We start from the raw sequence: 72089 nt of genomic DNA on the forward strand, positions 1-72089 counted from the left end.
TTACACAGAACTTGAAAACTTCACAACACAAAACTTAACAGAAAACTCGTAAGCTCCATTAGTATAAGAAAGTAAATCACCACTTCAAGGTACTGTAATGAACTCATTCTTTATTTATATTGGTGTTAAACCTACTTTATTCCAACTTCTCTATGGTTTATAAACTATTTTACAAGCCATAGATTCATCAAAATAAGTAAACAACACATGAAAAACAGAATCTGTCAAAAACAGAACAGTCTGTAGTAATCTGGATCAAACGTATACTTCTGGAACTCATAAAATTCTCAAATAAATTGATGGACCTGATGAATTTATCTATTAATCATCTGAAAAAATAATTAACTAAATATCACTCTCCAAATAAAAATGGCAGCAATTCTCGTGAGCGCTAAAGTTTTTGTTTTTACAGCATGATCAACAAGACTTTCCCCAAGTCTTCCCAAAGGTTCTACTTGGCACAAACACTAATTAAAACACATAAAACCACATCTAAACAGAGGATAGATTAATTATTTATTGCTAAACAGGAATAAAAATTAAGGAACAAAAATAAAATTGGGTTGCCTCCCAACAAGCGCTATCGTTTAACGCCCCTAGCTAGGCATGATGATTTTCAATGATGCTCACATAAAGGATAGGAACTGAAACACAAAGAGAGCATCATGAAGAGTATGACTAGCACATTTAAGTCTAACCCACTTCCTATCCATAGGGATTTTGTGAGCAAACAACTTTTGGGAACAAGAATCAACTTGCATAGGAAGGTAAAACAAGCATAACTTCAAAACTTTAAGCACATAGAGAGGAAACTTGGTATTATTGCAATTCCTACAAGCATATATTCCTACCTCATAATAATTCTCAGTAGCATCATGAATGAATTCAACAATGTAACTATCACACAAAGCATTCTTTTCATGATCTACAAGCATAGAATTTTTATTACTCTCCACATAAGCAAATTTCTTCTCATGAATAGTAGTGGGAGCAAACTCAACAAAGCAACTATCATGTGATTGAAAATTGAAATAAAGATGACAAGTTTCATTGTTATTATTATTCTTTAAAGCATACATGTCATCACAATAATAATCATAGATAGGAGGCATCCTTTCATCATAATAAATTTGCTCATCAAAACTCGGGGGACAAAAAATATCGTCTTCATCAAACATAGCTTCCCCAAGCTTGTGGCTTTGCATATCATTAGCATCATGGATATTCAAGGAATTCATACTAACAACATTGCAATCATGCTCATCATTCAAATATTTAGTGCCAAACATTTTATAGATTTCTTCTTCTAGCACTTGAGTACAATTATCCTTTCCATCATACTCACGAAAGATATTAAAAAGGTGAAGCGTATGAGACAAACTCAAATCCATTTTTTATAGTTTTCTTTTATATACTAAACTAGTGATAAAACAAGAAACTAAAAGACTCGATTGCAAGATCTAAAGATATACCTTCAAGCACTCACCTCCCCGGCAACGGCGCCAGAAAAGAGCTTGATGTCTACTACACAACCTTCTTCTTGTAGACGTCGTTGGGCCTCCAAGTGCAGAGGTTTGTAGGACAGTAGCAAATTTCCCTCAAGTGGATGACCTAAGGTTTATCAATCCGTGGGAGGCGTAGGATGAAGATGGTCTCTCTCAAGCAACCCTGCAACCAAATAACAAAGAGTCTCTTGTGTCCCCAACACACCCAATACAATGGTAAATTGTATAGGTAATCTAGTTCGGCGAAGAGATGGTGATACAAGTGGTATATGGATGGTAGATAATAGTTTTTGTAATCTAAAATTATAAAAACAGCAAGGTAACACGTGATAAAAGTGAGCGTAAACAAGGCCTAGGGTTCATACTTTCACTAGTGCAAGTTCCCTCAACAATGATAACATAGTTGGATCACATAACTATCCCTCAACATGCAACAAAGAGTCACTCCAAAGTCACTAATGGCGGAGAACGAACGAAGAGATTATGGTAGGGTACGAAACCACCTCAAAGTTATTCTTTCCAATCAATCTGTTGGGCTATTCCTATAAGTGTCACAAACAGCCCTAGAGTTCATACTAGAATATCACCTTAAGACGAAAATCAACCAAAACCCTAATGTCACCTAGATACTCCAATGTCACCTCAAGTATCCATGGGTATGATTATACGATATGCGTCACACAATCTCAGATTCATCTATTCAACCAACACATAGAACCTCAAAGAGTGCCCCAAAGTTTCTACCGGAGAATCACGACGAAAACGTGTGCCAACCCCTATGCATAGGTTCATGGGCGGAACCCGCAAGTTGATCACCAAAACATACATCAAGTGAATCACGTGGTATCCCATTGTCACCATAGATACGCACGGCAAGACATACATCAAGTGTTCTCAAATCTTTAAAGACTCAATCCTATAAGATATCTTCAAAGGGGAAACTCAATCCATTACAAGAGAGTAGAGGGGGAGGAGAAACATAAGGTCCAACTATAATAGAAAAGCTCGCGATACATCAAGATCGTGCCAAATCAAGAGCACGAGAGAGAGAGAGATCAAACACATAGCTACTGGTACATACCCTCAGCCCCGAGGGAGAACTAAACCCTCCTCGTCATGGAGAGCGCCGGGATGATGAAGATGGCCACCGGAGAGGGATTCCCCCCTCCGGCAGGGTGCCGAAACGGGTCTAGATTGCTTTTCGGTGGCTACGGAGGCTTCTGGCGGCGGAACTCCTAATCTATTGTGCTCTCTGATGTTTTTAGGGTATATGGAGATATATAGGTGGAAGAAGTACGTCAGGGGGGCCACGAGGGGCCCACGAGGGTGGAGGGCGCGCCCTAGGGGGGTGGGCGCGCCCCCCTACCTCGTGGCTCCCTCATTTCTTTCCTGACGTGCACTCCAAATCTTCTGGGCTTCTTCTGATCCAGAAATAAGTTCCGTGAAGTTTCAGGTCAATTGGACTCCGTTTGATTTTCCTTTTCAGCGATACTCTAAAACAAGGTAAAAACAGAAACTGGCGCTGGGCTCTAGGTTAATAGGTTAGTCCCAAAAATCATACAAAATAGCATATAAATGCATATAAAACATCCAAGGTTGATAATATAATAGCATGGAACAATAAAAAATTATAGGTACGTTGGAGACGTATCAACTCCCACTATTATCCATGACATTAAATTTGCTTACGTGGAGAGTAATAAAATTTCTATGCTTATGCATCATGAAAATAATGCTTTATGTGATAGCTATATTGTTGAATTCATTCATGATGCTACTTAGAATTATTATGAGGGAGTAACATATACTTGTAGGAATTGCAACAATATCAAGTTTCCTCTCTATGTGTTGAAAATCTTGAATATTTGCTTGTTTTACCTTCCTATGCAAGTTGATTTTTGTTCCCACAAGTTGTTTGCTCACAAAATCCCTATGCATAGGAAGTGGGTTAGACTTAAATGTGTTATTCATATTATTCATGATGCTCTCTTTATGTTTCAATTCTTATCCTTTATGTGAGCATCATTGAAATCATCATGCCTAGCTATGGGCATTAAACGATAGCGCTTATTGGGAGGCAACCCAATTTTATTTTTGTTCTTTGCTTTTTGCTCCTGTTTAGTAATAAATAATTCATCTAGCCTCTGTTTAGATGTGTTTTTGTGCTTTAATTAGTGTTTGTGCCAAGTAGAACCTTTGGGAAGACTTGGGTGAAGTCTTTGCGATCTTGCTGTAAAAAACAGAAACTTTTGCGCTCACGAGATTAGCTGCAATTTTTTACTGAAGAGTGCGATTATGTTGATTCTTGTTGAATATGATTAATAGACAAATTCCTCAAGTCCACCAATTTATTTCAGAATTTTTTGGGTTACAGAAGTATTAGAATCCTACAGATTACTACAGACTGTTCTATTTTTGACAGATTCTGTTTTCATTGTGTTGTTTGCTTATTTTGATGAATCTATGAGTAGTATCGGAGGGTATGAACCATAGAGAAGTTGGAATACATTATATATTACACCAATATGAGTTTATAATGAGTTCACAACAGTACCAAAGTGGTGATTTATTTTCTTATACCAACGGAGCTTACGAGTTTTTCTGTTAAGTTTTGTGTTGCGAAGTTTTCAAGTTTTGGGTAAAGATTCGATGGACTATGGAATAAGGAGTGGCAAGATCCCAAGCTTGGGGATGCCCATGGCACCCCAAGGTAATATTCAAGGACAACCAAGAGCCTAAGCTTGGGGATGCCCCGGATGGCATCCCCTCTTTCGTCTTCCTTCATCGGTAAGTTTACTTGGAGCTATATTTTTATTCACCACATGATATGTGTTTGCTTGCAGCGTCATTTTATTTTATTTTTTGCTTGCTATTTGAATAAAATACCAAGATCTGAAATTCTTAAATGTTAGAGAGTCTCCACATAGTTACATAATTATTCAACTACTCATTGATCTTCACTTATATCTTTTGGAGTAGTTTGTCATTTGCTCTAGTGCTTCACTTATATCTTCTTAGAGCATGGTGGTGGTTTTATTTTCAAGAAATTGTTAAACTCTCATGCTTCACTTATATTATTTTGAGAGTCTTTTAGAACAACATGGTAATTTTCTTTGATTATGAATTTAGTCCTAATATGATAGGCATCCAAGAGGGATATAATAAAACCTTTCATATAGAGTGCATTGAATACTATGAGAAGTTTGATACTTGATGATTGTTTTGAGATATGAAGATGGTGATATTAGAGTCGTGCTAGTTGAGTAATTGTGAATTTGAGAAATACTTGTGTTAGAGTTTGCAAGTCCTGTAGCATGCACGTATGGTGAACGTTGTGTGACAAATTTGAAGCATGAGGTTTTTTTATTGTCCTTCTTATGAGTGGCGGTCGGGGACGAGCGATGGTATTTTCCTACCAATCTATCCCCTAGGAGCATGCACGTAATGCTTGGTTTTTGATGACTTGTAGATTTTTTCAATAAGTATGTGAGTTCTTTATGACTAATGTTGAGTCCATGGATTATACGCACCCTCACCTTTCCATCATTGCTAGCCTCTTCGGTACCGTGCATTGCCCTTTCTCACCTCGAGAGTTGGTGCAAACTTCGCCGGTGCATCCAAACCCCGTGATATGATACGCTCTGTCACACATAAACATCCTTATATCTTCCTCAAAACAGCCACCATACCTACCTATTATGGCATTTCCATAGCCATTCCGAGATATATTGCCATGCAACTTTCCACCGTTCCATTCATCATGACACACATCATCACTGTCATATTGACTTGCATGATCATGTAGTTGACATCGTATTTGTGGCAAAGCCACCATGCATATTTTTTCATAGATGTCACTCTTGATTCATTACCCATCCCGGTACACCGCCGGAGGCATTCATATAGAGTCATACTTTGTTCTAGTATCGAGTTGTAATCTTTGTGTTGTAAATAAATAGAAGTGTGATGATCATCATTAATAGAGCATTGTCCCAAAAAAAGGAAAAAGAAAAAAAGGCCAAATGAAAAAAAGGGGGCCAAATAAAAAAAATAAAACAAAAGGGACAATGCTACTATCCTTTTTCCCACACTTGTGCTTCAAAGTAGCACCATGATCTTCGTGATAGAGAGTCTCTTATATTGTCACTTTCATATACTAGTGGGAATTTTTCATTATAGAACATGGCTTGTATATTCCAACAATGGGCTTCCTCAAATGCCCTAGGTCTTCATGAGCAAGCAAGTTGGATGCACACCCATTTATAGCTCTAGTGCATCCGTTGCATGGCAATCCCTACTCCTTGCATTGACATCAATTGATGGGCATATCCCTAGCCCATTGATTAGCCTCATCGATGTGAGACTTTCTCCTTTTTTGTCTTCTCCACACAACCCCCATCATTATATTCTATTCCACCCATAGTGCTATGTCCATGGCTCACGCTCATGTATTGCGTGAAAGTTGAAAAAAGTTTGAGATTACTAAAGTATGAAACAATTGCTTGGCTTGTCATCGAGATTGTGCATGATGAGAGCATTTTTGTGTGATGAAAATGAAGCATAGCCAAACTATATGATTTTGTAGGGATAAGCTTTCTTTGGCCATGTTATTTTGAGAAGACATGATTGCTTAGTTAGTATGCTTGAAGTATTATTATTTTTACGTCAATATTAAACTTTTGTCTTGAATCTTATGGATCTGAATATTCTTGCCACAATAAAGAGAATTACATGATAAATATGTTAGGTAGCATTCCACATCAAAAATTCTATTTTTATCATTTACCTACTCGAGGACGAGCATGAATTAAGCTTGGGGATGCTTGATACGTCTCCAATGTATCTACAATTTTTGATTGTTCCATGCTATTATATTATCAACCTTGGATGTTTTATATGCATTTATATGCTATTTTATATGATTTTTGGGACTAACCTATTAACCTAGAGCCCAGTGCCAGTTTCTGTTTTTTCGTTGTTTTGAGTATCGCAGGAAAGGAAAACCAAACGGAGTCCAATTGACCTGAAACTCCACGAAACTTATTTTTGGACCAGAAGAAGGCCATGGAGTAAAAGACTTGGGCCAGAAGAGTCTCGGGCTGCCCACGAGGGTGGGGGGGGGGCACGCCCACCCCCCTGGGCGCCCCCTGCCTCGTGGACAGCCCGGAGACCCCCCCTGGTTCCCGACTCCAACACCTCTTATATACCCAAAACTTCCAGAAAGAAACTAGATCGGGAGTTCCGCCGCCAGAAGCCTCCGTAGCCACCGAAAACCAATCTAGACCCGTTCCGGCACCCTGCCGGAGGGGGGAATCCCTCTCCGGTGGCCATCTTCATCATCCGGCGCTCTCCATGACGAGGAGGAAGTAGTTCTCCCTCGGGGCTGAGGGTATGTACCAGTAGCTATGTGTTTGATCTCTCTCTCTCTCTCTTGTTTTCTTGATTGGACGATCTTGATGTATCACGAGCTTTGCTATTATAGTTGGATCTTATGATGTTTCTCCCCCTCTACTCTCTTGTGATGATTGAGTTTTCCCTTTGAAGTTATCTTATTGGATTGAGTCTTTAAGGATTTGAGAACACTTGATGTATGTCTTTCATGTGCTTATCTGTGGTGACAATGGGATATCACGTGACCCACTTGATGTATGTTTTGGTGATTAACTTGCGAGTTGCGTGACCTTGTGAACTTATGCATAGGGATTGGCACACGTTTTCGTCTTGACTCTCCGGTAGAAACTTTGGGGCACTCTTTGAAGTTCTTTGTGTTGGTTGAATAGATGAATCTGAGATTGTGTGATGCATATCGTATAATCATACCCACGGATACTTGAGGTGACATTGGAGTATCTAGGTGACGTTAGGGTTTTGGTTGATTTGTGTCTTAAGGTGTTATTCTAGTACGACCTCTAGGATAGATTGAATGGAAAGAATAGCTTCATGTTATTTTACTACGGACTCTTGAATAGATCGATCAAAAAGGATAACTTTGAGGTGGTTTCGTACCCCACAATAATCTCTTCATTTGTTCTCTGCTATTAGTGACTTTGGAGTGACTCTTTGTTGCATGTTGAGGGATAGTTATATGATCCAATTATGTTATTATTGTTGATAGGACTTGCACTAGTGAAAGTATGAACCCTAGGCCTTGTTTCAAAGCATTGCAATACCGTTTGTGCTCACTTTTATCATTAGTTACCTTGCTGTTTTTATATTTTCAGATTACAAAAAACCTATATCTACCATCCATATTGCACTTGTATCACTATCTCTTCGCCGAACTAGTGCACCTATACAATTTACCATTGTATTGGGTGTGTTGGGGACACAAGAGACTCTTTGCTATTTGGTTGCAGGGTTGTTTGAGAGAGACCATCTTCATCCTACGCCTCCCACGGATTGATAAACCTTAGGTCATCCACTTGAGGGAAATTTGCTACTATCCTACAAACCTCTGCACTTGGAGGCCCAACAATGTCTACAAGAAGAAGGTTGTGTAGTAGACATCAGGGGGGGTCTCATAGAGGTGATGTTGATGTAGAGAAGTAGTAGGTCCCATAGATGAGGAAACATGTGAAAGCAGACGACAATGTCACGACACATGATAACTAGAGGCGACGACATTGATGAGTAAAATTTTCACTCATTTTTACCCGTGTTTAAACCAGATATTCTCAGATATTGTTGAGATTATCACCTTGATGTTCCCACTAATGAATAATACATGCAAATGACTGCAAACCTCCTAGTTTATTTTGTTCCTTGCAGAAATGGATGTTTTTTTGACTGGGAACTGTGGGGTAAAACCCCCACAACATATCAAGAGCTTTATTAAAACAAAAGTCCACATATACAACAAAGGGATTACAAGAGGTAATCAAAGAAAAGGATGTTTTAGGTAGAAAATCAAGCCATATATGGGATATTCTGGACTTGAGGATCATCCTCATGATCCTCACACACATGAGGTTCTAGTTGAGAATACGCAATACGATCAGAATTGGTCGTAGGGGGAGCTACTGCCTTCGTGATGTCATCCCTGAGATCTTCTGGGATCTTTCACAACAGAAGTGCCCTAAAACCCCATTCCGCCTGTTTGCACTATGTAAAGGAGGAGCCCCACTAATAAAGAGAGGAGAACAACTATTCCCATGCAACTGTCATCATCACCATTACCATCTATGCAACCGTCATCAACATCCCACCTCCATGGCAATCTTCACCACGGTAGCCTCCATCTTCATTAGTTTAATTTCTTGTAATTGAGATTCCATTGCAATCAATGACGTTGTAAGACTTTCAATCATTCACCTTCGAGTATATATTTATATAATTTATATTGCTTGTGATTCAATGCAATGTGCGAGTAATCATGTTAGGCTAAGGGTTGATGCGTAGGCTCGCAACCCCGTGTATGTGCAATAAGGGGTCATCTATTTACTTAAAGAGAGCATTATTCTATAATGTTGTGTAGCTATTGTGTCTCTTGCCTCTACCTCGATCCCAGGGCTCACCGGTACCTGAAACTCCAAAGATTGGAACAAGTAGATGTCTAGGGAAGAGAGGAGATGAAATCTATGCCAAAAGTTGGTGATAGTAAATTAATACAGTGGTCAGAATCAAGTCTCTGGGGGAGACTATAATGTAACCATCGAACGCTAAGGTGGTGGTTTGGTCTATCCTTAGTAACTGAGGTATCCCCATGAGTTGGATAGGGCCAAGGTTGGACATTCGATCCTTGATGTTGTGACAGTCGGTCGTGGTGCTTCTAGGACACATCTCTTACATAATATGTTTACAAGATATACATACTGGTTTTTACCAGTGCGATGATGACCATCTAATTCATACCCCAAATACCTACACTACAACTGCACATGAAACCTTAGCTCTGGCCTATTTCCTTTATATTGTTTCAATCTCTGCGATAATTCTTGGTACAGGGAACTAGAATATTTGAGATAATAAGGACTTGCAGATATTTCCTTGCCAAGTTTAATTTATTTCCTGGATTAGACAAATCCTAAGGTATCTAGGGAAGAAGGCTATAACTACATCCAAAACCGAATCAGGTAATCAGGCACGCAGAGGCATGTAACTATTTTTCTGCGTGATCGAGCACTAGTGACACAAACCAAATTCGTGAAGTTTGGGTGGCAGCCTTGGAATATCGGAATTACTTAGTGGCAAGAACCAAAATTTCCCTTGTCATTATGCCAGAATTGGAGTCCTTTGGTGCTTCTCACGATCCCAACACCATGGACATTGCAGGCATTGTGTACTAGTACATGATGCTCTGTCCCAATCGATAGCGTGCACAAGTCTTCTGAAACATTATTCAAAGTTCTCACATGTTTTGAAGCCACTTTGGGAACACCTTCTCAAGCAACTCATCGATGTTATTGACAACCCTTTTCATTATTTCTTCCTTGCAAAGCCTACAAAACCAAAAAAAGGAACTTTCTATAACACAATTAAAGTTTCTTTGTAAGATTCTTCTAGGAATTAATAAGGTGAAGAAAACTTACTACATGCACTACAGGAATCAGGAACTTTGCCGTCTGCCATGGCGGACGGCAAATGCATGCTTGGCGGACGGCAAAGACCTTTGCCGTCAGCCAGCAGATGGCAATAGGTCCAGCTGAATAAGCTACGGCAAAGGGCACTTTGCCGTCTGCTAGCGGACGACAAAGATGAAATGGTCCTTGCCGTCCGCCAGCAGACGACAAAAGGACCTGGACGGCACACATGGCAACGTAGGTCCGTTAGGGGGTTAACGACGTGCTTTGTCGTCTACCAGCAGACGGCAAAGACCTTTGCATCTTTGCCGTCTGCCAGCAGACGACAAAGAGCCCAAATAGGCCAGCCCAGGCTACTGCCACGTGGCCTCTTTGCCGTCTGCTAGCAGATGGCATAAACCTAGTAAATATGAGCAATGTATTTTTTTCAAATGTTGCAAAAGCCTTTGGGCAATCCACATGAGCTTATTTGTTCATGTCAGAAGGTTTATGCCGTCTGCCAGCAGACGACAAAGAGCCCAAATAGGCCAGCCCAGGCTACTGCCACGTGGCCTCTTTGCCGTCTGCTAGCAGATGGCATAAACCTGGTAAAGATGAGCAAGGTATTTTTTTCAAATGTTGCAAAAGCCTTTGGGCAATCCACATGAGCTTATTTGTTCATGTCAGACTTGTTAAATCCGATTTATACATCATCATGCATATACCTGGGTAAAAAGTTAAGCATGCATCCACGATATAGCCTCGGCAACTGAACCTTTGGGCCTTGTTTGTTACGATCAGTTCCCTTACGATATCCTACTCTTCCCTCAACTAGATACACCCAACCACATTGAATAGGGCCCCTTAGAAGTGCCTCATCAGGGAGATGAATAGCTAAGTGCACCATTACATCAAAGAAGGGAGGGGAAGATCTTCTCAAGCTTGCATAGAATTAAAGGAATTCCAACATTCGATTGTTTTCACGACATCAATGTTGTGGAAGATAACTCCCTAAAAAATCTTCCCAATTCAACAATAGCCTGATACAAAATTCCTTTAAGTGCAGCTGGTAAAGTACTCTGCAGAAGTATGTGGCAGTCATGCATCTTCGAACAATGTACTCCACATATTAGTATTGTGAGAAGTCAAACTTTATAATGTTTGATCAAGTTTATCAAAAAGTCAGTTAACAAACACAATACAAAATCATTACCATTAGATTCATCATTGAATATATTTCACTTCATATAGATTTTATTGTAATTTTTCATATTTCTTTTCTATAAACTTTGGTCAAACTTTACAAAATTTCATTTTAGTCAAAGCTAATATGCGAAGTAAATAAAAATGAAGAGAGTACACAAGTTATCAGATGCCACATAGTCATACTCCTAGCTAGCTACTCCATCTTTCTCCAAAGGGATCGATATGTTAGAGAGGCTTGCCAAGTTTGGTGGTCCAAAGAAAATTTCATTTTGTCTTTTTTGTATAGAGCTCCTCGGATGTCATTTGACCACGAAAATTTGCAAGCCTCTCTAACATTGTAGATGATCATTCCCACAAAGCTTCAGATTTTTTCAAAATGTTTTGGTATGTTTTCTTGCTTGGGTGCACCAAGGGTGGGTGTAGAAAAACCACTCTCTAAATTGTAAAGTGCAACCGTAAACATCCGAATCTTGAAGATAGACAAAACATGAATATTCTACCAAGCACAAGTTCATAAACACTACACACAAGTACAGGGGATGATTTACATCACTGAAATTTACTCCAAAACTTATTGGGGATGAGTTACAGAATGAAAAATACATGCCAGCGTCTGAGAGAAGAAGTGCCCTTGATTCCCTTACAAACCTAGTATTATGTACACACACATATGTTTCTTCTTTTTATTCCTAACCAAGTGCCCACAATCTTCGTTATACACACATAATTATGCTTGCTTCAATAATATGGTCCCAGCCAAGGATTAGATTATCAACATGTTATCCTGTTTGCAGGATCTTCAGAATCCAGAAGCTTTGCTCCTGAAAAAAATACAACAAGAGATGTACCTTGTAAGTTAACTTATCTCAACTTCTCAAATTTAGAACTGGGCTACATTGATATTTGCATTTCAATGTGAGAAACATGCATCTGCATGCCCCCATTTGTTTGGGTAGTTTTGTGTAAATGCTAGGCTAGGGCATGGTCTAACGTTATTAATTATGAGAAGTGATTGAGTTGAGATCGATCACTATATAGCTTTAGGCTAGAACCTGCATGCTGACTTCACACTTATAAATTGTAGACAAGACACGAGGATCAGGTTGGGTTTTGGTTACCTTTGATTGATGAATCAGTTCCAAGCCCCCTGGCCCTTGGTGTTGTACTTGGGGAAAGGGACCCTGCCGGACTCGATCAGCTTGATGTCGTCGTCAAGGATCTCGTAGTGGCGGCGCACCTCGTCAGCCGTCTTGGTACCGCCCATGGCGCGGGACACCTTGAGCCAACGGTCGGGCGTGCCCTCGCCGTAGTAGGCGAGTGCATCCTCGAACAGCTTGTTCTCCTTCTTGCTCCACTCCGGGTTGGCGCCGCCGCGGGATGCGCTCCTCGACCCAGAAGACATCTCCAACTGGATCGGAATTGGTATATGTTTCTCGGAAACCGAGCTAAGTTAGCGCTGATGGTTTTTGCACTTCAGAAGCTCCGGTGGTTATGGTTTGATGATCGCTGTGCTGCTTCGGTGCCCGCTATTTATAGGCGCTTGGGGCGCCGCCCTGCCAGGCCTTGTCGCTCGAATGGTATCGTGATTGCCATCGGCTTTGGGATTGAAAGGTCAGTGAGGCTAATTAGATTCTGAACTTTTTTGGACGAAGATGCTTCCTTTGGAATGTCGATTCTCGTGCTGCGATGCGCTTGGGACGACACATAAGAGTACGCATAATTTGTTGATCCACACGTCAACGTCTCAAATGCATGCATGGCTCGTTATTTTTTGTTTTCTTGAACTTGCAGCAAAGAGTCAAGTTTCTACGGGTGCGATAAGATTCAAAATAAAGTCGAACAGCTAGCGTTTGGCCACTCACCAGTCGTTCCTCACGAACGTGGCGTCCTCCGGGCCGATGGGAAACATGGCGACGAGTTGGTGACTACGTCTGCACACTCTGGAGCTGCTCTATCCGATCGACGTGATAAGCAGATGCTCATGCCTCTTGGAGGGTGCAGTAGCGATCAGGGCCACATGCAGAACTTCACCTTTCTTGTCGGTGCCCGCAATATGGACCGAGCGAGATACTAGATAGAGAGATAGGCTAGCTAGGGTGGCGGGTTTTTTTTTTTTTTGAGACAAGGGTGGCGGGTTAATTGGGTATAGCTAGGAAGGATCGCGCCGAGAGAATCTGCGGCACATCAGGATTGGGATGCCCTTTTTGGCTGCGGAAAAGGAGTAAATATTCTGAATCCTGGCTGAGCTGATGTAGAGACCGCCTAGATTCCAATCGTGCAAGTTGGTGCTTGGAATCTGAGAGGTTCCATTGGTAGATTTGGGATCCAGTTTGATGTAGACTGCACGCGGTGGCTGCATGTACGTTCGCGGTAGTAATCTCCGTGCATGCTGCGAGGTTGCTAGGTCACAGCAGAAGAGCTGACGAAGAGAATTCAACACGTACGTGAAGCAGCGAACTTTATGTCGTTAGAACCCTAGCACAAGTAACAAGTTGTACTTCAGAAGGGAGGTCCAGAAATCAGAATTTGACGGGGGAATCCCAAAACCACGCTTTATGCGGATTATATTCCATGGAGATTGATCTACTTTCTACTGTAGTAGGGGCAAGATGCCCGGTTTAATTCTTTGGTCCACAGCGAGCACCAGACGGACCGGAGCGCCTCCACATGAGCTAGCTCCTCCCGTGAAGATGATGGCGGCGAAATCTAAATCTCGCAATTTCATGACCCCCGTGGCCAACCGAGGAACATGGACAGAGTCATGGGACCATGGATAAAATGCATCACAACGTCATCGTGGCATATGGTCAAATTCTTTCTCCAAACATACCGGAGTCGTGGGTGGGGAGATCCAACTTTTTGGTCTTAGAGGCCGGAACAGATTCTAGCTACCAATTGGCAGCTACACATTGGATGGTTGGGATTACGCCAGGATGCAAGGTGCATCAACAGCTATCGCTACGAAGAACCTTGGGCTGCAAAAATGCCATACTAGTGTATTTTATTTTATTTTATATTTATGAAAGCACTGCCCTAAAGCTCATTATTCGTTAGGGGGCACCTTATCTTATATTGCAATAATCAATTAGATGGTCAGGGATTAGATCATGCGTAACTGAAAGTTCATCAAATTTAACAGCCAAACACGCAAAAAAATGGGCTAAAGAATTAGCACCTGCTCCAGCAGTACTAGCTTAAACCCCTGGAAAGAGTGGAGCATCGATCTCATCTCCTTTATGATATGAACTCCTCCAGATTTGTCATCTTTCGTATCCCATAGTTGCTGCACCATCTGGCAATCAGTCTCAACAGTATTAAACTGAAAAGTGAAAACCACGCTCCACCGCAAGCATGATTGCATCTCTGCAACGAAGAAGCACATGAGAAGCATGCAATTTTTTTTTCCGGAAAGGAGGTTAAGGGCCTGTTTGGTTCATAAGTCCTAAGATTTTTTTTAGTCCCAACTTATAAGTCTTAAGTTCCTAAAAAGTCCCTACCTGTTTGGTTCCTGAGACTTAATATGGACTAAAAGACCATATTACAACTATAAGTCCCTCCTTGAGAGTCTTATTTCATAAGTCACAAATGCCCACTTTAAGTCCCTCCTGTTTGGTTTACATGGAACTTATAGGGACATTTTTAAGTCCCTAAACCAATAAGTCCCAGGAAACAAACACCCTCTAAAACCCCCGGACTCTGCATCAATAGATGCACACACTCATCTTTATTAAATTATTTAATTAAGGTCTGACAAGAACATACACCAAACAATCTGAAGCCATCACTCAAATCTACAAACTCGATGATGGGGAATGCCATCACTCCCCATCATATAGAACCGGGCTTACCGCCGATCCACCCACATGACGTACCAGGAGAATAGACCCGGTACAGCAAACCCAAAGCGTACTCCACATGCACATGCTTCAGAAGCCGCCACCACCATCGATCCACTAATCCATCTCCAGGAAAGAGATCCGCATTATACTTGTGAGGCCGGCCGGCCATCAACACCGCCACAGCGCCAAACACGCTGACACCCTGCGCTCGTCCATCCAGTCACATCTGTCGCCAAGACTGAGCTTCACCATGCTGCCAAGAACCGTCGTCGTCGACGTGGTAGATGCCACACCGCTCCACCTGCCAACCTCCACACCACCGTCGTTGCTTGAGCCCTTGTCCGGAGCCCACCGCCCACACCCACACTCTCCCTAAATCCCAAACCTCCCAAGATGGCACCCACATGGAGGCTACAACGCATTGCACCACGGCTGCCCAATCCAAGGCTGAAAACAGAGATGAAGTTCGGTTTTGGGATGATACTTAAACATGTTTGTGGCTTTACATTGGTTTCTTTGGCTATGTAGAACTAATATGGTCATTAATAATACATGAACGTATGAGCTCCTAAATTTGCTGCCGATGAGGAAGGAAGCTACCACGTCAAGGGAAGATCTAGAGCACACTTGTTCACCGTGTTGTCATTGATGTCGAAGCCACAACGCCAGCCTACCAAAATTCTAACGACTAAGGCCTAAACCTACAGAACCTCGAACTATGCTTTCGCCTTGCTTTATAAATAAAGCAACCACAAAGTTTAAGAGCAACACATGAAATAAAGTTGTCTACTTGGGCATCAGCACAAACACACCCAAAAAAGCATAAATGAAATAAGAAAAAAGATCACCAAGTGGCCGGCCTGAGCCTACAGAAAACACGACTTGAACGCGGGGCTCCATCGACCCACCTACTCATTGATATCCGTGAGGCCATCATGAGGAGAGGAGTCGCTAGAGAATGGCGGAAAAAGGAGAACCCCCTCGGGAATCGCCTTGGTTTGTTTCCTCGGATTCAGTCTGTTTAGCAAGGCTTGGAGGGGCATCGATAAGTAAGTAACTCCAGTTTGATAAAGATCAATGCCATATTTAAGGTTCATGGACCGATTAAAATCATGGGCTAAAGGATTAACCGACAGAGAAGATTGCAGCGAAATTTAGGCCTGCATGCACAATTCTCCTGCAAAATCGCAGCTATCTCCCGCCATTTTGGGAGGCAAGCAAATAGTAGGGTAGTTTCTAAATGGCGATAGTAGCGCAATAGCATTGATTTTGCAAGCGATTTTGGCACCTTAATATTCCAAACATGTTTTCTATGGAACACCAGTCATCGTATTGAACACACTATTAGTATTCAATCATCATTTGAAAAAAAAATCTGGTGTTTGTGATAAGTTGATCAACATCAACCTACACACTAAATGTAATCACGTTACCCATTTTCCTCCAGTCAAAGCCCGCCTAATTGAATTGGATGTTCATAGGTGTAGATCCCATAATCGAGTGCACAATCTCATTTTTTTCTACGTACCACGTTATTTAACAATGGGTATTGTAGAGCAAGCAAGTTGTCCCCAACCAAGTGTCTTTGCAAAAACTCGTAGAATGGCCATTGCCAACCTCAAGAGAATCTCTCTTGAATAAAGAGAACTTGGCCTTCATCAAGCCTTCCAAAAAGGGGAGTCCATTGATTTTGCTTCCACTTGACATAGAGTTTTGGAATATAGATACTTATTATGAATAAGCTCTTGCCGTACACCCTCCTCATTAAGCAACTTGTATAGCCATTTACTAAGCAAGCGCTTATTTTTTATCTTTAAGTTTTCAATACCCAAACCACCTTGATCCTTTGGCCAACAAAAGATATCCCACTTAACTATCATGTACTTCTATTTGTGCTCATCGCACTGCCAGAAGAACCTAGATCAATAAAAATCAAGCCTTTAAAGACCCCTTTGGGCATTTCAAAAAAGGACAACATAAACATGGGTAGACTTGTGAGGATAGTGTTGATAAGAGTCAATCGTGCCCCATATGACATGAGTTCCCGCTTCTAACTGTTGAGCTTCTTTTCAAAGCGTTCGATTATTTCCCATTCTTTGTTTCCGATTACGCTGCGCTAGTCGGGGGGGGGGGGGGTGATGGGTATTCCGAGGTACTTAAACAAAAGAGATTCCACCTCACAACCTAAGAGTTGGCTATATTCATTCTCTATTTCCTTGACCTTTCCAAAGAAAAATAGCTCGCTCTTATGGAAATTTATTTTGAGACGCGAAAGCTGTTCAAAAGACAAAGAATCAACTTCATGTTTTCACTTCATACAGATTGTAAATGTTCATATAGTTATTTATAAACTTGGTCAAAATTTTCAAATTTTGACTTCAGTCAAAGCTAATATGTAGAATAAATATAATGGAGGGAGCACACAAGTTATCTGATGGCACATAGTCATACCCACATCTACTCCATCTTCGTCGAAAGCAAATCGATAATGATATATAACATGTAAAGTGCAATGTAAAATCGGAGTCTTGAACCAATTGATAGATAAACAATTATATTCTACCAGCACAAGTTCATAAACAGTACACACAATTACCGGGGATTTACATAACTGATGTTTACTCCAAAACTTATTGGCGCGGAGTAATACTGTACACAATGAAAATACACGATACCGTCTACAAGACCAAGCGCACTTGATTTGCTTACAAGCCTAATATTACACACACACACACACACACACACACACACACACACACACACACACACACACACACACACATGTTTTCTTCTTTTATTCCTAACCAAGTGCCCACAATCTTCATCATACGGTACATAATTATGCTTGCTTCATTAACATGGTCCCGGCTAAGGACTAGATTATATCAACAGATTATCCTGTTTGCAGGATCTCAAAAGCTTTGCTCCTGAAAAATAATAAAAAAAAGAGATGTACCTTGTAAGTTAACATATCTCAACTTCTCTAATTTAGAACTGGGCTACATTTGCATTTCAATGGGAGAAACATACATGCCCCCATTTGTTTGGATAGTTTTGTGTGGATGCTAGGCTAGGGCATGGTCGATCACTATAATTATTGATAGTTACGAGAAGTGATTGAGTTGAGATCGACCACTATATAGCTCTGAGCTAGGACCTGCTGATATTTCACACTTATAAAAACTGTAGACAAGAGACAAGGATCCGGTTGGGTTTTGGTTACCTTGATTGATGCATCAGTTCCAAGCCCCCTGGCCCTGGGTGTTGTAGTTGGGGAAAGGGACCCTGCCGGAGTCGATCAGCTTGATGTCGCCGTCGAGGATCTCGTAGTGGCGGCGCACCTCGTCGGCCGTCTTGGTCCCGCCCATGGCGCGGGACACCTTGAGCCAGCGGTCGGGCGTGCCCTCGCCATAGTAGGCGAGTGCATCCTCGAACAGCTTGTTATCCTTCTTGCTCCACTCCACGTTGGCGCCGCCGCGGGATGAGCTACTCGACCCAGAAGACATCTCCAACAGGATCGGAATTGGTATGTTTCTCGGAAACCGAGCTAAGTTAGCGCTGAGGTTTTTGCACTTGAGAAGCTCCAGTGGTAATGGTTTGATGATCTCTGTGCTGCTTGAGTGCCCGCTATTTATAGGAGCTTGTGGCGCTCGTATGGTCGGGCTTGGCGACTGAAAGGTCAGTGAGGCTAATTAGATTCTGATTCTGAACTTTTTTGGACGAAGGTTCTTCCTTTGGAATGTAGATTCTGGTGCTGCGGTGCGCCTGGGAACAAAGGAGCACGATCCATCCACACGTCAACATCTCAAATGCATGCATGGCCCGTTATTTTTTGTTTTCTTGAACTTGCAGCAAAGAGTCAGGTTTCTTATCTACTGGGTCCTGCCTTGCATTTCGATCATTTTGCAACAAGATTCAAAAGTCCAACAGGTGCCATTTCGAAAAAAAGAGTCTAACAGGTAGCGTTTTACCGAAAAAGGCTTTCGCCCCGCTTTATAAATAAAGCAAACCGCCAAGAGCACACAAACATAGACTAGTTCAGCGCACACACACACACCCAAGTCACATAACGAGGAGTACAAAGGTTCTGCTGAGGGCACAGCTCAACAAGCCCAGAAAAACAACAAACAGAAAAAGGACGCGGCCAAGGCACGGCGTCTAATCCGGCTCCGGGGGTGGCGGAGGGGGCGACGGCGATAGACGGACGGTCATCGAGCGGAGGTCGGAGATGAAGTCGGGGGGGGCGTCGCGGTTGGGGGGGGGCTAAGGGGCCGCCATAGCTGCAAGTAACCAGACAGTTTGAAGAGAGCGTCAGTAGCCCGTCGAAGAGGAACACGCTGGATCACAAGCTTATTGCGAATCGTCCAAAGGGTCCACGCAAGAACCCCAATCTCGAGCCACCTAATGTGGCGAGAAGGGGAAGGGGAGTTTTGGAGTTCGGCAAAGAGGTCGGAGAAGTTGGTGTGGCACCAATCGCCTCCCACAGTTTTCCTAAAGCAGCTCCACAAGAATTGAGCTGAACACAGGAGAAGAAGATGTGATTCGAGTCTTCAGGGGTACCGCACAAGGGGCAAAGGCCGGACCCAGGGCCATTGCGTTTGCGGACCTCCACCCCAGACGACATCCTACCGCGAATCCATTGCCACATAAAGATCCGAATTTTCAGTGGCAAACGGATGGACCAGACCGCCGTAAGGGGGGAGGGACGGAGGAGGGGGCAATGGCCGAATAGAGGGACTTGGTGGAGAATTGGCCCGAAGGCTCAAGACGCCACCGAACCTCGTCAGGGCCCGCATCCAACTCCGGTTCGTGGAGGGCGATGCAGTCGAGCAGCTCCATCCACGCGGCGGCTTCCGGAGGCCCAAATGGCCTCCGGAAGGCAAGGCGCCTTAAGTCAATAAGGGCCCTCTCATCGGTCACTGCACCAACGTGGCACCTTCCGGCCGGGCCGATGGGCAACATGACAATGTCTGCAAAGTTAAGCAGATTGTTTTGCCGTGGTGATTACCTCCGGCCTCTTCTCTATTTATATTCACGTACATGGTACATGATAGATACAGGTAGTTAGGATTATAACGTGTGCTGGGATTAGATAACAATGACTCACACAACAAACTCAATCTAATCCTAACTATACAACTTGACGTACACGTTTAACATTCCCCCGCAATCTCACCCGGTAGTGACGTTGAGATTGGTGCGCAGGCGCTCGAGCATAGTCTTGGTGAGAGGTTTGGTGAATGCATCAGCTACTTGATCAGCCGAGGCGATGAACCGTACTTCAAGTGCTCCCATGGCCACCTTCTCTCTTACGAAGTGAAAATCAACCTCGATGTGCTTAGTACGAGCATGGAACACCGGATTAGCAGTCAGGTACGTGGCACCGAGGTTGTCACACCATAAGACGGGTGCTCGAGGTTGTGAGACGTGCAGTTCTTTCAACAAGGACTGTATCCAGGTAGCTTCATCTGTACCATTTGCGAGGGCCTTGTACTCAGCTTCAGTCGATGAACGTGAAACAATTGGCTGTTTCCTTGCACTCCATGAGACAAGGTTGGGCCCGAAGAAGAGCGCAAAACCTCCGGTTGATCGCCGGTCGTCGCTGCACCCTGCCCAATCGGCGTCAGTAAACACGCTAATGAGCGTTGATGAGGAGCGTCGAATGGTCAGGCCGGTGGTGACTGTTCCCTTTACAAAACGCAGAATCCGCTTTACAGCTTCCCAGTGCACATCTGTGGGCCACGACAGGTACTGACAGACCTTGTTCACCGCAAAGGAAAGATCTGGTCGAGTCAGAGTTAAGTATTGAAGTGCGCCAACTGTACTGCGGTACCTGAACGCCTCTTCCTCATTCAGACTATGACCCAACTCACGAGACAGCTTCTGATGTGTGCACATAGGAGTAGAAACTGGTTTGCAATTCGCCATATTTGTGCGCTGCAGCAAATCTAGAGCATACTTCTGCTGTGTGAGATTTATTCCCCCTGGATTGTGAACCACTTCAACTCCAAGAAAATAATTCAGAGTACCGAGATCCTTAACAGGAAAAGTGGCAGAGAGCTGGCGAAGAAGAGAATCCATAGCCTGGGAGGACGAACTGACAATGACAATGTCATCCACGTATACCAGCATATAAATAGTCACACCATCATGCATAAAAATGAAGAGGGAAGTATCAGCGGCAGAGGGAACAAAGCCGAGTTGTTGCAGTCGATCACTGAGACGAGCATACCATGCTCGCGGGGATTGCTTTAAACCATAGATGGACTTGTGGAGCTTGCAGACATGGTGTGGCCGAGACGGATCCTGAAAACCAGGAGGTTGCTGCATGTAGGCGTCCTCTTTGAGAATCCCGTGAAGGAATGCATTGCTTATGTCAACCTGACGAAGATGCCAGCCTCTGGAGATGGCAAGGAAGAGCACAAGACGAACCGTAGCAGGCTTAACAACAGGGGAGAAAGTCTCAGAATAGTCAATACCATGCTGCTGTGTGAATCCATGAGCGACGAGCCGAGCCTTGAATTTATCCAGCGAGCCATCCGACTTGTGCTTGACCTTAAAAACCCACTTACAGCTGATGATGTTCTGCCCTGGCAGCCGAGGAACGAGAGTCCAGGTGTGATTCTGTTGGAGAGCATCGAACTCAACATCCATTGCCTGACGCCAATGAGAGTCGGCGAGGGCATCACGATATGTGTGCGGCTCAGCATGAAAGGCGCGACGCCGAGGTTCATATCTCACGGTGCCGTCGGACGGGACCAGTGTCTTGACAATGTTGTCACGGAGCCGGGTCTTCATCGGATGTGTCGTAGCATCAGGAACAGCTGCAACCGGAGACGACGCGGCTGGAGACGGCGTCGCTGCCGGAGCGTCCAAGTCCAGCGGACGGGTAGGCAAGCTCGCGTGGGGACTCGGCGGAGACGAGCACGCAGGAGAGCTCGCTCCAGGCGAGCGTGCGGAGGGGTCCCTCACAGAGGAGGCGAGCGGACCGTCGCGGGAGCCCTGCCCAGGCGTGGACGCGGCCGGGGATGCAGGTGACGAAGATGCCGGGCTACCGGGGCCAGGCAAGGGAGGCTCATCTGCATGGCGAGGCGCGGACGTGCATGGCGACGTCGGTGTTGAGGAGCTGCTGGGTGGCGTCCGATCTGCACAGGTCTCATAGCTGCTCAAGGCAGGGTTAGCCAACAGGGAAAGATCATATTTTCTCATGCGATCATCAACAACAGCAGGCTCAGAAACAGGAAACAGTGAAGATGATGGCGTAGGTAAAAGTGGAGCCGAACTGGATGTAGCAAAAGGATATACGTTCTCATCGAACACAACATCACGTGAGATGTAGATGCGCCCACTCGACCGATCCAAACATTTATAGCCTTTGTGCATTGAGCTATAGCCAAGGAAAACACACTGCCTAGATCGGAACTCAAGTTTTCTATTGTTATAAGGGCGCAAATTAGGCCAACAGGCACATCCAAATGCGCGAAGAAAAGTATAGTCTGGGCGCTCATTTAAAAGACAGCTGATGGGTGTAGCATTTTGGAGAACTCGAGTAGGCATGCGATTAATAAGGTAACACGCGGTGAGAAATGCTTCGTCCCAAAAGCGCACAGGAAGTGAGGAGTGGGCGAGCAAGGCAATGCCCGTCTCGACAATGTGCCGATGCTTGCGTTCGGCAATCCCATTTTGTTGGGACGTGTGTGGGCAAGAGACACGATGGTGTATACCCTCACGCTGAAAATACCGAGATAAGCGGTGGTATTCACCACCCCAGTCGGATTGAACAGCTCGAATTTTGGTGTTAAGCATACGCTCGACATGTTTCTGGAAATTGTAGAATGCTTGTTCTACATCAGATTTGCGCTTGAGCAAAAAAATCCAGGTGAACCGGCTGAAATCATCTAAAAAACTCACATAATACTTAAACCCGCCGACAGAGGTAATGGCAGGCCCCCATACATCGGAATGAATAAGTTCAAGAGGAGTATGAGTTACATGAGTTGAATCTCGAAAAGGTAATTGATGAACTTTCGCACGTTGACATGCGTCACAAACACTAGACTCGGAAGGTGCACAAGCAAATTTATTTGATCTAAGAACAGACTCAACGACGTCTTTGGACGGATGACCTAATCTTCGATGCCAATGTTCGATGGAGAGCTTGACACCAGAGAGAGCACGATGACTGGACACAAAGGAAGTGGACTTGAGGCTTGGCACCGGGTAGAGACCTCCACGGCATCTACCTTGCAGAAGAACCCTCTTCGTTGCTCGGTCCTTCAAATAAAAAAATTTAGGATGGAATTCGGCAAAGGCATCATTATCAGAAACAAGCTTGTTTACGGAAAGAAGGTGTTTGCTAACATGTGGGACGTGCAAAACATTACGTAAGTATAGAGGTCTAGATGAGCCAGCAATAGTTGAATGACCAACATGAGAAATATGCAGACCTGCACCGTTGGCGACGTGAACCTAGTCCTTGCCGCCGTAACGCTCCTGGAACGAGAGACGATCGAGGTCGCTCGTCAGATGGTCCGTCGCACCGGTGTCCGCATACCAGTGAGGATCGACGGAGTATGAGCCAGTGTTGGCCGAGTTGCCGGAACGCTCCCTGTTGTCCTCCAGCTGGAAGGCATGGTTGAAGCGATTGCGGCAGTGAAGGGTGTCATGGCCAAACTTGCTGCACACCTGACACTTCAAGTTGGAGCGGCCGTTGCCGCGGCCACGCCCGCCGCGGCCACCCGTCCGCCGCCTTGTCCGCCATGTCCGCCGCCTTGTCCGCCATGTCCGCCGCCTTGTCCGCCATGTCCACCGCGTGCACCATTGCCGCCGCGGTCATTGCCACGAGCAGCAGCGTTGGCGGAAGGATGGATTTCACCTGACGAGTTCTGCTGCTCTAGGCGAAGTTCAGCGCTAAGGAGGTACGCATAGAAACTGTTGAGACTTACTGGATCATCCCGCGCCGTGATCGACGCGATGAGGGGCTCGAACTCGGAGCCCAGCCCGGCGAGCATGTAGCCGAGCACTTCATCGTCAGTGAGGGGCTTGCCGATGGAAGCCATTGCATCAGCGAACCCCTTCATCTTGCGGTAGTAGTCGGAGGCAGAGAGGTCCTTCTTCTTCAGGTTGGAAAGCTGATACCTGAGCTGCATGATGCGGGCGCGATTCTGCGAAGCGAACATGTTGTGCAGTGCAGTCCAAACGGCGGCGGAGGTCGTCAGCTGGGTCATCTGGCCGAGGATGTCCTCGGTCATGGACCCGAGGAGGGCGATCATGACAAGCTGGTCCTGCTGGTACCAGCGAAGAAACTCTGGATTGGCCACATCGACGGCTGCATCACCAGTTCCTTCCTTGATGGTGTGCGGCGGGGCTGCGTTGGTGCCGGCAACATAGCCGAACAGGCCGTTTGCAGCAAGGGCGGGGACGGCTTGGGTCTTCCATAGCAGGAAGTTCTTGCGTGGAAGGCGCAGAGTGATCAGGCTACCGAGCGAGGTGACTGAGATCGGAGCGGAAGTGGAGGAGCCGACGGACAGGGTGCCGGCGTTGAGGGTGGTGAGGGCGCCAGCGGTGCCCGAGAGGGAAGCAGGGGTGGTGCCCGTCATGGTGGAAGAAGGGAGATTGGATCTTTGGCTCTGATACCAAGTTAAGCAGATTGTTTTACCGTGGTGATTACCTCCGGCCTCTTCTCTATTTATATTCACGTACATGGTACAGGATAGATACAGGTAGTTAGGATTACAACGTGTGCTGGGATTAGATAAGAATGACCCGCACAACAAACTCAATCTAATCCTAACTATACAACTTGACGTACACGTTTAACACTGCACACTCTCAAGTTGCTCATCGACGTGATAAGCAAATGCTCATGCCTCTTGGAGGGTGCAGTAGCTCAGGGCCACGCGCTATGGATCGAGCGAGATACTGGATAGAGAGATAGGCTAGCTAGGATGGCGGGTGGGTATAGGAACGATCGAGCCGAGAGAATCTACGGCACATCTTGAATGGGATGCCCTTTTTGGCAGGGGAAAAAGGAGTAAATATTCTGAATCCTGGCTGAAGTGATGTAGAGATCGCGTGGATTCCAATCCCGCAAGTTGGTGCCTGGAATCTGAGAGGTTCCGTTGGCAGATTTGGGATCCAGTTTGATTGCTGCAAATTGTACATGGTGGCTGCGTGAGCCAGTCAAGACACAAAGCATAGACCACGGGCACTTCCGTGATAGTTGAGAGCGGCACTGCGGACCCTGTAAAAAAACACTCGACGAACAGTGATCTCCTTGCTGTGAGGTTGCTAGGTAGTACACAGCAGAAGCGAGCTGACAACGAGAATTCAACATGTGAAGCAGCGTATATGTATTTTAGAAAGCATGAGCTCTGCCTTGCTAGCAAAAATTCGCCCTAAGTAGCTGACAAGATGCATTTCAGAAAGGAGGTTTAAAGATTAGAATATGACGGGGAGATCCTGTCATCCTGAAACCGCGCTTTATGCAGATTATATTCCAGGGACATCGATCTGCTCGGCCCAATGCATCCCGGTCTACTGTAGTGGGGCAAGATGCCCGGTTTAATTCTTTGGTCCATGGCGAGCACCAGACGGTCCCGAGCGGCTCCACGTGAGCTAGCTTCTGCCGTGAAGATGGAATATGTGGCAGCGAAATCTCTGCATGGCCGCATTGAAAAATTTCGGAATTCCATGGCCCCCGTGGACAACCGAGGAACATGAGCAGAGCCACAGGACCATGAATAAAAGGCATCGCAACCTCATCATGGCATATGGCCAAATTCCTTCTCCAAACATGTAGGAATCGTGGCTAGGGAGATTCATTCTTTCTTTTTGGTCTTAGAAGTTGGAATAGATTCTGCCAATTGGCGGCTACACATTGGATGGTTGGAATTATGCCATGATGCAAGGTGCATCAACAGCTACTGCTACAAAGAACTTTGGGCTGCAAAAATGTGGTCTAGTATGTTTTATTTTATTTTTGAAAGCATTGCCCTAAAGCTCTTTATTCGTTAGGTGGCACCTTATCTGATTGGAAATAATCTATTAGATGGCCAGGGATTACATCATACGTAACTCAAAGTTCATCAAATTTAGGAGCAGATCGCGCACAAGAATGGGCTAAAGAATTAGCACCTGCGCCCAGCAAATACTAGCTTAAACCCCTGGAAAGAGTGGAGCATCGATCTCATCTCCTTCATGATATGAACTCCTCCAGATTTGTCATCTTTGGTATCCCATAGTTGCTGCACCATCTGGCAATCAGTCTCAACAGTAATAAACTGAAAAGTGAAAACCACGCTCCAACGCAAGCACGATTGCATCTCTGCAAGCAAGAAGCACAGAAGAAGCATGATATTTTCGGAAAGGAGGTTAAAAACCCGGGCCTCTTCATCAATAGATGGACACAGTCACCTTTATTTAATTATTTAACAAAGATGTGACAAAAACATACACCAAACAACCTGAAGCCACCACCCGAAACTACAAACTGGATAATGAGGAATGCCATCACTCCCCACCATTTAGAATCCGGATCACCGCCGATCCATACGCATGAATTACCAGGAGCATAGACCTGATGCAACAGACCTAAAGTGTACACCACATGCACATACTTCAGAAGCCGTCACCACCATCGGTCCGCTGACCCATCCAGGAAAGAGATCCGTATTTTACTTGCCAAGCCGGCCAGCCATCGATGCCGCCACGGCGCCAAACATGCCACCGCCTTGCGCTCGTCCATCCAGTTGCATCCGTCTCCAAGACTGAGCTGCACCATGCCGCCAAGACCCGCCGTTGTCGATGCGGTAGATACCATGCCGCTCCACCTGTCAACCTCCACACGACCACCGTCACTGGAGCCCTTGTCTGAAGCCCACCGGGCACAGACACATTCTCCCTAAAACCAAAACCTTCCAAGATGGCACCTCCATGGAGGGTACGACGCGCATGGCACCACTGCAGCCCAATCCAAGGCTGAAAACAAAGATGAAGTTTGGTTTTGGGATGATACTTAAACATGCTTGTGGCTTTACATTGTTTGTTTTGTCTATGCAGAAATAATATAGTCGATAATAATACGGGAACACACGAGCTCCTAGATCTGCCACTGACGAGGAAGGAGGCTAGATCACACTTATTCACCGTTGTTGTCATTGTTGTCGAAGACACAATGCCAGCCGGCTGAAATAAGGCCTAAACCCGCAGAACCTCGAAATATGTTTTCGCCCCGCTTTATAAATATAGCAACCACCAAGTAAGAGCAACACATGAAATAAAGTTGTTTGCTCGGGCATCAACACAAACACGCCCAAAAAAGCATAAATGAAATAAGAAAAAAAGACCACCAAGTGGCAGGCCTGAACCTACAGAAAGCACGACTTGAACGTGGGGCTCCATCGACCCACCTACTCATTGATATCTGCAAGGCCATCATGAGGAGAGGGGTCTCTAGAGAATGGCGGCAAGAAGGAGAACTTCGGGAATCGCCTCTGCTTGTTTTCTCGGATTCAATATGTTTAGCAAGGCTTGGAGGGTCATCGAGAAGTAAGTAACTCAAGTTTGACAAAGATCAATGCAATATTTAAGGTTCATGGACTGATTAAGATCACGGGCTAAAAGATTAACCGGTAGAGAAAATTGTAGCAAAATTTAGGCCTGCAGGCACAATTCTCCTGCAAAATCGGCGCTATCTCCCGCCATTTTGGGAGGCAAGCAAATAACATGGCAGTTTCTAAACGGCGATAGCAGTGCAATAGCATTGATTTCGCAAGCGGTTTAATTGGCACCTTAATCTTCCAAATATTTTTTCTATGGAACACCAATCATCGTATTGTTGAGGTCCCGTGTAAACCCGGTATTAGTATTCAATCATCATTTGAATAAATCTGGTGTTTGTGATAAGTTGACCAACATCAACCTACACACCAAATGTAATCACGTTACCCAATTTTCCCCAATCAAAGATTGTCTAATTGAATTGGATGGTTATAGGTTGTAGATCCCATAATCGAGTCCATAGTACCATTTTTTCTACGTGCCACGTTATTTAACAATGGGTATAGTAGATCAAGCAGGTTGTCCCCAACCAAGTGTCTTTGCAAAAACTCGTAGAATGGCCATCGCCAACCTCAAACAAATCTCTTTTGAATAAAGAAGACTTGGCCTTCATCAAGCCTTCCAGAAAGGGGAGTCCATTGATTTTGCTTCCACCTAAGATAGAGTTTTGGAATATAGATACTTACTATGAATAAGCTCTTGCCATACACCCTCCTCATCAATTTATTAGCAACTTGTATAGCCATTTACTAAGCAAGTGCTTATTTTTTATCTTTAAGTTATCAATACCCTAACCACCTTGATCCTTTGTCTAACAGATGATATCCCACTTATCTATTAAGTACTTCTATTTGTGCTCATATCGCTGCCAGAAGAACCTAGATCAATAAAAATCAAGCCTTTTAAATACCCCTTTGGGCATTTCAAAAAAAGGACAACATAAACATGGGTAGACTTGTGAGAATAGTGTTGATAAGAGTCAATCATGCCCCATATGACATGAGTTCCCCCTTCCAATTGTTGAGCTTCTTTTCAAAGCGATCTTTGACTATTTTCCATTCTTTATTTCTGAGATTAAGGGGGGGGGGGGGGTATTCCGAGGTACATAAACGGAAGAGATTCCACCTCACAACCGAAGAGTTGGCTATATTCATTCTCTGTTTCCTTGACCCTTCCAAAGAAAAATAGCTCTCTTTTATGGAAATTTATTTTGAGACGCGAAAGCTGCTCAAAAAGACAAAGAATCAACTTCATGTTTTCACTTAATACAGATTGCAAATGTTCATATAGTTTTCTATAAACTTGGTCAAACTTTTGAAATTTGACTTTAGTCAAAGCTAATATGCAGAATAAATAAAACGGAGGGAGTACACAAGTTATCAGATGGCACATAGTCATACTCACATCTAGTCCATCTTCGTCGGAAGCAAATCAATAATGATAACATGTAAAGTTCAGCTAGCTCTGGGGGGTTCCCTACGCCACCTCGTTGCGATCCACCGCCTGCATCGCCGTCCTTTGGAATATTTGGAAGAGCAGGAATGTCAAAGCCTTCCGCGCGCAAAACCTCATGCCCCTTGATGTGGTCCGCAACATCTCTGTTGATGTCTCGCTCTGGAGGTGGCAATGCTCTCGCACTATCTGTAAGACGATCTTGGAGTTGTGGGTCCAATGTCTTACTGTGTTGCACTAGCCCCCCTCTCCCTACTCTCTCTCTCTCTCTCTCTCTGTGCAGCCGTAAAAATCCCTTTGCTCTTTTCTGTCATGACTTAAAGTTTAATGAAAATTCAGGTGGGCAGTTTTCCTCTGCCCCTGGTGACGTTTCAAAAAAAACATGTAAAGTGCAATGTAAAATCTGAGTCTTGAACCAACAAACAGGAATATTCGAACCAGCATAAGTTCATAAACAGTACACACAAGTACTGGGGATTTACATCACCGATGTTTACTCCAAAACTTATTGGGAAGGAGTAATACTGTACATAATGAAAATATGTGCTACCGTCTACAAGACGAAACACACTTGATTTGCTTACAAACCTAATATTATGTACACACGCACATGTTTTCTTCTTTTATTCCTAACCAAGTGCCCACAATCTTCATCATACAGTACATAATTATGCTCGCTTCAATAACATGGTCCCAGCTAAGGACTAGATTATATCAACAGATTATCCTGTTTGCAGGATCTTCAGAATTCAGAAACTTTGCTCCTGAAAAAGAAAAATACAACGAGAGAGGTACCTTGTAAGTTAACTTATCTCAACTTCTCAATTTTAGAACTGAGCTACATTGACATTTGCATTTCAATATGAGAAACATGCCCCCATTTCTTTGGATAGTTTTGTGTGAATGCTTGGCTCGGAAAGAAATGGATTCCACTGGATACTTATCTATGTTCTGTAATTTGGGATATGCAGCACCGCCTCTCACACTAATGGATCTGGAATTCTGGATACCAATCTATGTGCCGGATCCGCTTTGCTTGTGTGTATCTGGAGCAGAAACAGCTAGCGAAGTAATTGATAGCATTAACAAGCGCCATTCCTTTGCTATTTCGTTGTCAATTGACAACGTTAACCTAGCTAGGGCATGGTCTACCTTTATTATGAGTTTATGACAAGTGAATAAGTGATTGGGATCTCTATATAGCTGAGCTAGGACCGGCTGACACTTCACACTTATAACAAATTGTAGAAAAGATTCAAGGATGAGGTTGGGTTTTGGTTACCTTGATTGATGAATCAGTTCCAGGCCCCCTGGGTATTATACTTGGGGAACGGGACCCTGCCGGACTCGATCAGCTTGATGTCGCCGTCGAGGATCTCGTAGTGGCGGCGCACCTCGTCGGCCGTCTTGGTCCCGCTCATGGCGCGGGACACCTTGAGCCAGCGGTCGGGCGTGCCCTCGCCGTAGTAGGCGAGTGCATCCTCGAACAGCTTATTCTCTTTCTTGCTCCACTCCGCGTTGGCGCCGCCGCGGGATGAGCTCCGCGACCCAGAAGACATCTCCAACTGGATGGGAAACCGAGCTAAGTTAGCGCTAATGGTTTTTTGCACTTGAGAAGCTCCGATGGTAATGGTTTGATGATCGCTGTGCTGCTTCGGTGCCCGCTATTTATAGGCGCTTGTAGCTCGTGTGGCATCTTGATTGCCATCTCGGCCTGAGCATTGAAAGGTCAGTGGCTAATTAGATTCTGATTCTGAACTTCTTTGGACGAAGGTGCTTCCTTTGGAATGTTGATTCTGTTGCTGCGATGCGCTTGGGACGACACATAGGTGTGCGCATAATGCATCGATCTACGTCAACGTCTCAAATGCATGGCTCGTTATTTTTTGTTTTCTTGAACTTTCAGCAAAGAGTCAGGTTTCCAGGGGGACCTGCCTTGCATTTCGATCATTTCGCGTTAAGTCGAACAGCTAGCGTTTTGTTTTGAATAAGCCATGGCATGTGGTGTGGTCGGGCTCGTCGGGCGCGTCGGATGCGTGCAGGACACACTGGTGTAGTCGGGCTCGTCAGGCACAATGAATGCGCGCGAGACGTGAGGGGCGCAGCAGAATACGTGGTGTGTGTGCGTGTGTTTACGTAGGTGTGCGTGGTGTGCATATGCATGTATCTCGTGAGCTAGCTAGACGGGCGTGCATGCATGTATTAATTGCCGTGTACTAGTAGTAGCTAGGCTGTTTGTAGCATGGTGGTTAGTTGGAACAAAGAAAAACTCAGGGCGTTTGAGCGCCAGGGCGTTGAAACGCCCGGGCGTTGGTCGCCAAAAAAAAGTGCTTCTTCTACCTTCGTCGAGCTAGTCTAGGGCTGCCCCAAAAATTGGTATACAGAGCTTCGGTTTGGGTGATCACCGGCGACCATGGCGCTCGTCCCACACGGCGGCGCCGCGAGCGGATTGGCGACAATGGCGATGCTGATGCTGACTGCGGACAACTACACGGTCTGGGCCATCAAGGTGCAGGCGATCCTCGACGTCCACACCGTGTGGGAGGCGAGCGCCGGGCGACGTGTGACGGTGAACGCGCGGAAGGACAAGATGACGCGTGCGTTGTTACTCAGGGCATTGCCAGAGGATGTGTTGCTATAGGTGTCGACGAACCTCACCGCCAAGGATGTATGGGACTCCCTAAAGGTGAGGTTCGTCGGCGCCGATCGGGTCCGCGCGGCTAGGCTGGCGACGCTGCGCGGCGAATTTGACCGCCTAAAGATGGCGGACGGCGAGGAGCTCGACGTGTACGGCGGGAGGCTCGCGGCGACGGCGCGCGAGGTATGCCAACCTTGGGAAGACGCTAGGCGATGCGGCGCTCGTCAAGAAGCTGCTGGATACGGTGCCGGATCGGCTCTTCCCCGTCATCGCCGGCATCAAGCAGTTCCACTACGTGACGATGATGGCGTTCGACGAAGCGTTCGGGCGGCTGCGCGCGTTCGACGAGCGAGTTCGGCGTCGACGGCAGGACAGTGGCGAGCGGGCGGACGGACAGCTCCTGTTCACGGCGGCACAGTGGCGGACGCGGGAGCGGCAGCACGGCGGAGCACGGGACGACGACGATGGACGCAACGTGGCGTCGGGGAGCGGCGGCAACAGGCGCAGGTGCTGCTACAAATGTGGGAAACACGGACACTTCCAGCGCGAGTGCCCGCAGCTGCGGAAAGGACGGGCGGCGGAGCAGGCTCTCTTGGCCGACGCCAACGTCGACGATGACAGACTCTTCTGGACCGTGGCTTAAGGGGTGTGTGTTGGAATAAGCCACGACATATGATGTGGTCGGGCTCGTCGGGTGCATCAGGTACGCGTGGGACGCACTGATGGCAGTCAGACTCGTCGGGCGCGACGGATACGCGCGAAATGTGCGAGGCGCAGCGGAAGACGTGGCGTGTGTGCGTGTGTGTACGTAGGTGTGCGTGGTGTGCGTATGCATGTATCTCGTGAGCTAGCTAGACGGACGTGCATGCATGTATTAGTTGCCGTGTACTAGTAGTAGCTAGGCTGTTTGTAGTATGATGGTTAGTTGGAACAAAGAAAACATCAGGGGTTTGAGCGCTGGGGCGTTAAAACGCCCGGGGCGTTGGTTGTCAGAAAAAAGTGCTTCTTGTACCTTCGTCCAGAGCTAGTTTAGGGCTGCGCCAACACGTTTCCGGCCACTGTACCAACGTGGCGCCTTCCGGGCCGGTGGGCAACATGGCGACGAGTTGGTGACTACGTCTGCACACTCTCGAGCAGCTCTATCCGATCGACGTGATAAGCAGATGCTCATGCCTCTTGGAGGTGCAATAGCGATCAGGTCCACACCCAGAAATTCGCCTTTCTTGTCGGTGCCCGCGCTATGGATCGAGCGAGATACTAGATAGAGAGATAGGTTGGCTAGGGTGACAGGTGGGTATACGAACGATCGAGCCGAGCACATCAGGATTGAGATGCCCTTTTTGGCTGGGGAAAAGGAGTAAATATTCTGAATCCTGGTTGAAGTGATGCCTGGATTCCAATCCCGCAAGTTGGTGCCTGGAATCCGAGACAGATTTGGGATCCAGTTTGATGCAGGCCTGCACGCGGTGGCTGCGGGTGAAACCCAGTCAAGAACACCTTGACGAACACTAATTTCCGTGCTTCGAGTTTGCCTAGTATGAGCTCTCTGCCTAGTAGAAAATAGAAATTCGCCCTAAGTAGCTGAGAAAGATGCATTTCAGAAAGGAGGTTCAAAAATCAGTATTTGACGGGGGAATCCTGAAAACCGTGCTTTATGCAGATTATATTCCACGAAGATCGATCTGCTCGGCCCAATTAATGCGTCTCCGGTCTACTGTGCTGGGGCAAGATGCCCGGTTTATTTGGTCCACGGCGAGCACCAGATGGATCCGAGCGCCTCCACATCAGCTAGCTTCTCCTCTAAACATCGAGCATATGGCAGTGAAATCTTCGCGTGGTGGCGTTGGGAAATCTCGCAATACCATGGCCCCCGTGGCCAACTGAGGAACATGAGCAGAGTCACAGCCTCACAGGACCATGGATCAAAGGCATCGCAACCTGATCAAGTGATCATGGCATAAAGTTAAATTCCTTCTATAAACATATCGGAGTCGTGGGTGAGGAGATCCATTCTTTTTTTTGCCAAAAATTAGGCGTAAAGTGGTAGTTTTCGGGAAAAAAAAATCGCAAAATGGTGGCCTATAGGTAGGATTGGATGAATTGTGGTAGTTTTTTTTTTTGTTAAGCACTCTGGGGAATATTACCACTCCCCATTATTTAGAACCGGGCTCACGCCGATCTGCCAGCACGACGTACCAGGAGCATAGACCCGGTGCAGCAGACCCAATGCGTACACCACATGCACACTCTTCTCAGGCCGCCACCAACATCAATCGACCGAAACATCTCCAGAAAATAGATCCACATTATACTTGCGAGGTCGGCGGGCAATCAACGTCGCCATGATGCATGCCAAACACTCCACCGCCCTGCGCTCGTCCATCCAGCCCCATTCGTCGCCAAGACTGAGCTGCACCATGCCTCTAAGACCCGCCGTAGTCGATGCAGTAGATGCCACGCCGCTCCACCTACCAACCTCCAGACCACCACCATTGCTCGAGCCCTTGTCCGGAGCCCACCGCACACACCCACTGTACTCTCCCTAAAACCCAAACCTCCCAAATGGCACCTCCATGGAGGGTATGATGCGCATGCCGCCGCCGCCTCCCAATCCAAGGCTGAAAACTGAGATGAAGTCCGGTTTTGGGATGATACTTAAACATGTTTGTGGCTTTACATTGGTTGTTTTGTCTATGTAGAAATAATATGGTCTTTAATAATATAGGAACGTATGAGCTCCTAGATCTGGCGCAGGAGGAGGATGCTTTCTAGCGTCATGGTGGCGTCGATGGCAGAGAGGCCTTCCAAGGTCGGTGCATTAGTTTCTGCTCTGAAGATGGATTGGTGGAAGATGGCGATGAAGACACAGAGAGTGTGCCGGATCAGTCTGTGCCCCAAACCCAGTATGTGGCTTGGTTGGGGCCTCTGTCTTTAGATGTTAGGCATTTGTGCGATGTCTGTTTGGTATTAGTTCGGACCATCGGCACCCCTTCATCAGATGGATAGGAGTAGAGACAATTGTTGCTAAGATGGTGGCTTCAGACTACCTAATGTACTACTTTGTAAGATCTTTATGAATAATTAATAAAATGGCTGCATGCATCGTCCAGATGTAGAGGCCGGGGGTAATCCTCCTTTTCTAAAAAGACGGGCTCATAGATCTGCTGCTGATGAGGACGGAATCTACCACGTCAAGGCAAGATCTAGAGCACACTTATTCGTTGTTGTTGTCATTGTTGCCGAAGCCACAATGACACCCAACAGAAATTCTAACGACTAAGGCCTAAACCTACAGAACCTCAAAATATACTTTAGCTCCATTTTAAAAATAAAGCAACCACCAAGGAGCATCACATGAAATAAAGTTGTTTGCTGGGCTATTAGCACAAACACGTCCAAAAACCACAAACGAAATAAGAAAAAAGACCAGGTGACCGGCTTGAACCTACAACAAACACGACTTGAACGTGGGGATCCATCGACCCACATACTCATTGATTGCCACGAGGCCATCATGAGGAGAGGATTTGCTAGAGAATGGCGGAAAAAGGAGACCCCCCCCCCCCCCGAATTGCCCCTGTTTGTTTCCTCGGATTAAGTCCGTTTAGCATCGCTAGGAGGGGCATCGATAAGTAACTCCAGTTTGACAAAGATCAATGCAATATCTAAGGTTCATGGACTGATTAAAATCATGGGCTAAAGGATTAATCGACAGAGAAAATTGCAGCGGAGTTTAGGCCTACATGCGGAATTCTCGTGCGAAATCAGCGCTCTCTCCCACCATTTTGGGAAGCAGGCAAATAGTAGCTAGGGAAGTTTCTAAATGGTGATAGTGGTGCAATGGCATTGATTTTCACGTGCGGTTTAATTGGGACCTTAATCTTACGAATATGTTTTCTATGGAACACCATCCCCGTATTGATGAGGTCCTTGCAGTAAGCAGGTTGTCCCCAAACCAGGTGTCTTTGCAGAAACTCGTAGAATGGCCATTGCCAACCTCAAACGAATCTCTCTTAAATAAAGCGGACTTGGCCTTTATCAGGCCCTTCCAAAAAGGGGAGTCTATTGATTTTGCTTCCACCTAAGATAGAGTTTCTAAATATAGATACTTATTATGAATAAGCTCCTGCCATACACCCTCCTCGTTAAGAAACTTGTATATCCATTACGAATAAGCTCTTGCCATAAGATATCCCACTTATCTAGTATGTACTTCTATATTTGTGCTCATCGAGTTGCCAGAAAAACCTAGATCAATAAAAATAAGGCCTTTTAAACATCCGGTTGGGCATTTTAAAAAAGGAGACCATAAACATGGGTAGACTTTGTGAGAATAGTGTTGATAAGAGTCAATTGTGCCCCATATGACATGAGTTCCCCCTTCCAACTGCTGAGCTTCTTTTCAAAGCGGTCTTCGAAAATTTCCCATTCTTTATTTGTGAGCTTAGGGGGGTGAATGGGTATTCCGAGGTACATAAACGGAAGAGACTCCACCTCACAACCGAAGATTTGCCTATATTCATTCTCCGTTTTCTTGGCCTTTCCAAAGCAAAGTAGTTCACTCTTATGGAAATTTATTTTCAGACGCGAAAACTGTTCGAGAAGACAAATAATCAACTTCATGTTTTCACTTCATACATATTTGTTATTATAAATGTTCATATACTTTTCTATAAACTTTCTCAAAAAAATTAGACTTTGACTTCAGTCAAAGCTAATATGCAGAATAAATAAAACGGAGGGAGTACACAAGTTATCAGATGGCACATAGTCATACTCACATCTACTCCATCTTCATCAGAAGGGATTGATAATGATAACATGTAAAGTTCAATGTAAACATCTGAGTCTTGAACCAAATGATAGACAAACAGGAATATTCTACCAACACAAGTTCGTAAACAGTACACACAAGTACAGGGGATTTACATCTCTGCTGTTTACTCAAAAACTTATTGGGGATGTTCGGGATGAGTAATACTGTACGCAATGAAAAATACATGCTAGAGTCTGCGAGACCAAGTGCACTTGATTTGCTCACAAACCTAGTATATATTACGTACATGCACATATGTCTTCTTCATGTGCACACACATATTCTTAACCAAGTGCCCACAATCTTCGTTATACATACATAATTATGTATGCTTGCTATAATAACATGGTCCCAGCTAAGGGCTAGATTATCAACAGGTTATCCTGTTTGCAGGATCTTCAGAATTCAGAAGCTTTGGTCCTGAAAAAAAATACAACAAGAGATGTACCTTGTAAGTAAACATATCTATCTCAACTTCTCAAATTTAGATATGGGCTACATTGAAATTTGTATTTCAATGGGAGAAACATGCATGGCCCCATTTGTTTGGATAGTTTTGTGTAGATGCTAGGCTAGGGCATGATCGATCACTATAATTATTGATAGTTATGAGAAGTGATTGAGTTGAGATCGATGACTATATAGCTCTGAGCTAGGACCTGCTGATATTCACACTTATAAACTGTAGACAAGAGACAAGGATCCGGTTGGGTTTTGGTTACCTTGCTTGATGAATCAGTTCCAAGCCCCCTGGGTGTTGTAGTTGGGGAAAGGAACCCTGCCGGACTCGATCAGCTTGATGTCGCCGTCAAGGATCTCATAGTGGCGGCGCACCTCGTCGGCCGTCCTGGTCCCGCCCATGGCGCGGGACACCTTGAGCCAGCGGTCGGGCGTGCCCTCGCCGTAGTAGGCGAGTGCATCCTCGAACAGCTTGTTCTCCTTCTTGCTCCACTCCGCGTTGGCGCCGCCGAGGGATGAGCTGCTCGACCCAGAAGACATCTCCAACTGGATCGGAAACCGAGCTAAGTTAGTGCTTATGGTTTTTGCACTTCAGAAGCTCCGGTTGCTATGATTTGATGATGGCTGCGCTGTTTCGGTGCCCGCTATTTATAGGAGCTTGGGGCGTCGCCCCGCCGGCCTTGACGCTCGTATGGTATAGGGATTGCCATCGGCTTGGCGACTGAAAGGTCTGTGAGGCTAATTAGATTCTGATTCTGAACATTTTTGGATGAAAGCGCTTCCTTTGAAATGTAGATTCTGTTGCTGCGATGCGCTTGGGTCGACACATCGAAGTACGCATAATTGATCGATCCACGTCAACGTCTCAAATGCATGGCAGTGCAACTGGCTCCTTTTTTTTTCTTTTTCTTGAACCGTGTTGTTTCCTTCCCTTGCAGATGCAACGTGGAGCGAAGAGTCAGGTTTCCAGGGGGTCCTGCCTTGCATTTCGATCATATGGAGATAAGATTCAAAAGTCCAACAGTTAGAGCATCTCCAACAAGTGCCCGAAAACTGCTCCACACACTAAAAACCGTTCTTTTTGGGCGCCGGAGAGGCTTCAACAGATGCTGCAAAATAATGCACGCGCAAAAGAATTTAACGCACCTGCTTAAAAGCACTATCACATGCTACAAATGTTGGGCGCCGGACCGCGCGCGCTTCATAATTTGCACGCGTGCTTTTTTGGGCGTGCATTTTTTGGGCTTGTGAAAAACCAATGTTGGCCGCAGCGCGCTAAAAATGCTACAGTGACGCTGTAAAATTATTTTAACGCTCAATATTTTTTGCGACTTTGTTGGAGATGCTCTTAGTCACTACATCAACGTGGCGCCTTCCTGGCCGATGGGCAACATGGCGACGAGTTGGTGACTATGTCTCCACACTCTCGAGCTGCTCTATCTGATCGACGTGATAAGCATATGCTCATGCCTTGGAGGGTGCAGTAGCCGAGGGCCACATGCAGAAATTCGCCTTTCTTGTGGGTGCTATGGATCGAGCGAGATACTAGATTGAGATATAGGCTAGCTAGGGTGGCGGGTGGGTATAGGAACGATCGAGCCAAGAGAATCCACAGCACATCAGAAATGGGATGCCCTTTTTGGCCGAGGAAAAGGAGTAAATATTCTGAATCTTGGCTGAAGTGATGTAGAGACCATATGGATTCCAATCCCGCAAGTTAGTGTAATCAGCAAAACATTGTGGTTTCTTTTAATGGAAATCGGAGAGGAAGCTCTCTTTATCAAAAATAAATAAAAATTCCACAAGTTGGTGCCTGGAATTTGAGAGGTTCCGTTGGTAGATTTGGGATCAAGTTCGATGCTGATTGTAGGTGGTGGCTACGTGAGCTAGTTAAGACACAAAGCATAGAGCACGGGTACGTCCGTGGTAGTTCAGAGCAGCACTACAAACCCAGAAAAAAAATCACTTGACGAACAGTGATCTCCGTGTTGTGAGGTTTCTATAAGTACTGGTACACAGGAGATCAAGCGGGCTGACGAAGAGAATTCAACACATGAAGCAGCGTACTTATGAATATTTCAGAAAGAAGGTTCAAAAATCAGAATATGACAGAGGGGATATCCTGTCATCCTGAAACCACACTTTATTCAGATTATATTCCAGCGAGATCGATCTACTGTACTGGGGCAAGATGCCCGGTTTCTTTGGTCCATGGCCAGCACCAGACGGACCCGAGCGCCTCCATGTGAGCTAGCTTCTACCGTAAGGATGGAATATGTGGCAGCGAAATCTCTGCATGGTGCCGTTGGAAAATCTTGCAATTCCATGGCCCCCGTGGCCAACCGAGGAACATGCGCAGAGTCACACAGAACCATGGATAAAAGGCATCGCAACATCATCATGGCATATGGTCAAATTCCTCCTCCAAACATATTGGAGTCGTGGCTGGGGAGACTCATTATTTCATTTTGGTCCTAGAAGCTGGAATAGATTCTGCCAATTGGCGGTTACACATTGGATGGTTGCGATTATGCCAGGATGCAAGGTACATCAACAGCTATCGCTACAAAGAACCTTGGGCTGCAAAAATGTGGTACTCCAGCATATTTTATTTTATTTTATTTTTGAAAGCACTGCCTTAAAGCTCTTTATTCATTAGGCGGCACCTTATCTGATTGCAAAGAATCAATTAGATGGCCAGGGATTACATCATACGTAATTGAAAGTTCAACAAATTTAACAGCAAAACGCGCACAAGAATGGGCTAAAGAATTAGCACCTGCGCCTAGCAAATACTAGCTTAAACCCCTGGAAAGAGTGGAGCATCGATTTCATCTCCTTTATGATATGAACTCCTCCAGATTTGTCATCTTTGGTATTTCATAGTTGCTGAACCATCTGGTAATCAGTCTCAACAAATAATAAACTGAAAACTGAAAACTGCGCTCCACCGCAAGCACAATTGCATCTTTGCAAGCAAGAACCACACGACAAGCAAGTAATTTTTTCCGGAAAGGAAGATAAAACCCCGTTCTCTGCATTAACATATGCACACAGTCATCTTTACACTTTTGCTTTGGTAGACCCCTCACCCCTAAACACAAGGAGGGCTGAGATTGTCCGATACCTCTTCTTAACGATGGGTATGATGGTCATATTTCAAAAAAGTTAGTTCGCCCGCCCATCCACGGCGGTACGCGCCATACGCATGGTGTATTCCTGTACATACGCCCGACGTGACGCATCTAGAAAAGAACGTGGTGTGCGACTTGCCGCATGGCGGGCGGTTGTGACCGGCCGGTAAGCGCATCAAACGTACCATTGGTGCGCCTTCACATGCCGCACCATTAACATGGCAATAGTGGCCGGCCACCGGCCTCCACCGCCCATCAACCTCCCTCACCGCGCTATAAAAAGCCACCATGGCCCGGCCTACATCGACCGCAATCTCTCCTCCTCCCGTCGCGCTCAAATGCCGTCATCTACCCCCCCCCCCCCCCCCCCCCCCCCCCCCCCCCTCCCCACCCTTCCCCGCCACTCTCACCATGTCCGGCACCGGCAGTTCTCGTGGAGGCGGCGCGACCTTGGCATACCGGAGGCGATGGAGTTGCGCCGGTAGAACATCCTCGTGCTGCCCTCTTCTCGGTTGCCGGGTATGTGGCACATCAGTGCCGCCGGGTACACGGTTTCGGGGGCTGCCGCACCCGAAGTGAGCTCGGGCATTGCCCCGGCGTGCGGCCGGTGGAGCAGACGCGGTCGCTGGCAGTTTTTTTTGGGGGGGGGGGGGGGGGGGGGGGGCTGGAACTAGGATGATGTCCTCCGCGAAGTTCATGCCAACCGCCTCGTTCTTCCTCCTGTGCCGGTTGCCCTCCCCCACTTGTGTCGATCTCCCTACCAGCTCCGGTGGGAGTGGAGATACCGCCGAAACAGGCGGCGTTGTGGCGGGATGGGGACTCTGACGACACTCCGGGCTTCGCCATCGCCGTCCTCGCGTCGATGGAGCCCAGCTTCGTGCCACTGTCGGAAATGAGAGACCTACTGGACCTGGTGGATACGCCGGGCTTGATGGAGACGATCCGCGAATCTACGGCGGCGGGAGACGACGATGACCTCACGTGGATGGATGACATGAGCAGCGACATCGGCAACGACGGCGGTGGCATCGACAGGGAGGTCATCGATCTCACGGCGACGGACGACGACGATGTAGTTTAGTTTTTTTTGTTTTTTTAATTTTTGTTCAAAAGATATGTAAGATATATTTGAATAAACTTTTATTGTTTTAGTAATTTTAGTTTTTAATTTTTTTTGGATTTTTTGAATATTCTAAGAAATTTATGGAAATAATGAAGAAAGGAAAATGAAAAAAAACTCGATGATTCCCTATTGCGGTCCGGTACAACACCGCTTCGGCCCGGTACAAAAAATAAACCGCCCGAGCCATCGTCAAAATATTATACTCCCGCACCCCCTTCCCCCCGACCCAACGTAATCGTTCTTGGGCCAACCCGCGGGGAGTGACGAAATTTTTTCTTTCATTTATGTTTTTTCCTTCCTTAAAATAATTTGACATTTTCAAATTTCGAAAACTTGCTAGGTTCGAAAAAAAGCAAGCACAAATCTTCGGCGTGGAATATAATCCTAAAGTGCCCCAAAGACTCAAATATAGTCAATCAAGAAGGAGGTAAGACCCTTGCTGAGTTCCCAGTTCACCAACTTCCCTGACCTTCCAGCACTGGGCAGGCGTCAGCCCCCATACATGGTCTTATGACTTTGCGGAGACATGTGTTTTTGGTAAACAGTTGCCCGGGCCTGGTCACTGCGGCCCCCTTTTGTGAGGGGGCACCCCTTCTCCCGAAGTTACGGGTTCGAGAGATCATAAAATGTCTATGAATTAAAAAAATGTTATGGAAATTATAATTGTTTTGCGGTTTTATAAAATGTTGGTAATTTTACAAAACTTTTCACAAATAAAAAAATTCACAGTTTGGAAGAAAAATGTCGGCAAATATTACCATGTTCATGATTTTGTAAAAATGACCATATAAACAAAACAAATGTTCGTGAATTTCAAAAAATGGCCATTTTAAAAAAAAATGAATCCCGTAAATTTGAATGGGTGGGCATGCCCATGAGGGCCTCCACGCAAAAATTGAATGAATTCGGACAATGAACGCACACCGCGTTATGTGTGGGCAATATTTTAGGGTTTTAGTGCCGGGAAAACCCTAGAAAATTCATAAAATGTCAAAAAACAATGAGACTTGGTGTGCATGCTTGCATTGGTCATGGGAGAGTGGCAAAAAAGTTTGGGCTCATTTGGCGAACGTGAAAAAACAGTGCTTCAAGACTTGGCTTACCAGTAGCCCCGAACGGTCCTGGTTGTACATGGTCTATTCCATGCAATGCATGGAATGGCAGCAAAATTTTCTACCGTGTGGGCATACCCATGGAAGTCCCCTATGAAAAAATTGACTGAATTCAGACACCAAGCACATGTCACGTCACGTGCGGGCAGTACTTTAGGGTTTTAGTGCCGGCAAAACCCTAGGAAATCAATCGAATGTCAAAAAGCAATGAGACTTGGCGTGCATTCTTGCAATGGTCATGAGAGAGTGTGGAAAAAGTTTGGGCTTATTTGGTGAGTGTGGGAAAAAGCGCTTCAAGACTTGGCCTACCGGCAGATCCGAACGGTCCTGTTGTACATGGTTTATTTCATGCCATACGAGACTTGGCTTGCATGCTTGAAATGACCATGTGAGAGTGTGGAAAAAGTTTGGGCTCATTTTGTGAAGGTGGAAAAAAAGTTTCGAAACTTGGCCTATCGGCCGACCAAAAAGGTCCTGGTTATACATGATGTGCTCCAAGTTATTATTTGCAGCAACTAAATCGTTTCGATGCGAACTACATGGTTTACATGTCAAACCTAGGGTGACGGGGGTCGATGTAGCACGACTAGGCCATGAGGTAGGTGGACTCCGGCGTCACTGCGGACTGCGGCGACGTCGATGACGAGGATGGAGGCCAGATCACGGCGTGATTACAGAAGGTGACAACGTCGAAGACAAGGACAAAGGCCAAATCACGGCATGGAATGCAGATGCTGACGACGTCGATGATGAGGACGGAGGCCACGGATCACGGTGTGGAATGCAGCCGGCAACGACGTCCAAGACGAGGACAGAGGCCAGATCAGGGCGGAGCCACGGAAATGGCAGACATGGGACGAGTGCAGTGAGACACGTCGTGGGACGGGGGATGGCGTGCAGCATATGCAACTGGCGGTAGCAGCGGGGGTCATACTCTTGGGAGGGCAAGGGTGGAGATCGGCCGGCGGGGGAGACGCTGGATCGGGGCACGTGATCGTGGGGCAGGCAGTTAGGTCGTGTGTGAAGGAAATATGCCCTAGAGGCAATAATAAGGTTGTTATTTATATTTCTTATATCATGATAAATGTTTATTATTCATGCTAGAATTGTATTAAATTGGAAACTTGATACATGTGTGGATACATAGACAAATCACAGTGTCCCTGGTAAGCCTCTACTAGACTAGCTCGTTAATCAAATATGATTAAGTTTCCTAGCCATAGACATGTGTTGTCATTTGATGCACGGGATCACATCATTAGGAGAATGATGTGATGGACAAGACCCATCCGTTAGCTTAGCATAATGATCGTTAAGTTTTATTGCTATTGCTTTCGTCATGACTTATACATATTCCTTTGACTATGAGATTATGCAACTCCCGGATACCGGAGGAATGCCTTGTGTGCTATCAAACGTCACAACATAACTGGGTGATTATAAAGATGCTCTACAGGTATCTCCGAAGGTGTTTGTTGGGTTTCCATAGATCGAGATTAGGATTTGTCACTCCGAGTATCAGAGAGGTATCTCTAGGCCCTCTCAGTAATGCACATCATAATAAGCCTTACAAGGAATGTGACTAATGAGTTAGTTACGGGACGATGAATTACGGAACGAGTAAAAGAGACTTGCTGGTAACGAGATTGAGCTAGGTATGGAGATACCGACGATCGAATCTCAGGCAAGTAACATACCAATGACAAAGGGAATAACGTGTGTTGTCATTATGGTACGACCGATAAAGATCTTCGTAGAATATGTGAGAACCAATATGAGCATCCAGCTTCCGCTGTTGGTTATTGACCGGAGAGGTGTGTCATTCATGTCTACATAGTTCTCGAACCCGGAGGATCCGCACCTTTAACGTTCAATGACGATTTTGTATTATATGAGTTATGTGGTTTGGCGATCGAATGTTGTTCGGAGTCCCGGATGAGATCATAGACATGACGAGGAGCCTCGAAATGGTCGAGTGGTAAAGATTGGTATATTGGAAGGTTATATACGGACACCGGAATGGTTCCGATAAGGTTCGGGGATTTTACGGAGTACCGGGAGGCTATCGGAACCCCTCGGGAAAGTTAATGGGCCTATTGGGCCATAGTGGGGAGAGGGAGGCTGCCACAAGAGGTGGGGTGCGCCCCCTCGCCGAAGCCCAAACCGAATTGGACTACGGTTGGGTAGCGCCCCCCGCCCTTCCTTCTCCCTCTTCCCCCTTTCCCCTTTCCGTTTGTTGGAAGGAGGGGGTCGAATCCTACTTGGACTAGGAGTCCAAGTAGGACTCCCCCTGTAGCGCTCCCCCCTTGGGTCGGCCACCTCCTCCTCCCCCCTTTATATACGGGGGCGGGGGCACCCCAAAGGCACGCCAAGATTTCTCTTAGCCGTGTGTGGTGCCCTCCTCCACAGTTTACCACCTCGATCATATTGTCGTAGTGCTTAGGCGAAGCCCTGCACGGATCACATCACCAACACCATCGCCACACCGTCGTGCTGACGGAACTCTCCCTCGACCCTCTACTGGATCAAGAGCTCGAGGGACGTCATCGTGCTGAACGTGTGCTGAACATGGAGGTGCCGTACGTTCGGTACTTGGATCAGTTGGATCATGAAGACGTTCGACTACATCAACCGCGTTACTAAACGCTTCCGCTTTCGGTCTATGAGGGTACGTGGACACACTCTCCCCTCTCGTTGCTATGCATCTCCTAGATAGACCTTGCGTATTCGTAGGAATTTTTTTGAATTACTACGTTCCCCAACAGTGGTATCAGAGCATGGTCTATGCGTAGATGATATATGCACGAGTAGAACACAATGAGTTATGAGCGATAATAGTCATACCGCTTACCACCAACATCTTACTTTGATTCAGTGGTATTGTTCGATGAAGCAGTCCGGACCGACATTACATGACCGAGTTCATGAGACTGGTTCTACCGACGTGCTTCGCACATAGGTGGCTAGCGGGTGTTTGTTTCTCCAACTTTAGTTGAATCGGATTTGACTACGGCTGGTCCTTGTTGCAGGTTAAAACATCACATTTGACGAAAAATCATTGTGGTATTGATGCGTAGGTAAGAACGATTCTTGCTAGAAGCCCGTAGCAGCGACGTAAAACTTGCAACAATAAAGTAGAGGACGTCTAACTTGTTTTTGCAGGGCATGTGGTGATGTGATATGGTCAAGACGTGATGAGATATAAATTGTTGTATGAGATGATCATGTTTTGTAAAAGTTATTGGTAATTAGCAAGAGCCTTATGGTTGTCACTTTATTGTATGAAATGCAATCGCCATGTAATTGCTTTACTTTATCACTAAGCGGTAGCGATAGTCGTGGAAGCAATAGTTGGCGAGATGACAACGATGCTACAATTGAGATCAAGGTGTCAAGGCGGTGATGATGGAGATCATAACGGTGCTTTGGAGATGGAGATCAAAGGCACAAGATGATGATGCCATATCATGTCACATATTTTGATTGCATGTGATGTTTATCCTTTATGCATCTTATTTTGCTTAGTACGGTGGTAGCATTATAAGATGATCTCTCACTAAATTTCAAGGTATAAGTGTTCTCCCTGAGTATGCACCGTTGCGACAGTTCGTCGTGTCGAGACACCACATGATGATCGGGTGTGATAAGTTCTACGTTCACATACAACGGGTGCAAGACAGTTTTGCACATGCGGAATACTCTGGTTAAACTTGACGAGCCTAGCATGTACAGACATGGCCTCAGAACACTGGAGACCGAAAGGTCGAACGTGAATCATATAGTAGATATGATCAACATAGAGATGTTCACCATTGAAAACTACTCTATCTCATGTGATGATCGGACATGGTTTAGTTGATATGGATCACGTGATTATTTAGATGACTCGAGCGATGTCTATCTAAGTGGGAGTTCTTAAGTAATATGATTAATTGAACTTAATTTATCATGAACTTAGTCCTGATACTATTTCCATATCTATGTTGTATAGATCAATAGCTCGCGTTGTAGCTCCCCTATGTTTTTGATATGTTCCTAGAGAAAACCAAGTTGAAAGATGATAGTAGGAATGATGAGGACCGGGTCCGTGATTTGAGGATTATTCTCGTTGCTGCATAGAAGAATTATGTCCTTGATGCACCGCTAGGTGACAAACCTATTGCAGCAGCAGATGCAGACGTTATGAACGTTTGACAAGCTCGGTATGATGACTACTTGATAGTTTAGTGCACCATGCTTTACGGATTAGTACCGGGGCTTCAAAAACCGTTTTGAACGCCATGGAGCATATAAGATGTTTCAAGAGTTGAAATTGGTGTTTCAGACTCATGCCCATGTCGAGAGGTATGAGACCTCTGACAAGTACTTTTCCTACAAGATGGGGGAGAATGGATCAGCCAGTGAGGATGTACTCAGAATGTCTTGGTAGTACAATCGCTTGAATCAAGTGGGAGTTAATGTTCAAATAAGATAGTGATTGACAGAGTTCTCTAGTCACTATCACCAAGCTACTAGAACTTCGTGATAAACTATAATATGCAAGGGATAATGAAAACGATCCCCGAGCTCTTTGCGATACTAAAATCGACGAAGGTAGAAATCAAGAAAAAGCATCAAGTGTTGATGGTTGACAAGACCACTATTTTCAAGAAAAAGGGTAAAGGAAAAAGAAAGGGAACTTCAAGAAGAATGACAAGTAAGTTGCCACTCCCGTGAAGAAACCCAAAGCTATACCTAAGCCTAAAACTGAGTGCTTCTACTGCAAAGGGAGTGGTCACTGGAAGCGGAACTATCCCAAATACTTGGCGGATAAGAAGGATGGCAAAGTGAACAAAGGTACATTTGATATACATGTTATTGATGTGTATTTTACTAGTGTTCATAGTAACACTAGGGTATTTGATACCTGTTCAATTGCTAAGATTAGTAACTCGAAACAGGAGTTATAGAATGGACAGAGACTAGTTAAGGGCGAGGTGACGATGTGTGTTGGAAGGGATTCCAAGGTTGATAAGATCACCATCGCACACTCCCTCTACCTTCGAGATGAGTGTTGGACCTAAATAAATGTTATTTGGTGTTTGTGTTGAGCATGAATATGATTGGATCATGTTTATTGCAATATGGTTATTCATTTAAGTCAGAGAACAATTGTTGTTCTGTTTACATGAATAAAACCTTCTATGGTCATACACCCAATGTAAATGGTTTATTGAATCTCGATCGTAGTGATACACATATTCATAATATTGATGCCAAAAGATGCAAAGTTGATAATGGTAGTGCAATATTTATGGCACTGCCGTTTAGGTCATATTGGTGTAAAGCGCATGAAGAAACTCCATGCAGATGGGCTTTTGGAATCACTTGATTATGAATCATTTGATACTTGCGAACCATGCCTCATGGGCAAGATGACTAAAACTCCGTTCTCCGGAACAATGGAGCGAGTCAATGACTTATTGGAAACAATACATACCAATGTATGTGGTCCAATGAGTATTGAGGCACGCGGTGGGTATCGTTATTTTTTGACCTTCACAGATGATTTGAGCAGATATGGGTATATCTACTTGATGAAACACAAGTCTGAAACATTTGGAAAGTTCAAAGAATTTCATAGTGAAGTGGAGAATCATCGTAACAAGAAAATAAAGTTTCTACGATCTGATCACGGAGGCAAATATTTGAGTTACGAGTTTGGCCTTCATTTAAAACAACGTGGAATAGTTTCACAACTCACGCCACCTAGAACACCACAGCGTAATGGTGTGCCTGAACGTCGTAACCGTACTTTATTAGATATGGTGTGATCTATGATAGCTCTTACCGATTTACCACTATCGTTTTGGGGTTATGCATTAGAGATAGCTGCATTCACGTTAAATAGGGCACCGCCTAAATCCGTTGAGACGACACCGTATGAACTATGGTTTGGCAAGAAACCAAAGCTGTCATTTCTTAAAGTTTGGGGGTGCGATGCTTATGTGAAAAGGTTTCGAACTGATAAGCTCGAACCCAAATCGGAGAAGTGTGTCTTCATGAGATACCCAAAAGAAACTGTTGGGTACACTTCTATCACAGATCCGAAGACAAGATTTTTGTTGCTAAGAATGGATCCTTTCTAGAGAAGGAGTTTCTCTCGAAAGAAGTGAGTGGGAGGGAAGTATAACTTGATGAGGTAATTGTACCTTCTCTCGAATTGTAAAGTAGCTCATCACAGAAAACAGTTCCAGTGATGCCTACACCAACTAGAGAGGAAGCTAATGATAATGATCATGAAACTTTAGATCAAGTCACTACTGAACCTCGTAGGTCAATCAGAGCATGTTCCGCACCAGAGTGGTACGGTAATCCTCTTCTAGAAACCAAGTTACTAGACCATGACGAACCTACGAACTATGAGGAAGCAACGATGAGCCCAGATTCTAATAAATGGCTTGAGTCCACGAAATCCGAGATAGGATCCATGTATGAGAACAAATTGTGGACTTTGGTTGACTTCCACGATGATTGGCAAGCCATAGAGAATAAATGGATCTTAAAGAAGAAGATTGGCGCTGATGGTAATGTTACTGTCTACAAAGCTCAACTTGTCGCAAAAGGTTTTTGACAAGTTCAAGGTCTTGACTACGATGAGATTTTCTCACTCATAGCGATGCTTAAGTCTGTCTGAATCATGTTAGAAATTGCCGTATTTTATGAAATCTAGCAAATGGATATCAAAATTGCATTCCTTAATGGATTTCTTAAAGAAGAGTTGTATATGATGCAACCAGAAGTTTTTGTCGATCCTAAAGGTGCTAACAAAGTGTGCAAGCTCCAGCAAACCATCTATGGACTGGTGCAAGCATCTCGGAAGTTGGAATATACGCTTTGATAAGGTGATCAAAGCATATGGTTTTATACAGACTTATGGTGAAGTCGGTGTTTACAAGAAAGTGAGTGGGAGCTCTGTAACAATTCTGATATTATATGTGGATGACATATTGTTGATCAGGAATGACATAGAATTTCTAGATAGCATAAAAGGTTACTTGAATAAGATTTTTTTAAATAAAAGTCCTCGGTGAAGCTACTTATATATTGAGCGTCAAGATCTATAGAGATAGACCAAGACGCTTGATAGGACTTTCACAAAGCATATACCTTGAAAAGATTTTGAAGGAGTTCAAAATGGACCAGTCAAAGAAAGGGTTCTTACCTGTGTTACAAGGTATGAAGTTGAGTAAGACTCAAAGCCTTACCACGACACAAGATAGAGAAAGAATGAAAGTCATTCCCTATGCCTCAGCCATAGGTTCTATACGATATGCCATGCTGTTTACCAGACCTATTGTATACCTTGACATGAGTTTTGCAAGGGGTACAACAATGATCCAGGAGTAGATCACTGGACAACGGTCAAAATTATCCTTAGAGGAGTAAGGAAATATTTCTCGGTTATGGAGGTGATAAAGAGTTCATCGTAAAGAGTTATGTTGATGCAAGCTTTTACATCGATCCAGATGACTCTGAATCTCAATCTGGATACATATTGAAAGTGTGAGCAATTAGCTAGAGTAGCTCCATGTAAAGCATTGTAGACATAGAAATTTGCAAAATACATACGAATCTGAATGTGACAGACCCTTGACTAAACCTCTCTCACAAGCAAAACATGATCACACCTTCGTACTCTTTGGGTGTTAATCACATAGTGATGTGAACTAGATTATTGACTCTAGTGAACCCTTTGGGTGTTGGTCACATGGCGATGTGAACTATGGGGGTTAATCACATGAAGATGTGAACTACTGGTGTTAAATCACATGGCGATGTGAACTAGATTATTGACTCTAGTGCAAGTGGGAGACTGAAGGAAATATGCCCTAGAGGCAATAATAAAGTTGTTATTTATATTTCCTTATATCATGATAAATGTTTATTATTCATGCTAGAATTGTATTAAATTGGAAACTTGATACATGTGTGGATACATAGACAAAACACAGTGTCCCTAGTAAGCCTCTACTAGACTAGCTCATTAATCAAAGATGGTTAAGTTTCCAAGCCATAGACATGTGTTGTCATTTGATGCACAGGATCACATCATTGATGTGATGGACAAGACCCATATGTTAGCTTAGCATAATGATCGTTAAGTTTTATTGCTATTGCTTTCTTCATGACTTATACATATTCCTTTGACTATGAGATTATGCAACTCCCGGATACCGGAGGAATGCCTTATGTGCTATCAAACGTCACAACGTAACTGGGTGATTATAAAGATGCTCTACATGTATTTTCGAAGGTGTTTGTTGGGTTGGCATAGATCGATATTAGGATTTTTCACTCCGAGTATCGGAGAGGTATCTCTGGGCCCTCTTGGTAATGCACATCATAATAAGCCTTGCAAGCAATGTGACTAATGAGTTAGTTACGGGATGATGCATTACAGAACAAGTAAAAGAGACTTGACGGTAACGAGATTGAACTAGGTATGGAGATACCGATGATCGAATCTCGGGCAAGTAACATACCAATGACAAAGGGAATAACGTATGTTGTCATTACGGTACGACCGATAAAGATCTTCATAGAATATGTGGGAACCAATATGAGCATCCAGGTTTCGTTGTTGGTTATTGACCGGAGAGGTGTCTCGGTCATGTCTACATAGTTCTCGAACCCGTAGGGTCCGCACGCTTAACGTTCAATGACGATTTTGTATTATATGAGTTATGTGATTTGGTAACCGAGTGTTGTTCAGAGTCCCTGATGAGATCACGGACATGACGAGGAGTCTCGAAATGGTTGAGAGGTAAAGATTGATATATTAGAAAGTTATATACGGACAACGGAATGGTTCCGATAAGGTTTGGGGATTTTTCGAAATACCGGGAGGCTATCGGAACCACACCCCCCCCTATTGGAAATATGCCCTAGAGGCAATAATAAATTGGTTATTATTATATTTCCTTGTTCATGATAATCGTTTATTATCCATGCTAGAATTGTATTGATAGGAAACTCAGATACATGTGTGGATACATAGACAACACCATGTCCCTAGTAAGCCTCTAGTTGACTAGCTCGTTAATCAATAGATGGTTACGGTTTCCTGACCATGGACATTGGATGTCGTTGATAACGGGATCACATCATTAGGAGAATGATGTGATGGACAAGACCCAATCCTAAGCCTAGCACAAAGATCGTGTAGTTCGTATGCTAAAGCTTTTCTAAATGTCAAGTATCATTTCCTTAGACCATGAGATTGTGCAACTCCCGGATATCGTAGGAATACTTTGGGTGTGCCAAACGTCACAACGTAACTGGGTGGCTATAAAGGTACACTACAGGTATCTCCGAAAGTGTCTGTTGGGTTGGCATGAATCGAGACTGGGATTTGTCACTCCGTGTAGACGGAGAGGTATCTCTGGGCCCACTCGGTAGGACATCATCATAATGTGCACAATGTGATCAAGGAGTTGATCACGGGATGATGTGTTACAGAACGAGTAAAGAGACTTGCCGGTAACGAGATTGAACAAGGTATCGGGATACCGACGATCGAATCTCGGGAAGTACAATACCGCTAGACAAAGGGAATTGTATACGGGATTGATCGAATCCTCGACGTCGTGGTTCATCCGATGAGATCATCGTGGAACATGTGGGAACCAACATGGGTATCCAGATCCCGCTGTTGGTTATTGACGGGAGAACGTCTCGGTCATGTCTGCATGGTTCCCGAACCCGTAGGGTCTACACACTTAAGGTTCGATGACGCTAGGGTTATAAAGGAAGTTTGTATGTGGTTACCGAATGTTGTTCGGAGTCCCGGATGAGATCCCGGACGTCACGAGGAGTTCCGGAATGGTCCGGAGGTAAAGATTTATATATGGGAAGTCCTGTTTTGGTCACCGAAAAAGTTTTGGGTTTTATCGGTAACGTACCGGGACCACCGGGAGGGTCCCGGGGTCCACCAAGTGGGGCCACCAGCCCCGGAGGGCTGCATGGGCCAAGTGTGGGAGGGGACCAGCCCCAGGTGGGCTGGTGCGCCCCCCCACAAGGGCCCAAGGCGCCTAAGGGAGGACGGGGGGCAAACCCTAAGGGCAGATGGGCCTTAGGGCCCATGCCTGGTGCGCCTCCCTCTCCCCTCCACCTGGCCGCCACCCAGATGGGATCTGGGGGCTGCCGCCACCCCTAGGGAGGGAACCCTAGGTGGGGGCACAGCCCCTCCCCTCCCCCTATATATACTTGAGGTTTGGGCTACCCAAGACACACGAATTCCTCTCCTTGGCACAGCCCTACCCCTCTCCCTCCTCATATCTCGCGGTGCTTGGCGAAGCCCTGCTGGATCACCATGCTCCTCCACCACCACCACGCCGTTGTGCTGCTGCTGGATGGAGTCTTCCTCAACCTCTCCCTCTCTCCTTGCTGGATCAAGGCATGGGAGACGTCACCGGGCTGTACGTGTGTTGAACGCGGAGGTGCCGTCCGTTCGGCACTAGGATCTCCGGTGATTTGGATCACGATGAGTACGACTCCTTCAACCCCGTTATCTTGAACGCTTCCGCTTAGCGATCTACAAGGGTATGTAGATGCACTCTCCTTCCCCTCGTTGCTGGTTTCTCCATAGATAGATCTTGGTGACACGTAGGAAAATTTTGAATTTCTGCTACGTTCCCCAACAGTGGCATCATGAGCTAGGTCTATGCGTAGTTTCTATGCACGAGTAGAACACAAAGTAGTTGTGGGCGTTGATTTTGTTCAATATGCTTACCGTTACTAGTCCAATCTTGATTCGGCGCCATTGTGGGATGAAGCGGCCCGGACCGACCTTACACGTACTCTTACGTGAGACTGGTTCCACCGACTGACATGCACTAGTTGCATAAGGTGGCTAGTGGGTGTCTGTCTCTCCCACTTTAGTCGGATCGGATTCGATGAAAAGGGTCCTTATGAAGGGTAAATAGCAATTGGCATATCACGTTGTGGTTTTTGCGTAGGTAAGAAATGTTCTTGCTAGAAACCCATAGCAGCCACGTAAAACATGCAAACAACAATTAGAGGACGTCTAATTTGTTTTTGCAAGGCATGCTATGTGATGTGATATGGCCAAAGGATGTGATGAATGATATATGTGATGTATGAGATGATCATGTTCTTGTAATAGGAATCACGACTTGCATGTCGATGAGGATAACAACCGGCAGGAGCCATAGGAGTTGTCTTAATTTATGACCTGCGTGTCAACATAAACGTCATGTAATTACTTTACTTTATTGCTAACCGTTAGCTGTAGTAGTAGAAGTAATAGTTGGCGAGACAACTTCATGAAGACATGATGATGGAGATCATGATGATGGAGATCATGGTGTCATGCCGGTGACGATGATGATCATGGAGCCCCGAAGATGGAGATCAAAAGGAGCAATATGATATTGGCCATATCATGTCACTATTTGATTGCATGTGATGTTTATCATGTTTATACATCTTATTTGCTTAGAACGACGGTAGTAAATAAGATGATCCCTCATTAAAATTTCAAGAAAGTGTTCCCCCTAACTGTGCACCGTTGCGACAGTTCGTTGTTTCGAAGCACCACGTGATGATCGGGTGTGATAGATTCTTACGTTCGAATACAACGGGTGTTGACGAGCCTAGCATGTACAGACATGGCCTCGGAACACATGCAAAACACTTAGGTTGACTTGACGAGCCTAGCATGTACAGACATGGCCTCGGAACACAAGAGACCGAAAGGTCGAGCATGAGTCGTATGGTAGATATGATCAACATGAAGATGTTCACCGATGTTGACTAGTCCGTCTCACGTGATGATCGGACACGGCCTAGTTGACTCGGATCATGTAATCACTTAGATGACTAGAGGGATGTCTATCTGAGTGGGAGTTCATAAGATGAACTTAATTATCCTGAACATAGTCAAAAGGTCTTCGCAAATTATGTTGTAGCTCGCGCTTCAGTTCTACTGTTTAGATATGTTCCTAGAGAAAAATTAGTTGAAAGTTGATAGTAGCAATTATGCGGACTAGGTCCGTAAACTGAGGATTGTCCTCATTGCTTCATAGAAGGCTTGTGTCCTTAATGCACCGCTCAGTGTGCTGAACCTCGAACGTCGTCTTTGGATGTTGCGAACATCTGACATACACATTTTGATAACTACGTGATAGTTCAGTTAAACGGTTTAGAGTTGAGGCACCGAAGACGTTTTGAAACGTCGCGAAACATATGAGATGTTTCGAGGGCTGAAATTGGGATTTCAGGCTCGTGCCCACGTCAAGAGGTATAAGACCTCCGACGATTTTCTTAGCCTGCAAACTAAGGAAGAAAAGCTCAACTGTTGAGCTTGTGCTCAGATTGTTTGAGTACAACAATCATTTGAATCAAGTGGGAGTTAATCTTCCAGATGAGATAGTGATGTTTCTCCGAAGTCATTACCACCAAGCTGCTAGAGCTTCGTGATGAACTATAATATATCAGGGACATATATGATGATCCTTGAGATATTCGCGATGTTTGACACCACAAAAGTAGAAATCAAGAAGGAGCATCAATTGTTGATGGTTGGTGAAACCACTAGTTTCAAGAAGGGCAAGGGTAAAAAGGGATACTTCATGAAACGGCAATTCAGCTGCTGCTCTAGTGAAGAAACCCAAGGTTGAACCCAAACCCGAGACTAAGTGCTTCTGTAATAAGGGGAACAGTCATTGGAGCAGAATTACCCTAGATACTTGGTAGATGAGAAGGCTGGCAAGGTCGATAGAAGTATATTGGATGTACATTGTGTTAATGTGTAATTTACTAGTACTCCTAGTAGCACCATGGTATTAGATACCGGTTCGGTTGCTAAATGTTAGTAAACTCAAAATAAAAGGTTGCGGAGTAAACGGAGACTAGCTAAAGGTGAGCTGGCAATATGTGTTGGAAGTTTTTCCAAGCTTGATGTGATCAAGCATCGCACGCTCCCTCTACCATCGAGATTGGTGTTTGCGTTGAGCATAGACATGATTGGATTATGTCTATCGCAATATGGTTATTCATTTAAGGAGAATAATGGTTACTTTGTTTATTTGAATAATACCTTCAATGGTCTTGCACCTAAAATGAATGGTTTGTTGAATCTCGATCGTAGTGATACACATGTTCATGCCAAAAGATATAAGATAGTAATGATAGTACCACCTACTTGTGGCACTGCCACGTAAGTCATATCGGTATAAAACGCATGAAGAAGCTCCATGTTGATGGATCTTTGGGCTCACTCATTTTGAAGAGTTTGAGACATGCGAACCATGTCTATTGGTGTATATGCATGAAGAAACTCCATGCAAATGGACCGTTTGGACTCACTTGGTTTTGAATCACTTGAGACATGCAAATCATACCACATGGGCAAGATGACTGAAAGCCTCGTTTTCAGTAAAATGGAACTAGAAAGCAACTTGCTGGAAGTAATACATTTTGATGTGTGCAGTCCAATGAGTGTTGAGGCGTGCAGTGGATATCGTTATGTTCTTACTTCACAGATGATTTGAGTAGATGTTGAGTATATTTACTTGATGAATCACGAGTCTGAATTATTGAAAGGTTCAAGTAATTTCAGGGTGAAGTTGAAAGATCGTCGTGATAAGAGAATAAAAGATCTATGATATGATCATAGAAATGAATATCTGAATTACGAGTTTGGCACAAAAGTAAGACATTGTGGAAATTGTTTCACAACTAATATAGCCTGGAACACCATAGTGTGATGGTGTGTCCGAACATCATAACTGCACCCTATTGGATATGATGCATACCATGATGTCTCTTATCGAATTACCACGATAGTTTATGGGTTAGGCATTAGAGACAACCACATTCACTTTAAATAGGGCACCACGTAATTCCGATGAGATGACACCGTATGAACTATGGTTTAGAGAAACCTAAGCTGTCATTTCTTAAAAGTTTGGGGCTGCGACGCTTATGTGAAAAAGTTTCAGGCTGATAAGCTTGAACCCAAAGCGGATAAATGCATCTTCATAGGACACCCAAAACAGTTGGGTATACCTCCTGTCTCGGATCTGAAAGCAATAAGGGATTGTTTCTAGAATCGGGTCCTTTCTCGAGGAAAAGTTTCTCTCGAAAGAATTGAGTGGGAGGATGGTGGAGACTTGATGAGGTTATTGAACCGTCTCTTCAACTAGTGTGTGGCAGGGCACAGGAAGTTGTTCCTGTGGCACCTACACCAATTGAAGTGGAAGCTTATGATAGTGATCATGAAACTTCAGATCAAGTCACTAACAAACCTCGTGGGATGACAAGGATGCGTACTACTTCAGAGTGGTACGTAATCCTGTCTTGGAAGTCATGTTGCTAGACAACAATGAACCTACGAGCTATGGAGAAGCGATGGTGGGCCCGGATTCCGATAAATGGCTCGAGGCCATAAAATCCGAGAGAGGATCCATGTATGAAAACAAAGTGTAGACTTTGGCAGAACGGCTCGATGGTCGTAAGGCTGTTGAGTACAGATGGATTTTAAAAGGAAGACAGACAATGATGGTAAGTATCACCATTAAGAAAGCTCGACTTGTCGTTAAGATTTTTTTCGACAAGTTCAAGGAGTTGACTATGATGAGACTTTCTCACTCGTAGCGATGCTAAGAGTTTGTTGGAATTATATTAGCGATTACTGCATTATTTATGAAATCTTGCAGATAGGATGTCAAAACATTGTTTCCTCGACGATTTTCTTGAGGAAAGGTTGTATGTGATACAACCGGAAAGTTTTGTCAATCCTGAAAGATGCTAATAAGTATGCAAAGCTCCAGCAATCCTTCTAAGGACTGGAGTAAGCATCTCGGAGTTGGAATGTATGCTTTGATGAGATGATCAAAGATTTTGGGTGTATACAAAGTTTATGAGAAACTTGTATTTCCAAAGAAGTGAGTGGGAGCACTATAGAATTTCTGATGAATATATGTTGTTGACATATTGTTGATCAGAAATGACGTAGTATTTCTGGAAAGCATATAGGGTTATTTGGAAAGTGTTTTTCAATGGAAAGCCTGGATTAAGCTACTTGAACATTGAGCATCAAGATCTATAAGGATAGATCAAAACGCTTAATGGTACTTTCAAATGAGTGCATAACTTGACATGATCTTGAAGGTGCTCAAGATGGATCAGTCAAAGAAGGAGTTCTTGCCTGAGTTGTAAGGTATGAAGTTAAGATTTAAAGCTCGACCGCGGCAGAAGAAAGAGGAAGGACGAAGGTCGTCCCCTATGCTTTTGTCATAGGCTCTATACGGTATGCCATGCTGAGTACCGCACCTGATATGTGCCTTGCCACATATCTGGCAAGAGGGTACAAAGGTAATCTAGGAGTAGATCACCAGATAGCGGTCTAAATTATCCTTAGAGGAATAAGGATATGTTTCTCGGTTATGGAGGTGATAAAGAGTTTGACGTAAAGAGTTACGTCGATGCAAGCTTAACACCTACCCGGATAGCTCTGAATAGAGATACCGGATACGTATAATGGAGCAACAATTTAGAATAGCTCCAAGTAGAACAGTTATTTGAAATGGCTCCAAATGTAGCGTAGTAGTTGCATCTACAAGATGACATAGAAATTTGTGAAGTACATACGGATCTGAATGTTGCAGACCTGTTGACTGAAACCTCTCTCACAAGCATAACATGATCAAACCCAGAACTCTTTGGGTGTTAGTCACATGGGGATGTGACCTCGAGTGTTAATCACATATCGATGTGAACTGGATTATTGACTCTAGTGCAAGTGGGAGACTGTTGGAAATATGCCCTAGAGGCAATAATAAATTGGTTATTATTATATTTCCTTGTTCATGATAATCGTTTATTATCCATGCTAGAATTGTATTGATAGGAAACTCAGATACATGTGTGGATACATAGACAACACCATGTCCCTAGTAAGCCTCTAGTTGACTAGCTCGTTAATCAATAGATGGTTACGGTTTCCTGACCATGGACATTGGATGTCATTGATAACGGGATCACATCATTAGGAGAATGATGTGATGGACAAGACCCAATCCTAAGCCTAGCACAAAGATCATGTAGTTCGTATGCTAAAGCTTTTCTAAATGTCAAGTATCATTTCCTTAGACCATGAGATTGTGCAACTCCCGGATACCGTAGGAATACTTTGGGTGTGCCAAACGTCACAACGTAACTGGGTGGCTATAAAGGTACACTACAGGTATCTCCGAAAGTGTCTGTTGGGTTGGCATGAATCGAGACTGGGATTTGTCACTCCGTGTAGACGGAGAGGTATCTCTGGGCCCACTCGGTAGGACATCATCATAATGTGCACAATGTGATCAAGGAGCTGATCACGGGATGATGTGTTACGGAACGAGTAAAGAGACTTGCCGGTAACGAGATTGAACAAGGTATCGGGATACCGACGATCGAATCTCGGGCAAGTACAATACCGCTAGACAAAGGGAATTGTATACGGGATTGATCGAATCCTCGGCGTCGTGGTTCATCCGATGAGATCATCGTCGAACATGTGGGAACCAACATGGGTATCCAGATCCCGCTGTTGGTTATTGACCAGAGAACGTCTCGGTCATGTCTGCATGGTTCCCGAACCCGTAGGGTCTACACACTTAAGGTTCGATGACGCTAGGTTATAAAGGAAGTTTGTATGTGGTTACCGAATGTTGTTCGGAGTCCCGGATGAGATACCGGACGTCACGAGGAGTTCCGGAATGGTCCGGAGGTAAAGATTTATATATGGGAAGTCCTGTTTTGGTCACCGGAAAAGTTTCGGGTTTTATCGATAACGTACCGGGACCACCGAGAGGGTCCCGGGGGTCCACCAAGTGGGGCCACAAGCCCCGGAGGGCTGCATGGGCCAAGTGTGGGAGGGGACCAGCCCCAGGTGGGCTGGTGCGCCCCCCCACAAGGGCCCAAGGCGCCTATGGGAGGAGGGGGGCAAACCCTAAGGGCAGATGGGCCTTAGGGCCCATGCCTGGTGCGCCTCCCTCTCCCCTCCACCTGGCCGCCACCCAGATGGGATCTGGGGGCTGCCGCCACCCCTAGGGAGGGAACCCTAGGTGGGGGCGCAGCCCCTCCCCTCCCCCTATATATACTTGAGGTTTGGGCTGCCCAAGACACACGAGTTCCTCTCCTTCTTGGCGCAGCCCTACCCCTCTCCCTCCTCATATCTCGCGGTGCTTGGCGAAGCCCTGCTGGAGTACCACGCTCCTCCACCACCACCACGCCGTGTGCTGCTGCTGGATGGAGTCTTCCTCAACCTCTCCTTCTCTCCCTTGCTGGATCAAGGCATGGGAGACGTCACCGGGCTGTACGTGTGTTGAACGCGGAGGTGCCGTCCGTTCGGCACTAGGATCTCCGGTGATTTGGATCACGACGAGTACGACTCCTTCAACCCCGTTCTCTTGAACGCTTCCGCTTAGCGATCTACAAGGGTATGTAGATGCACTCTTCTTCCCCTCGTTGCTGGTTTCTCCATAGATAGATCTTGGTGACACGTAGGAAAATTTTGAATTTCTGCTACGTTCCCCAACACCCCCCCCCCCGGCGGAAAGTTAATGGGCCTATTGGGCCATAGTGGAGAGATGGAGGCTACCACAAGAGGTGTGGCGCCCCCCCCAAGCCCAAACCGAATTGGACTAGGGTTGGGGGCGCACCCCCCCTCCTTTCCTTCTCCCTCTCCCCCCTTTCCCCTTTCCCCTTTCCATTTGTTGGAAGGAGGGGGCCGAATCCTACTTGGACTAGGAGTCCAAGTAGGACTCCCCCCTTTGACGCGCCCCCTTGGGCCGGCCACCTCCTCCTCCCCCCCCCCTTTATATACGGGGGCAGGGGGCACCCCAAAGGCACACCAAGATTTCTCTTAGCCGCGTGCGGTGCCCCCTCCACAGTTTACCACCTCGGTCATATTGTCGTAGTGCTTAGGCGAAGCCCTGCGCGGATCACATCCCAACACCGTCGCCACACCGTCGTGCTGGCAGAACTCTCCCTCGACCCTCTACTGGATCAAGAGCTCGAGGGACGTCATCGTGCTGAACATGTGCTGAACAAGGAGGTGCCATACATTAGGTATTTGGATCGGTTGGATCGTGAAGACGTTCGACTACATCAACCGCGTTACTAAACGCTTTCGCTTTCGATCTACAAGGGTACGTGGACACACTCTCGCCTCTCGTTGCTATGCATCTCCTAGATAGATGTTGCGTGTTCGCAGGAATTTTTGAATTACTATGTTCCCCAACTCTGTGTGTGTGTGTGTGTGTGTGTTTTGCATGGGTCGGCGCGGTATTGTACGCATCTACCGACGTTTCGAACGTATGAACAAATTGGCCTTCTACGGTTTGGGGGGTGTACTGAGGCAAGCCTCTCATATTTATTACTCCCTCCATTCCAAAATATAGTGCGCCCGCGCTTTCCGAGGTCGAAATTTGACCATAAATTTAACGAACGAGACCGATTGCGGTGGGAGAAAAAGTTACATAATTAAAAACTTCTTTCGAATACGAATTCAGTGATATAACTTTTGCTCCCGCCGCAATCGGTCTTGGTAGTTAAATTTACGGTCAAAGTTAAAGCATGGGGATAGAGGAAGCACTACATTGTGGAATGGAGGGAGTACATTATTTAACAAAGGTTTGACAAGAACATACATCAAACGATCCGAAGCCATCACCCAAACCTACAAACTCAACGATGGGGAATGCCATCCCTCCCCGCCATTTAGAACCAGGATCGCCACCGATCCACCCTCATGACGTACGAGGAGCATAAACCTGATGCAGCAGACCCAAAGCATACACCACATGCACACACTTCAGAAGCCGCCACCACCATCGATCAACTGACCCATCTTCATGAAAGAGATCCACATTATACTTGCCAAGCCGTCCAACCATCGACGCCTCCATGGCGACAAACACGCAACCACCCCGCGCTCGTCCATCCAGTTGCACTCGTCACCAAGACTGAGCTGCACCATGCCGCTAAGACCCATCATCGTCGACACAGGAGATGCCACGCCGCACCACCCGCCAACCTCCGCACCACCGTCGTTGCTTGAGCCCTTGGTCGGAGCCCACCGCACACAGCCACACTCTCTCCAAAACCAAACCTCCCAAGACGGCACCTCCATGGAGGGTATGACGCGTATGGTGCCGCCGCCGCCCAATCCAAGGCTCAAAACAGAGATGACGTTCAGTTTTAGGATGATACTTCAACACATGTTTGTGGCTTTACATTGGTTGCTTTGGCTATGTAGAAATAATATGATCGTTAATAATAAGGGAACGTACGAGCTCCTAGATCTTCCGCTAGTGAGGAAGAAAGCTACCACATCAAGGGAAGATCTAGATCACACTTATTCATCATCGTTGTCATTATTGTCGAAGCCACAAAGCCAGGCGACTGAAATTCTAACTACTAAGGCCTAAAAATACAGACCCGGGAAATATGGACTGATTAAAATCATGGGCTGAGAAAATTCCAGCTAAATTCTCCTACAAAATCGGCGCTATATCCCGCCATTTTGCTGGTTTTGAGAGGCGGGAAAATAGTAGGGCAGTTTCTAAATGGCGATAGCGGTGCAACATCATTGATTCACGGGCGGTTTAATTGGGACCTTAATCTTCCAAATACATTTTCTATGGCACACAAGTCCCGTATTTATGAGGTCCGCATGCATAGACCTGATTGTAAACACACCATAAGTATTCAATCTTTATTTGAATACATCTAAGTGTTTGTGCTAAGTTGACCAACATCAACCTACACACCAAATGTAAATACGCTACCCATTTTCCTCCAATCAAACCCACCAAATTTGGATGTTCATAGGTATAGATCCGATAATCGAGTGCACTATCTCATTTTCTCTACATGCCACGTTATTTAACAATGGGTATGGTAGATCAAGCAGGTTGTCCCCAACTGTGTGTCTCTGCAAAACTCGTAGAATGGCCATAGACAACCTCAAACAAATCACTCCTAAATAAAGAAGACTTGGCCTCCATCAAGCCCTTCCAAAAAGGGGAATTCGTTGATTTTTCTACCACTGGAGATAGAGTTTTGGAATATATATACTTTTATGAACAAGCTCTGGCCATACATCCTCCTCGTTAAGCAACTTGTATAGCCATTTACTAAGCAAGCGCTTGGTTTTATCTTTAGGTTTTCAATACCCAAACCACCATGATCCTTTGGCCAACATAAATATCCCACTTACCTAGTATGTACTTCTATTTGTGCTCATCGCACTGCCAGAAGAACCTAGATCAATAAAAATCAAATCTTAAAAAAAAACTTTGGGCATTTAGAAAAAGGACAACATAAACATGGGTAGACTTGTGAGAATAGTGTTGATAAGAGTCAATGGTGCCCCATATGATATGAGTCCCCCCCCCCCCCCCGGTCCAATTTTTAGGGTCTTCCAAAGGATATTCGATAATTTTCTATTCTTTGTTTATGAGCTTAGTCGGGGGGGGGGGGGGTGAATGGGTATTCCGAGGTACATAAAAGGAAGAAATTCCACATCAGAACCGAGGAGTTGCCAATATCCATTCTGTGTTTCCTTCGCCTTTCCAAAGCAAAATAGCTCGCTCTTATGGAAATTTATTTTGAGACATGAAAGCTGTTTGAGAAGACAAAGAATCAACTTTGCTTTCACTTCATACAGATCTGTTATTGTAAATGTTCACATAGTTTTCTATAAACTTGGTCAAACTTGTAAAAGTTTGACTTCACTCAAAGCTAATGTGTAGAATAAATAAACGGAGGGAGTACACAAGTTATCAGATGGCACCTAGTCATACTTACCTACTCCATCTTTGTTGGAAGGGATCGATAATGATAACACGTAAAGTGCAATGTAAACATCCGTGTCTTGAACCAACTGATAGACAAACATGAATATTCTACCAGCACAAGTTCATGAATAGTACACACAAGTACTGGGGATTTACATCACTGATGTTTACCCCAAAACTTATTGGGGAGGAGTAATACAGTACACAATGAAAAATACATGCTACCGTCTGCAAAACCAAGCGAACTTGATTTGCTTACAAACCTAATATTATGTACACTCACATATATTTTCTTCTTTTATTCCTAACCAAGTGCCCACAATCTTTGTTTTACGGTACATAATTATGCTTGCTTTAATAACATGGTCCCAGCTAAGGAGTTGATTATCAACAGATTATCCTGTTTGCAGGATCTTCAGAATTCAGAAGCTTTGCTCCTGCAAAGAAAAATACAACGAGAGAGGTACCTTGTAAGTTAATTTGCTCGAACTTCTCAAATCAAGAACTGGGATAAATTAACATTTTCATTTCAGTAGGAGAATCATGCCCCCATTTCTTTGGATATGGTTGTCTGAATGCTAGGCTTGACAAAGGGTGTGGATTTTCTATGTTCTGTAATTTAGGATATGCAGCGCTGCCTCTCAAGGGGTACCATGGTTTTGGCGCTAAAGAGTGTGCAAAACAGACTTCAATTAACAGCCTGGATGCAGGATCTCTAAGATTAGCGCATCCATGCAAGCAAATAGTGCGTGCATGATGCTGTTCAAAGTTCCAGGTCCAGGCTTAAATTATGTGCCGGATCCTCTTTGCTTGTGTAATAATAGTGCAATCACGGAATCACCATCACACTAACGTTGGCAGTGCATCTGGGGCAGAAACAACCAAGGAATTGACAGCAATGACAAGCGGCATTCCATTGCGGTTTCTTTGTCAATCTAGGGCATGGTCTACCTTTATTTTGACAAGTGATTGAGATCACCATATAGCACTGAGGACTTGCTGACACTTCACACTTATAAACTGTAGACAAGAGACAAGGATCACGCAGGGTTTTGGTTACCTTGATTGATGGATCAGTTCCAAGCCCCCTGGGTGTTGTACTTGGGAAAGGGGACCCTGCCGGAGTCGATCAGCTTGATGTCGCTATCAAGGATCTCGTAGTGGCGGCGCACCTCGTCGGCCGCCTTGGTCCCGCCCATGGCGCGGGACACCTTGAGCCAGCGGTCGGGCGTGCCCTCGCCGTAGTAGGCGAGTGCGTCCTCGAACAGCTTGTTCTCCTTCTTGCTCCACTCCGGGTTGGCGCCGCCGCGGGATGCGCTCCTTGACCCAGAAGAAGACATCTCCAACTGGATCGGAAACCGAGCTACGTTTGCGCTGAAGCCTTTTCTGATGGTTTTTGCACTTGAGAAGCTCCGGTGGTTATGGTTTGATGATCGTTGTGCTGCTTGGGTGCCCACTATTTATAGGTGCTTGGGGCGCCACCCCGACGGCCTTGTTGCTGGAATGGTATCGGGATTGCCATCGGCTTGGCGACTGAAAGGTCAGTGGGGCTAATTAATTTACCCCAGGGTGCCATAAAACAGCTCAATTAATTACATTCTGATTCTGAACTTTTTTGGATGAAGGAGCTGGTGACTACGTCTGCACACTCTATCCGGTCGACGTGATAAGCAGATGCTGATGCCTCTTGGAGGTGCAGTAGCCCAGAGCCACACGCAGAAATTCGCCTTTCTTGTCGGTGCCCACGCTATCGATCGAGCGAGATACTAGCTAGGGAGATAGGGCAGCTAGGGTGGCGGGTGGGTATACGAACGATCGAGCCGAGAGAATCTACGGCACATATCTGGAATGGGATGCCCTTTTTGGCAGAGGAAAAGGAGTAAATATTCTGAATCCTGGCTGAAGTGATGTAGAGAACGCCTGGATTCCAATCCCGCAAGTTGGTGCCTGGAATGTGAGAGCTTCCGTTCACTACCGGAATCGCCCCCTATGCCGACGGCCAGGGCCGTCCGCATAGGCCCGAGTCCCGTCGGGATAGACCTATGCCGACGGCCCCCGTCGGCATAGGGCCGTCGGCAACATATGCGTCGGCACAGCCAGGGAGGCCGTCGGCATAGAAAAGCCGTTGGCATATATGATACGCCGACGGGGGCCGTACATCTATGCCGACGGCCCCGGCCGTCGGCAACTATCACGCCTAACGGCGGCCGCCGTCAAGTCTGCCCAACGACTAGTCGCCACGTGGCATCCCTATGCCGACGGCCTAGCCGTCGGCTTAGTCAAAAACTATGCCGACGGCTCGACCATCGGCATAGGCGCCCACGTGGCGACTAGCCGCTGCTCGTGGACCAGGGCTATGCCGACGGCTGGGCCGTTGGCATAGTTTGAAACTAAGCCAACGGCCAGGCCGTCGGCATAGTCCTTCATACAGAGCTCCCAGTAGCTGACACGTGGGCGCCTATGCCGACGGTCTAGCCGTCGGCACAGTTTTTAAACTAAGCGAACGGCTAGGCCGTCGGCATAGGTGCCACGTGTCAGCTACTGGGAGCTCACGCTAGCCCTATGCCGACGGCCTAGCCGTCGGCATAGTTTGCTTTTGCTTTTTTTTCTTTTTACTGTTTGTTTTCAAATCAATTCAATTCAAATAACAGCACATATCAGCAGATATATATGATGGGATAGACATATAAAACACAACGGGATATCATCCGGCACCATCACAACAATATATGCATAAGCATCATCACACACAAGTCTCTAAATAAACATCATCACAACCAACATAAGCATAAGCATATAGAGAAGCACACAAGTCATCTAAATGATCATCACCACACACAAGTCATCTCAAGCATCATTACCACACACAAGGATCATCGAGCACCGCGGAGGTCGTCACCGCCAAGATGGCCGAAGCCCAGGTCGTCACTGCTAGCGGCAGCGCTACCGCCAAGACCGCCTCCGCCTCCGTGGATCGGAGTGGTCGGGCTCCGTGTCTCCGGAGTGCTGCGAAGACCACCGCCAACGGTAGATCCACCTGTTCCCTAGATGTTGAAAAGACATATGCACGGGATATATGACTGTGTTGAAAGGCATGACATGCTTTGGGTGAATAGATTGGGGATGAACTAACCGGCGAGGGGCCAGCGTTCTGTGCCACAAACTCCTCAAAGCCCATCAGCACTAGTTGTGCTAGAGGGCATTGTGCTTGAGGTAACTGAGGACACCTGCCGGCCGCCATATCCTGAAAAGCCTGCTGCATCTGGCTATCCCTCTGCACTTGGTGTTCATAAAGCCTCTGATGCCACGCCATGGTCTCCTGGCGTGTGTACTCCAGGTAGGCCTATGGTATGACAAGATGGAACTCATAAAACTACTAAATGCGGAAAATAAAGTGAGCAATGAAGATAAGAGGGAAAATACTTACAGATTGTAAGGAAGTTTGAGGTCCTTGAAATAGGGAAGCTGCGAGAAGGGGGTAATGTGCGTCCAGTTGTGCGTCTCACCATATCCCTCGAAGCCTTTGGCTTTGGCTTTGGCTTTGCCTTTGACTTTAGGCTTGAGAGCTTTTAGCTGAGCAAGAACATCTGCCCCCAAAAATGTTGGAATCTCGGTTACTTCATGAACAACCCGGCCTTTCGTGAAGTTCTTCTTGTCTTCCCTGTCTGGATGGTCTGGAGGGAGGAACTGTCGATGCAGGTCAAACGCTACATACTTGCCACCCTTACTCAGCCAAATCATTTACAGAGCCTGCATGCACACTGGGCATGGCATCTTACCACTTGTACACCATCCGCAGAATAGAGCATAGTCGGGAAAGTCATGCATGCAATAGTGCAACCAAACTTTCATCAAGAAATTTCTCTGCAGATCCCGGTCGTATGTCAACCTCGGAAAGTATCAAGAATGGTGCAAAGCATCCACAAGCGGCTACATAAACACACCCAATTGCTTCCCCGGGTAGTTAGGCCCTGGAATGATGAGCGACAAGAACATGGTCTTCCGTTGCATTAGGGCACCGGGAGGAAGATTGAGCGGAATTACAAACACAGGCCAGCAGCTGTATGGATTGGACGACATACCATATGGATTCAACCCATCACTTGATATGGCTATTCTGACATTCCCAGCCCCGGCTGCTTCCTCGGGGTATTCTTCATCGAATGACTTCCATGCTTCCCCTCCCGATGGATGTACGATTTTTTTGGATTGTACCTTATACCTTCCTTGTGCCACTTCATCATTTTGGCAGACTCCTTCGTGATGAAAAGGCGCTGCAGTCTTTTTATAAAATCAAGATACCGAAGAACCTTAACGGGGATGGTTAGCTGCTTTTTCTCACCATCCTCACCGACCACCTCAATGTACCGAGACGAACCGCACTTCCTACAGTACTTGTCATCCGCATACTCGTGCCTAAACAAAAGGCAATTCTTCGGGCAAACATCTATTTTCTCATAATCCATATAGAGTGCCTTCATGATTTTCTTTGTATCGTACATGCTTTTCGGCAGTTCATGACCCTCAGGGAGGCTATTAGCCCATACTCCCAGGAATGCTTCGAAGCATTTCTGGCTACAGCCATACTTAGCCTTGACTGCAATCAGTTGCGAGATGGCATCCAGCTGAGATATTTTCGCACCCACATAAAGAGGTTTCTTCGATGAGGCCAAGACCTCCAAGAAGGCCTTTGCGGTTGCCTCCGGCTCCTCCGGTTCATTCTCTGAAGGTGTCGCATTTGCTGTTTCTGCAACAATGACATCATCTAGCATGTCCCTGACCCCGTCGTCCTCATATCCATCGATGCGTTGTCGCATCACCTCCTCTCTACCACGGTCCTGCTTGGCTATGTTTATCGGCGGCATGTCAAAGTTTGGCATATATCCGTGCGTGCGAAGGTGCTCACTCATGTCCGTCTGATTTCTACAGTGACGTCTGGCACATCTCGCACAGGGGCATGGTGGGATAATTCTCATTGGACGACGGAATATCTCCTTCAAATACACATCGGTTTTCGCGATCCACTCTGATGTTACTCGATTCCAACGGATAAAACCACTGTACATCCACTGATTATCTGCCATCCTATGCTTTTTTGCAACCCACACAACATAATTAAGGATTCACTTAAATTAATCACATCAAATTTTCAGTTTCTACCGCGTTTAATCCACCTACATCTCTAATAGGTAAAGATGGGTCCTAATCCCACCCGAGGATGTGTAGATTGAGTATGTTCCCCATTCTACCCCGTTCCGAGACAAAATTTTGGCAGTACCTCCCCGCAGTTCTCCAGATACACGTCTCGGCAAATAGCCGAGAGAATGTGCTCCGGAGAACAATGGGGAGGCGCCGCCGAAATCCTGTCTCGGAACGGGGTAGAACATGGAGAACATACCCAATCTACACATCCTCGGGCTGTCCATGGAAAATGCTGGACAATCCGAAAGAGCTGCGGTGATAAATATGCAATTGAATGCATATTTATCGCTGCAACCCTTTCGGACGTGTCGTGGAATTGTCACGACAGATGTCCTTAGTGTCAGGACTTAGTCGCGAGGCCAACGCATCTATGTGGTAGCTTGAGAGGGGTTGAGCGGGATGAGAGACGCGATGTTTTACCCAGGTTCGGCCCCTCACGGTGAAGGTAAAAGCGTACATCCTGCTTCATTGATATTGATGATGATGACCACGGTTACAAGAGTGCTCTATCTCGAGAGCTATTGTCTAAACCTAACTTGTCCAACTTGTGGAACTTGTGAATCTTGTCTCTTTTGGGGAGCCCTGCCCCTCCTTATATATGTTGGAGGGGCGGGTTACATGAAGAGTCCTATTAGGATTAGGACTGGTCTATCTCTAATACAAACCGGATACAAGTCCAGGTCTTAGCTCCTTGTAAGATAATGTTCCTCATGCCTTTCCTCTTAAACCGGCCCAGCGTTAAACGTGAACCGGCCTTCTGGGCTTTGGGCCTTGTCATCCGTCGATCCCGCACGCCGGATCACTAGTGAGTCATAATGACCAGGTGGGTTGCTTGTAAACCGCCAAGTCAGGGCGGGTCGCCAGTAACTCGCCAGGTGTCAGCGGGGTCTTCAGATAAACTGCCAAGCCCGGCCGGGTTAACTTCCGGCCGGTTTACACAGCGGGGTATATCCCCGACATTAGCCCCCAAGTTTAGCTTGGATTTTATTCATGGTAAACTTATGCTGCAAAATAAACACAAGAACAAATTTGACAGGTTATGCACCGGGTTAAGAATTGTAAACCGGTACCTGATCATCCTTAAGTCCTTGTTATTTCCTCCTTCTGCGAAATCCGGGTCAACATACCAGCTTCATAATCAATTTGCCGACATTGGTTTGTCACCGAGAAATATTGTGAAGAATAACTCCTTTGACTCAGCTCCCAAAGCGCCGGTTTAAGAAATATGGGTCTGAAAATACTTATCTGATATTCATGAAGGAAATATGCCCTGGAGGCAATAATAAAGTTATTATTTATTTCCTTATATATCATGATAAAAGTCTATTATTCATGCTAGAATTGTATTAAACCGGAAACATGATACATGTGTGAATACATAGACAAACAGAGTGTCACTAGTATGCCTCTACTAGACTAGCTTGTTAATCAAAGATGGTTATGTTTCCTAAACCATGGACAAAGAGTTGTCATTTGATTAACAGGATCACATCATTAGTTGAATGATCTGATTGACATGACCCGTTTCATTAGCTTAGCACCCGATCGTTTAGTATGTTGCTATTGCTTTCTTCATGACTTATACATGTTCCTATGACTATGAGATTATGCAACTCCCGTTTGCCAGAGGAACACTTTGTGTGCTACCAAACGTCACAACGTAACTGGGTGATTATAAAGGAGCTCTACAGGTGTCTCCAAAGGTACATGTTGGGTTGGCGTATTTCGAGATTAGGATTTGTCACTCCGATTGTCGGAGAGGTATCTCCGGGCCCTCTCGATAATGCACATCACTTAAGCCTTGCAAGAATTGCAACTAATGAGTTAGTTGCGGGATGATGTATTACAGAACGAGTAAAGAGACTTGCCAGTAACGAGATTGAACTAGGTTTGGGATACCGACGATCGAATCTCGGGCAAGTAACATACCGATGACAAAGGGAACAACGTATGTTGTTATGCGGTCTGACCGATAAAAGATCTTCGTAGAATATGTAGGAGCCAATATGAGCATCCAGGTTCCGCTATTGGTTATTGACCGGAGACATGTCTCGGTCATGTCTACATTGTTCTCGAACCCGTAGGGTCCGCACGCTTAAGGTTACGATGACAGTTTTATTATGAGTTTATACATTTTGGTGTACCGAAGGTTGTTCGGAGTCCCGGATGTGATCACGGACATGACGAGGAGTCTCGAAATGCTCGAGACATAAAGATTGATATATTGGAAGCCTATGTTTGGATATCGGAAGTGTTCCGGGTGAAATCGGGATTTTACCGGAGTACCGGGAGGTTACCGGAAACCCCCGGGAGCTATATGGGCCTTAATGGGCCTTAGTGGAAGAAGAGGAGAGGCAGCCAGGGCTGGGCCGCGTGCCCCTCCCCCCTAGTCTGAATAGGACAAGGAGAGAGGGGGCCGGCGCCCCCCTCCTTCTCTCTCTTTTCCCACCTCGCGAATCCTATTCCAACTAGGATTGGGGGAGAAGTCCTACTCCCGGAGGGAATAGGACTCCTCCTGGCGCGCCCTATGATGGCCGGCCGGCCTCCCCCTCTTGAGCCTTTATATACGGAGGCAGGGGCACCCCAGAACAACACAAGTTGATCCACGTGATCATATTCTTAGCCGTGTGCGGTGCCCCCTTCCACCATAGTCCTCGATAATATTGTAGCGGTGCTTAGGCGAAGCCCTGCTGCAGTACTACATCAAGATCGTCACCACGCCGTCGTGCTGACGGAACTCTTCCCCGACACTTTGCTGGATCGGAGTCCGGGGATCGTCATCAAGCTGAACGTGTGCTAGAACTCGGAGGTGCCGTAGTTTCGGTGCTTGATCGGTCGGCCCGTGGAGACGTCGACTACATCAACCAAACGCTTCCGTTGTCGATCTACAAGGTACGTAGATCATACTCCCCCCTCTCGTTACTGTGCATCATCATGATCTTGCATGAGCGTAGGAAATTTTTGAAATTACTACGAAACCCATCAGTGGCATCCGAGCCTAGGTTTTATATGTTGATGTTATATGCACGAGTAGAACACAAGTGAGTTGTGGGCGATATAAGTCATACTGCTTACCAGCATGTCATACTTTGGTTCGGCGGTATTGTTGGACGAAGCGGCCCGGACCGACATTACGCGTACGCTTACGCGAGACCGGTTCTCCCGACGTGCTTTGCACATAGGTGGCTTGCGGGTGACAGTTTCTCCAACTTTAGTTGAACTGAGTGTGGCTACGCCCGGTCCTTGCGAAGGTTAAAACAGCACCAACTTGACAAACTATCGTTGTGGTTTTGATGCGTAGGTAAGATTGGTTCTTGCTTAAGCCCGTAGCAGCCACGTAAAAACATGCAACAACAAAGTAGAGGACGTCTAACTTGTTGTGATGTGATTGCATGTGATGTTTATCTTTTATGCATCTTATCTTGCTTTGATTGATGGTAGCATTATAAGATGATCTCTCACTAAATTATCAAGAAGTGTTCTCCCTGAGTATGCATCGTTGCGAAAGTTCTTCGTGCTGAGACACCACGTGATGATCGGGTGTGATAGGCTCTACGTTCAAATACAACGAGTGCAAAACAGTTGCACACGCGGAATACTCAGGTTATACTTGACGAGCCAGGCATATACAGATATGGCCTCGGAACACGGAGACTGAAAGGTCGAGCGTGAATCATATAGTAGATATG

The 72089-nt window shown here is 45.5% G+C and overlaps 5 protein-coding genes and 1 pseudogene across 5 annotated transcripts; all 6 read right to left on the bottom strand.

The window, feature by feature from the left end:
* Nucleotides 1-11744: 11744 nt before the first annotated feature.
* LOC125556327 (transcription factor RADIALIS-like) lies at nucleotides 11745-12691 on the bottom strand. The gene is made up of 2 exons (XM_048719077.1): nucleotides 12328-12691; nucleotides 11745-12030 (listed from the first exon to the last, which is right to left on the bottom strand). The coding sequence occupies exon 1, from the start codon at nucleotides 12609-12611 to the stop codon at nucleotides 12342-12344; it is 270 nt and encodes an 89-aa protein (XP_048575034.1). The 5' UTR covers nucleotides 12612-12691; the 3' UTR covers nucleotides 11745-12030; nucleotides 12328-12341.
* A 4911-nt stretch (nucleotides 12692-17602) lies between these two features.
* LOC125556328 (protein RADIALIS-like 3) lies at nucleotides 17603-18632 on the bottom strand. Its single transcript, XM_048719078.1, has 2 exons — nucleotides 18272-18632; nucleotides 17603-17975 (listed from the first exon to the last, which is right to left on the bottom strand). The coding sequence occupies exon 1, from the start codon at nucleotides 18552-18554 to the stop codon at nucleotides 18285-18287; it is 270 nt and encodes an 89-aa protein (XP_048575035.1). The 5' UTR covers nucleotides 18555-18632; the 3' UTR covers nucleotides 17603-17975; nucleotides 18272-18284.
* A 5318-nt stretch (nucleotides 18633-23950) lies between these two features.
* LOC125511847 lies at nucleotides 23951-24089 on the bottom strand (annotated as a pseudogene).
* Nucleotides 24090-29621: 5532 nt separating this feature from the next.
* Nucleotides 29622-30684, bottom strand: LOC125556329 (protein RADIALIS-like 3). Its single transcript, XM_048719080.1, has 2 exons — nucleotides 30344-30684; nucleotides 29622-29825 (listed from the first exon to the last, which is right to left on the bottom strand). The coding sequence occupies exon 1, from the start codon at nucleotides 30618-30620 to the stop codon at nucleotides 30357-30359; it is 264 nt and encodes an 87-aa protein (XP_048575037.1). The 5' UTR covers nucleotides 30621-30684; the 3' UTR covers nucleotides 29622-29825; nucleotides 30344-30356.
* A 5801-nt stretch (nucleotides 30685-36485) lies between these two features.
* Nucleotides 36486-37573, bottom strand: LOC125556330 (protein RADIALIS-like 3). Its single transcript, XM_048719081.1, has 2 exons — nucleotides 37238-37573; nucleotides 36486-36935 (listed from the first exon to the last, which is right to left on the bottom strand). The coding sequence occupies exon 1, from the start codon at nucleotides 37512-37514 to the stop codon at nucleotides 37251-37253; it is 264 nt and encodes an 87-aa protein (XP_048575038.1). The 5' UTR covers nucleotides 37515-37573; the 3' UTR covers nucleotides 36486-36935; nucleotides 37238-37250.
* Nucleotides 37574-63188: 25615 nt separating this feature from the next.
* On the bottom strand, nucleotides 63189-64614 carry LOC125556331 (protein RADIALIS-like 3). The gene is made up of 2 exons (XM_048719082.1): nucleotides 64259-64614; nucleotides 63189-63635 (listed from the first exon to the last, which is right to left on the bottom strand). The coding sequence occupies exon 1, from the start codon at nucleotides 64536-64538 to the stop codon at nucleotides 64272-64274; it is 267 nt and encodes an 88-aa protein (XP_048575039.1). The 5' UTR covers nucleotides 64539-64614; the 3' UTR covers nucleotides 63189-63635; nucleotides 64259-64271.
* Between the last annotated feature and the right edge of the window lie 7475 nt (nucleotides 64615-72089).

This window comes from Triticum urartu, chromosome 5 (genome assembly GCF_003073215.2).
Source record: "Triticum urartu cultivar G1812 chromosome 5, Tu2.1, whole genome shotgun sequence".
NCBI lineage: Eukaryota > Viridiplantae > Streptophyta > Magnoliopsida > Poales > Poaceae > Triticum > Triticum urartu.

What these genes read in the sequence shown, in the direction of transcription:
- LOC125556327 (XM_048719077.1), bottom strand. Translation starts at nt 12,611, where the DNA reads ATGTCTTCTGGGTCGAGGAGCGCATCCCGCGGCGGCGCCAACCCGGAG.
- LOC125556328 (XM_048719078.1), bottom strand. Translation starts at nt 18,554, where the DNA reads ATGTCTTCTGGGTCGAGTAGCTCATCCCGCGGCGGCGCCAACGTGGAG.
- LOC125556329 (XM_048719080.1), bottom strand. Translation starts at nt 30,620, where the DNA reads ATGTCTTCTGGGTCGCGGAGCTCATCCCGCGGCGGCGCCAACGCGGAG.
- LOC125556330 (XM_048719081.1), bottom strand. Translation starts at nt 37,514, where the DNA reads ATGTCTTCTGGGTCGAGCAGCTCATCCCTCGGCGGCGCCAACGCGGAG.
- LOC125556331 (XM_048719082.1), bottom strand. Translation starts at nt 64,538, where the DNA reads ATGTCTTCTTCTGGGTCAAGGAGCGCATCCCGCGGCGGCGCCAACCCG.